This window comes from Mizuhopecten yessoensis, unplaced genomic scaffold, assembly GCF_002113885.1.
Source record: "Mizuhopecten yessoensis strain PY_sf001 unplaced genomic scaffold, ASM211388v2 scaffold11147, whole genome shotgun sequence".
Lineage (NCBI taxonomy): Eukaryota > Metazoa > Mollusca > Bivalvia > Pectinida > Pectinidae > Mizuhopecten > Mizuhopecten yessoensis.
This window is the reverse complement of record NW_018408903.1, coordinates 286,923-359,011: the sequence shown is the minus strand read 5'-3', so window position 1 is coordinate 359,011 and position 72,089 is coordinate 286,923. Positions and strand designations below refer to the sequence as shown.

The 72,089-nt window shown below is 35.3% G+C and overlaps 3 protein-coding genes across 5 annotated transcripts in view; all 3 read right to left on the bottom strand.

The window, feature by feature from the left end:
• Window positions 1-864: 864 nt before the first annotated feature.
• Window positions 865-6,344, bottom strand: LOC110466902 (angiopoietin-related protein 7-like). The gene is made up of 5 exons (XM_021523694.1): window positions 6,215-6,344; window positions 3,420-3,544; window positions 2,295-2,391; window positions 1,984-2,148; window positions 865-1,127 (listed from the first exon to the last, which is right to left on the bottom strand). The coding sequence occupies exons 1-5, from the start codon at window positions 6,342-6,344 to the stop codon at window positions 865-867; spliced, it is 780 nt and encodes a 259-aa protein (XP_021379369.1).
• Window positions 6,345-16,743: 10,399 nt separating this feature from the next.
• On the bottom strand, window positions 16,744-48,172 carry LOC110466909. 3 transcript variants are annotated; one of them, XR_002464783.1, is made up of 6 exons: window positions 48,108-48,172; window positions 32,704-32,800; window positions 31,273-31,369; window positions 23,477-24,108; window positions 21,470-21,932; window positions 16,744-20,276 (listed from the first exon to the last, which is right to left on the bottom strand). XR_002464783.1 is itself a non-coding variant. In XM_021523700.1 (5 exons), the coding sequence occupies exons 3-5, from the start codon at window positions 31,319-31,321 to the stop codon at window positions 19,957-19,959; spliced, it is 372 nt and encodes a 123-aa protein (XP_021379375.1). In that variant the 5' UTR covers window positions 31,322-31,369; window positions 32,704-32,800; window positions 48,108-48,172; the 3' UTR covers window positions 16,744-19,956. The 3 variants fall into 3 exon arrangements, 2 of the variants coding, with proteins under 2 accessions (XP_021379375.1, XP_021379376.1); XM_021523700.1 differs by lacking the exon at window positions 21,470-21,932 and having other exon boundaries at window positions 24,106-24,108; XM_021523701.1 differs by lacking the exons at window positions 21,470-21,932; window positions 31,273-31,369 and having other exon boundaries at window positions 24,106-24,108.
• Window positions 48,173-64,908: 16,736 nt separating this feature from the next.
• The window catches only part of LOC110466907, a 9,278-nt gene continuing 2,097 nt past the window's right edge, over window positions 64,909-72,089 (bottom strand). The window contains exons 3-8 of the mRNA XM_021523699.1: window positions 70,619-70,752; window positions 69,558-69,967; window positions 67,500-68,454; window positions 67,132-67,168; window positions 66,630-66,935; window positions 64,909-65,711 (exon numbers count right to left, since the gene is read on the bottom strand). Of these exons, the coding sequence (XP_021379374.1) occupies window positions 65,365-65,711; window positions 66,630-66,935; window positions 67,132-67,168; window positions 67,500-68,454; window positions 69,558-69,967; window positions 70,619-70,752 (2,189 nt within the window). The 3' untranslated portion in view covers window positions 64,909-65,364. The remainder of the gene's footprint in view (window positions 65,712-66,629; window positions 66,936-67,131; window positions 67,169-67,499; window positions 68,455-69,557; window positions 69,968-70,618; window positions 70,753-72,089) is intronic.

The following is a 72,089-nucleotide window of genomic DNA, read 5'->3' as shown; positions in this document are numbered from 1 at the left end:
CACGATACCATAACGATCGAACAATAAACACGATATCAATACGATCAAACAATGATCACGATATCATAACGATCAAACAATGAACACGATATAATTACGATGAAATAATGAACACGATATAAGGTACAGTATGAACTAAAGATCTACACTAGTGCGCATTAGTCACTGAAATAGCATGTGCTTCCATCTTTGGTTGCTAACGAAAAAAAATAAATGTTTATGACTTAAAAGTCTACGTCAGTTGTTTTTGTTAGACAACCCTAGGTATACCAGTTTGTACAGCGTATTAATCATGTTTTCTGACAGATGGCACTGAAGCAAACTTTTTGAGGTGGAGTAGTCAATTAGGTTGGTGTGATAAAGAAGCAAACCAAAAATAATTATTGATATAAAACTCCGAGCAGTGTGGTAGTATCTTGGTTAACTTAGCTAGGAAAAGCTGTTTCCTTTTAGAAAATCTTTATCGTCGGTCTATTCTAGACTACTATTTAAAAAGACCTTTCAAGTCTGTATAAGTATCATGAATCTAATCACTACAAACTAAATCTATCTAAGTGTAAATGTTTATTCACTGTGTCACGTGCTAATTAGGCGTTCGATTAAACTTTAATATACTTTAATATACAGTTCTGATTGAGGCAAAAAGCTCATATCACAATTAAACTTCGATTGAACAAGTTCAAAAAGTAGAGAACACCAGTATACTGAATGTGTTGCATTTCTTGCGGCATATCAACTTTATTTCAATAGGGAAAGATGAAGCTCACCTCCGATTATTAAGGTGTAGTCACCATTCAAGGTAGAGTTACGCATGGTTATATAAAATTAACAGCGAAATTTATAATAAACCTTGAATAACCACGTTCAGTTCAGTTCACGTAAGCGTTTTACAAGCATCCTTGTCGTCATCATATGAGTGTATCTGATACCCGGGTAAAATGAATGCCAGACAAGTGATTTTGTGTTACCATGACCTGGCATATATTCTCCGCCGTTCAGATTGGTACAGTAGCAGGATTTATACCACCATCCGCCTTTATAGACGAAAGCACAGTGACGTGTTGAAAAATCGTTATCCCTGTCGTATGTCGAAAACATCATCCCGTTATGAAATGCCATACAATCATCTGTAAAATGGAATGAAAACTGTCAAAACAAATAGCATATAATTACCAAATGTCATTTTATTAAGATTTTGTTTTGGTATATACGGTATATACCAAAACGAAATCTTGGGCATTCTTTATAATTTGATTTTTAAAAAGTAGACAAACACGTTGTAAATGCACAGTTAAAGATTTATTTAATTTTTACGTAAACTAAACAATTGCGCTAAAAAAAGCTGCGTTGTATTTTGCATTCTAAAGTGTAAAAGTAATTTCGTCATCGGTTGTTTTTCTTTTTAGGTATATACGATATATACCAAAAACATTATGGGGGATGTAGGCAAAATTAAATTATTAGTTTATAGATTCTGGTTTTGGTTTTATATTGTTGAACGTCATATTAACAGCAAAGGTCATTTAAGGGCGTGCCTCCATTAGAGAATGCATGTATACATGTGTACATATGTGTTTATGTGCCAGAGACAGGGTATGTTATAGTATTATCAATTATGTACATCTATTCCTAGTTTCACAAAGTGTCCTAGCCATAGGAAACAGATTATAACACCAGATAATGAAAAGAACACACATATGTCGCTACGTACGATCATGTGATGATATTAAGCAGATATATTCTGTATCTGTCTTTAATGGTAGTTGTGCATTGGGACTATTTACAGACACTAGTGAAGAAATATCTTATAACATGAAAGAAATCGATGTTGTGTTCAATTCCAAAACTAATCCCATGAAAACATGTCATTTTTACACCAATATTTCTTGTTATAAATAAGTACTTTGAGAATATACTTAGAACTGACTTTTGACACTTACGTGTTGGAAGTAGGAAGAGGAGTAATATACTATATATACATACACGTGAGGTTACCGGAGAATCCTGATACAGTAAGTCTGTAATTTGCGGTCTCGTTCCCAACTCTGAATGTTGAATACTGAGCATAACCAAAATCACCTAGCCATGTGACCAATTCGATGCGGAGGTTGGACTCTGGGACGGTGATATGGTGAATCGCGTCATTTCCTGTTTAAAACGAGTACAAAAAGAGAAGAATTTTAAATGTGTTTCCATTTTATATCCATTTCTTGAAAAATCCACAATGATAGAATGTACAAACAAAATGTTGTTGTTATAAAGTATTCGCCAAAAAAACTTATGATGATACCTACCAAGCCAAAAATTTCCTCGTAAATTACCAAAGCCATTTTTGTAGTCAGTCCAAGGCCTATAGAACTCCTCCTCACCATTCTGTCTGTTTTGTATCACCTTGAAACATAAAGATGTGTGTTAAACTGGTTATCGAAATGTATTTTTTCTTGTTACATTCACATTGTTTTCCAAAGGGGACTTACCCGTAAGAGAAGGAAAGAAATTGGTACCAGAAAATATATTAAATATCAAAAATCAATGGAGATAACATTGGCTACTTTATGTTAAATATTTAAGTTAAATCCTGAAAATCTTTCACGAGAAAAAACACTTATTAAGACAAAAACAATGCAATACTAACGCAATGCCATACTGTAATGACTAAAAGGTCCACCCTAAGGGCTAAGTTTAGGCAGTCTTCAATATACCCCTACAAGTACAAGATTTGTGCAATTACCTCAGAACGTATGCTAAGCAGGGCATAACAAGTACCATTTGAAGGACGTTCGTGTATCCAGGCCTGGGGACAGAGCACATTGCTTACCCCATATGGGCGATTGTTGAACGCCAAGGTGAAGCGAGTTCTTGTATATTGAGTCACCAAGAAACAAAGATTTTAAAGAAGGAGAAAAGTAATATAAATATCCGGATTGTTACAATGGGGGTCAGCAGATCCATTTTGTTGTCTTCAATATCCCTCCATGTTTAATTGAAATGTCAGCATATTGCAAATTTAGATTTGATATAGCGATATAAATATCATGGGACGTAGATGGGGTGATGAATTCATTTCAAATTAGTATAGGGGCGATGTAGGCGATACGTATTTAAATCGTATAATTCATTTATATTTTCAAATTATCAAATTTATCGTCAGGTGATTGAACGTTAATGCAACACCTTTTTAATTCCGTTCAACGGTTCAGACGAAGGTATCTTTAGAAAAAGACAGACGGAAGACAGATGTACGCTAGACGGACTGCAGGGTACATCGAACCTCGCCTTAACATAAGCTAAACTTGGTGCAAGAATTAAGAAAAAAATGAAGTCTATAGGGGGTAATATGTTTGCTGCCTCCAATCACCCGGCGAAATGATACACAGATTGTTATTGCAAATTAGTAAAGCTTTGTTAGCTTAGCCTACCGTCCAGGGTCCGTTTTCCGTGTCCATGTCACAGTACACGTCGAAGCTGACTCCCGGTTTCGGCGTAATACGGTAGATGCCTGAGCAGTGGACAGCCGGGTTCACGTCACTACAATCGATAGCATCTACAACCCAGCAGACGTAATTTCAAACAAAAATCCTCGGTATTTACTAAAATGATATAAGCGTATATAGAGGCTAGATCGTCAGTGTCCATATATTCTGCCATCTTTGTTTCATTTGTTATTTACTGATCTCATACGAAACGATTGTAAAGTTCTTACACGATTTCATAAATTTTCATATTTTCATAATTGCTCAAATCACAACAAAAAACAGCGGGATATGAATCCCCCCAAGACATTCGAGATATCGAATCGTCAATGACCATATACTGTGATTAGTCAACATGTTATACGTCTGCTTTTCTGGGCATTCTGTAATATTTGATATACACTGACTTCATAGGAAATGAGTGTTCAGGTTTTTATTTAGCCAGAATGAAATTTACAGGTAGTATCAACAAAATCTGCTCAAAATTTGAAGAAAACATATTCGGAAGATACATATCATCATATCACATTCAATCTATACACCGAAGCAATCTTTAATCAGTTGAACTAACCATTTCCCCTATGATCATTCTATGAAAATAAATTATGAATGTCTCTAGTTTTACTCATTGGTGCGAAATAAACGTGAGCTGATACAGCACTATCACATCCTAAGTGAATGCACATGTTAAAAAAGAAACTTAAGCCAATAAATCGAACCTGTCGTAAGGAAAGCATGAAACGAATCAATAAGTTATGTCTACCATATAATGAAAAGTGAAATTGACATTACTTATCTGTGATTGTAAATCACGTATCCTTTGGAAAACCAACTATAACGACATAGTTGACAGCTTGTTAATTTCACGTTCAAATGAATCTTAAACATCATCCCAGCGTGTCAAATAGTATTTGTACTTGCATATCTTTACTATGATTAAGACTCATCGTCCTCATCAGTTATGTATTCTGCGTCATATTAAATTCAAAGAAAAGCGTCAGCGGTCGTAGATTGGAAATAATTGATTTGAGTTTTCGCTCACTCATATGATAAGGGTATGTTTCGGTCTCATACAAATAATACTGTGATTGTTGTTTGATTTAAGTGAGAATTCTATCAGTGGATATTTTTATGAATTTTTTTTCTATGATTGGTCATCCCTGCAGGTTCCTGTTACCAACTACATGTATCGTGTGGGAACCCCTGCATAATTGGGGATTTGCTTTGGTGCCCTCTATTTAGGGACATGCAAACGATCAAAATTAATTTGCTACATCCATTGCAACATTTGGGAACTTTCTTTCTACTTTTATTTACCTTTTTTCCCCTAGCGCCTAGCTTGGCAATACCTCACATCTGGCTTAAATGTTGAGCGTTTGCCCAGGTTAGAAAGACTGTGGGTTTTGTCTATAGGCCGGGACATACCACATTCCATAAAAGTGGTAGTTGTTAATAATGCTTAACTTTCAGCTTTAAAGGACCATTTAGAAATAGAAGTAGAAGTAGAATGACAACACCTGGTTAACCCGTTGTCAGTATAATGTGACCAGGCGTGCTTTCGCCATGATATATTACCGAGATAGGACTTTGTTAGGTCTCAGCCTTAGGAAAATAAGTCATTTTCCTCCTCACATCGCTATACAGCAAAAACAAGAGAGATGGTGTCACGAGGCGTTAAGAAGTTGGGATAGGTTACAAAACAAATAGTACTTATCGTCGCAAATGTGTCACTTGTACACTTCTCTTGATTCGTCTTCGTTAACTTCCCATCCCCCACCCCTCCTTACTCCCTAATATCCGTTAAAGTTGCATTGTGGAATCCAAACCGAAAAATTGAGTTGGGAGTAGGTGGATGGCGATGACGAAGGTTAAGGAAAACGACCTGTTCAATTTAGTCTGTACATTCTAGTGACATATATTTATATAATGGAACATTATCTACATGAAAAATAAATGACTTCAAACACTATAAACATCCATATTGAAAGAAATCATCATGAAATGTTACTTAGGTGTAATGTATTACAGCTTGCGAGCATGGAACTCATGGATGGGTAATAACCGTTAGGCAATAATAATATTATGAGTGTATTTCAATTATCAAATGGTAGGAATCTTAATCGTTTCCGTATTATAAAGAATATGTGTATGGATCCCTTCATGACAGGCTGTTTTGTATGGGCTAGGAACAGATATACACAAAACCCAATCCAGTCAGAATGGATGCATTTCGCCCACAATTTGTATATGTTTATAGATGGTCACATGATGGAAATATGTAGTGTTTTCATGTTATGATCAAAATGTCCCAACTAGAGGTTGTCCATGTGGTGCAGACGGATCCAAGGGCAAATTGTGCATGAATGTATTTCCTGATGTCGAGCGTTGGCAGATACGTTTAAAGAGTAAACCTTTACTTTCTATTGGCACATGTAGCCGTCGTTATTTCCGACACGATACAGACATGCATACAAACATTTAGCATATTAAAGATACAAAGTACACATGGCTTAATGTAATTAGAATAAACAAACCAAATAAATACATCATATTTAAATTTAAGCGACGTCGATCAAATCCTAAATTTTCAGATAATATAATGAATAAATACATGTCTTTAATCATTTGATGAACTATAAAGTGTCCAATCCTATCGTTCCCTTTTTACTGTGAAATATACGTTACAATGTCATTGTCTACACACCTAAGATATTTACTCATTAAAAAGAGAGGTCACTCACTATTGTTTGTCTCCAGTCCCAACTTCGCAAACATCAAAACGTTTGGTGATTTTGGTGCGTTGTCATTTTGGCAGATCAACTTTGTAAACGTCTTGCATTCCTTGGTCTCGGGGTCATAGGTGAAAGACATACAGTCTGTTTTACAAACCTTGGCGCAGTCCACATGGTTTGTGTTGTTGCTGTAGGTGGTAAGCACGTCATTTGCGTACTCCGCAACGAAGACACGAAGTACACGTGCAAAGGAGTATGCCGAAAGTCCGTGTGTATAAAATACTAAAATTATCCACACAAACAATAAAGCCATGGTAAACTAGTTCAAGTCAGTCTGCGTTTTTCTAAAATTGCAAAATTGCAGTTTCATGTCTTTCTTTTAAAATATCCTGTGGTCGAAAAAAAACCGAGAAACTGTACAGATTCCTTATCAATCAAACGTCAAAACAAAACTCGAATCTCTGTAACTGATGAAAATCACTGAAATAGAAATATGCAACCTAATTATCTTCCTTTGCGGCTGGAACTTGATTAAGTACACAAGCGAAACCGTGTTGAAATGGATGAATATAATGCACTGTTCTTTTGTCTTGGATTGAATACGTCGTCATATTCTGCAGTTTGTAATTTTACGCCTGTCCATTATATGAAACTTTTATCAGTATTTGAATAAACATAGAAATCACCTTATCGATAACTATTCTTCGGCTGATTCTGAAAAGTTTGAAGCGTATAGTTATACCGTTGTAAGATGAATTCCGTTGGTGTTATAAAAATACTCCCCTCTCATCACTAACCAACACTGGCTTATAACAAAGGAGTTCCTTCGTTCTGATAACGTATGTGTCATGCTTGATTGATTTTGAGTAGAACCTTTTCGATCATGCGGCAATAATGTGATGTGTATGTGATATCGTCACGTTCATATAACATGTGTATCTGAACTGTTACGATCAATTGCGAAAAAAATGTTAGATACATAAAGCGCATAGTACATGTCCTTCTTGTGAGTTCAATGAAATTGAAATCATACAATATTCTAAGTTAATTTTATTAACGCCATTCAGAACATAACATGGTGAAAATCAAATATCTTTTTTTGAAATCAAAAGACGCAAGATTGGTTTTATTTTGCCGTTAACCTAATATACATTTGAAAAAAATGTTCACACATCTAGATCAAGAATCACTAGACTCGAACTGATTTACAGGGTGTAACGAACACATTTATAATTCCTATTGGTTTGTCATTGTTAATGCTGTTTATTGTCAAAACCCCACTAAATCGAGCTCGTTCGATTCAGGTCAATAGTTCGAGGAATACATGGTATCCGACAAATCCGAGGTTTGTCCGACATCGTCATGTTTTGATCATTTGGGATGGCAGACAGCATGAACAATGCAGGTATCACGGATAGTAGATGATCGAAGTAAAGATAAATTCAATAAAGATTCCTCAACAATGAGAAGATATAGCCAGCGGTATAAAGAAAGGAGTAGACATAGTCCGCCATACTGCTAACGGCTACGTTTATATCATAAAATATCAAAACAAGTGAAACGCTTTAATCGTTTTGAAATGAAGATTTTTAATCCTTATTATTATAATGCTGATTGATAACGAACGTAATTAACAAATGTATTCAAGATTGGATGTCTTACAGATGTTCGAGAATCCGCTATGCAATTTCTACTTAAAATTGCCATGCCAAAGTATGTTTATACACACCCAGTATATTGACACATCCGCTAAAGAATCGCTTTTAGGAAAAAAACCGGTTCAATGATTCAGTCAAACTTGGTAAAAGCTTTGTAACTATGTACTTTTGTGAGGTTTAACACACGTTCAAGTCTCGTTGTGATCTCGTGGATAGGGTTATATAATATTTAACAAACTATTATCAATTTTAAGAGCAAGCACGCATCTGAAAAAAAGTCAAAATACCTGTTATTTGTAGAATATTTTTTTCAAGAACTTGACCAAATCGGGGGCAACTTGGAAATGTGTATTTCTTGCGCTTCTCGTAAGGCGTCACCTAAAAAGTTCTTGTATAGCTATGTTCAATTGTTGCAAGTTCATTTTTATGTAAAACTTGATCATGTTCAATATGAAGAAAATAATATGCAACAAAGTGGAAAAGTAGATAGTGTAACTGAAGCACTTTCGATTTTTGACCCCAAAAAGAACACAAATAATAAATGGACACAAACAACCAACACGTATCCCCTATTTTGGGATACCAATTCTCTTTTGATCCATTTAATATTTAAAAAAAAAGTTTAATAGCAGATCACTTTAAATCGCTTCTATGAGCTTATATAATAAGTTTACAGGGTGTGTTGTGAAATTGCCTCCTCGTGATTTGGTTCCAACTTTTTAGTGCTATCTCACTGAAATACCATGGCGAAGGCACCGTGTACAGCATTTCGCCCGGTCACACATTATACAGCCCACGAGTGAACAAGTTGTGGCAACGTACCTAAATGCTAAACGTTAAGCAGGAAAGAACAAGTACCACTTTTAAGGACTATGGTATGTCCCGCCCTTGGAGTAGAAGCTATTATCTACCTCACCTTGGCGAACGCACGAGATCAAAAGCAAAAAGTGAAGTGTTGCCAAGCAAAGCGCTAGGAAATAAAAGCCAGATTCAAGTAGAAACAAATGTAGATATCCCAAATATTGAAATGGATACAGCAGATTTATGTTGGCTGCTTTTGTGTCCCAAGGTAAATCAACAAATGTACAGGGTGCTCCTGTATTAGCCGCTTCTTACGATCATGCGATGGGTAACAACAGTTGTATTCTTTTCTCGATCTCCGACTTGCTGGGGTGCATTTATTTCCTCGTGTGATATGGAGGTAGTTCGTGTTTGATTAATCTTATCTGTAAGCGTTGTTGTTTAGTTTTCGATATCCCGATTCTCCATTTGTGTACATGACAATTCTTGGATTTGAACTTATTTAGAATTTAACAGGGCGGATGTTGCCAATGAAACAGAGTACGCTTAACCTTCCAACATATAGTGTCTTATTTTCCTTGTTCTTTTAAGGGGCTCCCTAGAAACTTTTGTATTTGTTCATACTCGTGATATGATAAAAAGTATCGGACAGCTGCTCCACCCAATTTAATGCCCATTAGAAGCATCATTAAGTCCCAGAAGAGCCTCTGATGACCCTTTGGCAGGAAATTGTAACCTGACAGTGAAGTGAGCAATGGACAAATTATAAATATGATCAATTACATACTGTAAGGACGCCGTGTTAATATTTCTTATGTTTTGGGAATGTTCTACTCCACGGTGTCGCGTGGACAAATACAATTTCGAACGCAATTGGTGTATACTTCGATACTTGATTTGAAAGTAAAGTCGAATCCCTGCTGCCTTCAACATGGCAACTCGCTTTTGCCAATTTGCAATTTTATTTGTAAACTAACTTAATTTTCTTTCAGTGAAATAAAATATCTTTACTTTTGTAGTTCAACGCTCAATAAAACCGGTTTTAAATATAATATGAATTAGAGATGCATTCGTGACAGATGGTTGATATAACTGAGTGCAGTGTTTCTATCACTGTATCTGCAAACTAGTTGTGCACATTTCTATTAGCTTAATATTATATTTAAAAGAGGCTAATGTCGTTAGTAATTGCAAAAAATACTTGGATTTTACCATGTTAAAATTCGGATTGTATATCAGGAGAATCCAGCTAAAGGTTAGTTTATCATTTCAAATTTTATGATATTATAAAAAAAACCCCATTTACTTTGCATCATAAAACTAACAAATATTTCCAGTGATGATTATTTCAGAAACACGGGTTATCGGATCCTGGCAAAAGCACACATCGAAGATTCGATTTGAAATTCACCAACCATGACAAATAAGCAGAACATTTGCAATCTGTTGTTTTTAGCCAGTGTAGGTATGTGATGAGAAGAGAGTGTTGTTATTACACGATATAGTCTTTTTTTGAAACAGTTTATTTATAAACTTTAAAATTTTCAGTATTTGTTTCTCGACATGTTGAGGATTAAAACTGTTGCAATAAAATTACATACATGTACTGAGAACATCCCATATAACAAACAGATGAGATTTGAGACGAAGCTATCTACCAAGACTTGTGAGCAAGTTATTGTTTTTATTTTTGGTAGATGGGAACCGTGGACAGTTTTAATTATATCGACGACAGGATATTTTAAAAGAAACGTATTTTTAACAAAAATCTGCGTTTTTTTTTGCAATTTTGGAAAAAAACAACCTGACTTACATTAGTTTATCAGAGTTTTATCAATGATGTGTATAGTTATAATGCTCTGCACACGTGGACTTTCGGCATCCTCGTTTGCACGTGTACTTCGTGTCTGTATGGAAGAGTACGCAAATGACGTGCTTATCTGTTACAGTTGTAAAACAGACATGTGTACTGTGCCAAGGTTTGTAAAACAGACTGTTTTGTCCTTCACCTATGAACCCGAGACAAAGGAATGCAAGACGTTTTAAACAATGATCTGTCAAAATGACACCGCATCAAAATCACCAAACGTTATGATGTCACGAAGTTGGAAAAGGAGATAAACAACAGATATGCATTTATTGGAGAATATTTATAATATGCGTATCAACGTATACACCCGAGCTACACATCTATAGACAAATACATCCAATCATACCAAAATATCCTCTGGGATCCGTATGCACCCCATGAACAACGCCTAGTAAGGAAACTTGCCCAACATTTCAAATCACCAGCGATTTCCTTCCTCTGACCATTTATACCCACATTGAAAATTGGTACAGAAATGCATCCATGATGCCTTGAGTAGGCCTTCTGGAGATCTGTTACGATCTTAGCCCCATCATGATATAAGATCACTGTAGCTTGACATGTAGAGATGTAAGCAAATAATCCTTATTAATGGACACGGATAATATCCCCACCCAACGATCATTGAACTGTACTGGACGGTTATTGCCGATCACTAAGTCTTATGGTCGCAAACTCAAAATAGCAGAGGACCCTATCCAAAGGACACAATTATTTAAATCAACGGTAAAACGCACTCATGGCATATTTATTCAAATGGATCCCTCTTATCCTGTGGAGACGTTGTCCCCGGATCATAACATGGCAGATCATTCAGCCGGCAAAACTGTTTTTATGCTTTGATTTGTTTGACATCTTAAATAATTAACATCTGGGTTACATCTTCTGATTGAAATAAGCGATTTCAAGCATCCATGAAGATGTCACTAGATCTCTGTGCGGACTAAGTTTGATAAGTCGTTTCTCTTATCCTTTTTTAGCGCAATCAACCTATATGCCCTAACTCACCTCACATGTGACATTTCAACGTGAAGATATATCTGATAAAATTTTATATCTGAGAATGAGGGAGGGGAGGAAATGGAGAGCAAACCACAGGACAAGTGTATAATGACACATTAGCGAATATAATGTGTATAACGCAAATATTTGTGATAGCTAAGATCCGATCTTTGCTCATCGATTTATTTTTGCATTTTCTTCTCCATCTTTGTACTTCTGAACGCCTCTTGGACATTTTTTATGAATGTATAGTCGAAAGAATAAGTCTATATGACGAGGAAAATTACTGTCCAAAGACGGGGACATAACATCATCCTTCAAAATGCTAGTTGTGACTCCACGATTATCATTTCGTAAGTAGAGAAAGGGCACCGTCCGGTTTTCCCGTTGTCAATATAATGTGAAATGCAGTGCTGGGTACCTTCGACACGATATTTCAGTCATTCGGAATCAGATCCACGATATATCAAGACGGTCAATACACCGACCTATCGCAGTAAGCGCCTACGCATGAATTTCAACGACATTAGCTCTTATACCAACTATTTAAACGAGTCTTAAATCATGATACGAACCAGTAAGTCAGGTGTAACATTACGGATATAATATAGACAGACAGTGGGGTTTTATTAACACAATGTGGGGGCACAATGTGTACCACATACCGAATTGTAACATCCACATTACTTATCGGTGAATGAATATCAAGTAACGTATCAGGGGAAGGAACACTGTTAAGACATAATTGACAGGTTGTTTAACTTCAATGTTTCAGTGAATCTTAAGCAATCATTCACATGTGGCAAGTACTATCTGTACTATCTGGGAAAGTGTGACTCAGCATAGTTTTTCATTCTGCGTCACAGTTTATTCACGAACAATTTACAGCAAAACACTTATAAATATATGGCATTGACCTACAGCCAACAAGATTTGTTTACAATAATAAAACAGATCTGAACTCAATTTTCGAAACAATCAGTATCTCTACAATTCTAACCTACATATACAAAAGTTTTTGGTCTGTTAAAAAAAATATAATTAACCATAGCCACGTTTTTACAATTTTTCAAGTTGACGTTTGTCTTTTGACACTTTTTTTCGTTTGATATAATTTTCTTTAACAATTTTAACAATTGTATTGGCCCTAATGACCCTTTTTGTTTTGATCGACCGTGAGGAATCAAAGTGCAGTGAATAGTGCACTCGCCTTTCACCAAGGGGTTTGATTCCCTTATCGGACACAAAAAGGTATGGGGTCACCTGCCCGATCACGCGGGTTTTCTATGGGTACTTCGGTTTCCTCCCACAATAATACCCTCCACGAGCTAACATCCGGGCCAACATTCGATTGATGTTAATCACCATTTCGAAAGAACTGCATTATAAAAGAATCGCAGATGAAATAGTACTATTTCAATCTGAGGAATCACCACGTTACATTGATACTTTAATCATATCCTTTTTTTAATTATTGCCATTTTGACAACAATGTCATGACTGGTCTTCTATTAGTTTACTATGATAGGTTATTGTAAAAGAGCAAATGACTGGAGCCCTTCCGCCAAAATGGTAAAGGTTTTAGCGCAAATCACTCTTGCCCTATTGCCAAAATGGTCATTATGATAGAACAAATTACTTGGACCCGGCCGCTGAAATTGTAATTTCTTTAGAAAAAATGTCTCGAACTCAACTAACGAAATGATCATTATTTTACAACAAAAGATCCAGGCACTACTAATAAAATGGACATTATAAACATCGAATTTTTGACTCGACTGTTTGTCATTAACTTTGAACAAATGATGAATTCACCGATGAGTAAAAAAAGAAACTTGCATAATTTATTTTCGTAGAATTTATTAGAGGGGAAACGATAAGTACAAGTGTTGGAAATATGTGTTCGGTGTACATATTAAATATGGTATGATATTATTTCCGGATATATATTTTTTTCCGATTCTGTGCAATTAAAGGAATATGAAAATTAAGAAGTTATGAAAGATCTTAACATTATTTCCTTAGAAATCAATATATATCAAATATTACAAATTTGCCCAGAAACCCTAGCGTATCGAATGTGAACTGATGGCAGAATATATGAACACTGAAGATACAACATCTCGCTTATATTATTTGACCACTTTACCAAACACCTTGTTTCAAATTATGCCTGCTGGGTTACAGATCCTGCCGAATGCAGTGAGGTGAACCCAGCTGTCTACAGCTCAGGTATCTACCGAATTACACCGAGACCTGGAGTCAGCCTCGAAGTGTACTGCCACATAGACACGGAAAACGGACCCTGGACAGAAGGTTAAAAAATAAAACATTAATATCTAACTTGCAATTACAAACCTACTGAATCATTTAGCCTGATGGTTAGGTCTTGGTAACCCCTATAGACTTATGTTAGACCTTCTTGTGCCTTTGGGTCCGATGTATGTCTGTCTGTTCGTTCTTCCCTCTGTTTTATTTTTTTCCAATCAGCTCACAATAAATTTGATAAATCTTATTATAAATCTATCATTTAAATAAATTATACCAAAGAAACACTTTTATTTTCACTTGACTCAAATGTGACAACAAAACCCTTTCATTAATGTTTAATAACGTCATCACTCAATTTGCCTTTCATGAGATCTATGCTGCTATAATACAACTTCAATTTGAAACTACTTGCTTTGTATTTAGCATTTACATTTTACTATTTTATGTATTGTTTTCTGCAAAACATTATATTTCATATTTCATATTTTATGGTTAAATAACAGGTACAACAAAATATGACTAAAATGTCCTCCATTCTTTATTTGATTATTTTCAAAGTATTGAAAATCCTGATTCCCTTCTGATATCGATTTGTAATAGAAGATGTTCCATGGCTGCAACTAAACAAGTAATGACCAAACGTTGGTACACACGGTTTTCCTAAAAAATGAAAATTTTGCTGGCTGCATCCCCCATTCCACCAACTGAAGTTGGATCTACAGACATCACAGAAAGATTTTTATTTTATGAAAGATTTTTCTTTATTTAAAAGCGCTTTCACAAGAAGGCAAATACACGAACATGCCCTGTCTCCGGAACACATACACACATGCACGCATACACAGCACAGATGGAGGCACGTCCTAGGACGCTAAACCGTATACAATCAGATCAAAAATTACTAAACTCGGTCGATTTGAATAGTATTTTATCAATACAAGGTATGCATTCGACCATCCATTTACTATTATTTTGTTAAGCATTTTCTAATTTCGACCACTGCTACGATTGTGTTGCATAGTTTGTGGAATGGTGATTACTTTATGCAATTTGGCGTTGAAAGCGACTTATAATAGCGGCGTAGTGTCTTGCCAGCGATTTTTTCAGCGTTGTTTTCTAATGTTATTTCTCATAGTTTTATATGATTATACACCACATATGTCCTTCTACACAGCCGACACCCTCACATTAGCCCTCCATCATCACTTAGCACCTCCTACAGCCTCTGTCACTTATCCTAATGTCCTTCAGTTAATCCTTGTTTCTACAGCCATCACTAATTATTTTGTCGCATTATCAGGCCAATTTGATTCAGCCACTACTTATCCACTTTTTTCTACCACCAAGCCTCTTACATCAATTTGTTTCTTGGATGTCCCGCTACCCAGCCGTCACTTATCCAAAAGCTCCTCTTTTCGACCTCATTAATACATTCATTGTTAATCCAGTTGTTCAAATGAATTATATACTAGGAACAAAAGTGGCTGGATTGTGTGTTTAGGAAGAAAATAACAGGTTTGGTAGGGGGAAAAAAGGGACTGGCTTATTTACTTGGAACAAAGGTAACTGGACTTTGGACTTGTAACAAAAGGAGCTGGTCTATGTCCTGGGATCCTTGAACCAAAGAAGACTGGTTTATGTACTTGGGACAAAGGCGGCTGGATTATGTACTTGGAACAAATATGAAAGGATTACGTACTGGGAACAAATATTATAGGATTATGCACTTGGATAAAAGGTTTTATCGGGAGCAAAGATGACTGGATTTTATATAATGACCAATGATCTATTTATATACTGGGAACAAAGACGGGCGGATTATGTTCCTGGAACAAAGGTGGCTGGTATATGTACTGGGAATAAAGGTGGCTGGTATATGTACTGGAAACAAAGGTGGCTGGTATATGTACTAGAAACAAAGGTGGCTGGTATATGTACTGGGAATAAAGGTGGCTAAATTAATTACTTGAATCTAAGATGACTGGTTTATGTACTTGGGACAAAGGCGGCTGGATTATGTACTTGGAACAAAGGTGATTGGATTATATACTGGTAACAAATATGAAAGGATTACGTACTTGGATACAATGTTTTATCGGGAGCAAATATGACTGGATTATATATAATGACCAATGATCTGTATATAAATACTGGGAACAAAGACGGGCGGATTATGTTCTTGGAACAAAGGTGGCTGGTATATGTACTGGAAACAAAGGTGGCTGGTTTATGTACTGGAAACAAAGGTGACATATATATACTGAGAACAAAGGTGACTGATATATGAAAACAAAGGTGGTTGGTATATGTACCGGGAACAAAAGTGTCTAGTATATTTACTTGGAACAATGGTGACTGGTATATGAAAACAAAGGTGGCTGGTATATGTACTGGGAATAAAAGTGTCTTGTATATATGTACTGGGAGCAATGGTGGTTGCTATTTGTACTTCGAACAAAGGTGGTTGGTATATATACTGGGAATAATGGTTACTTGTTTATGTACTGGGAACAAAGGTTGATTGTATATGTAATGGGAACAAAGGTTGGTGGATTGATTATACCAATATAGACAGTTTATCTAAAAAACAGAAAGTGTGTTAAGTGATAGCTATCCAAAATGTTTATAATTATTTCAATTTATAAAAAAAATCCATTCGTCCTGGATTTAAATAAACAATCTGTGTTATCATTAATGACAATATTGCTACTGTTACAGGTTTTGTAAAGTTGCATTTTAATAATGTTTTACAGCTTGTATGAGTGGATTTGTTTTAAACTTTAATTGCAGGTGTTATATGATTTTGTCAACCAATATATATCATACAAAAACTATTGTAAGAAGCTAGTAGTATATGTACAAATGTACCAAACTAGTAGTATTTGACATAAATATTATTTGTCGTCCGTCTGATATTGACAATGAAAGAGTAGTATCAATATAAAATTATATTTATTAAAAAATCAACACACATATACAATATAACATACAGGTGGTTTACAAAGTTACACGTACAATTTGTAAATCATTTCAGTTGGTGGTAACATATTTACACCAAATCGAATTTGACAAATTACCACCATCCATTTGAACTTACAACATAATGCAACTTCGTCAATTTGTTATAGCACATGATAAAAGAAAATACAACATAAAAAGTGTTGGAAACAGGTTTACATAATCTTCTGATGTTGACAAAGGAATATATTTCTTCAGAGATGAAGATAAACTGCATATCCGCAAAACTATTATTTACTTTTTGTGTTAATTTTTCAAAAGTATCATCCTTTTAGGTCGAGTATTTTATTTTCACCAAAAGCAATTATTTTGTCATAGCAGCTGTAAAATGTAATTTCATCGTAAACGTCGAATTACTTTATTAAATTCATAAATGCGTTTTGTCAAGCGTGAGAAAAGAAAAACTAAGATACAAAAATGACGTTTCTAGCCATGATTAAATGTTCATTCAGATTTGTTAACCGAATTACCAGCATTGCTTGTTTAACTGTCATACACAATCATGATATTCATGTTATTTCAGCATATACATTAATGAATAGGTAAGTGAAATACTCGTCATAGTATTAATATGGTTAATCCATCAATAAGAAATATTAAGTGACTGTATCCCTCCAAAATCCTTTGATGGTACGACTACAACTCGGTTGTTGCTTTTCCTTTTCTCAGCAATACATGTGATATACATAAAACTGTACCAAAGCCCAAATTATCCGATTAGTTATGTAACAATACGCAACACCTCGATACACTATGAAATATGGTATTCCTTACGCGAACTAGTTCTGATATTATAGTGTTATAGCAAGCATTTTGATCAAGTAATACAAATACTCATAAAAATATACGACTTCTCACTTCAACATCTAACAGTTCTGACTATATCGCCATGCTCTGGCCTTCAGTCACTGTCTTATTACACACAAATAGTAGGCAGTGTAATAACACCATGGCATACATAAATATACACTAATAATATATCCTATTGTGGTGTTATGAGGTGTATTACATTTACATCATAAATTCGCTGAACAGGCAGAATTTATGATATCTTATTTCATATTATTCAAAAATCTAGCAAAATTCCAAAGACAAATTGTGACACCAAATTATACATATATACATACTGATTTATGAAATGATATTGACATGTTATATGAATCCATACAAGGTATATGTTTGGTCATATCCCCCTCTTGCACAAGCTTAATCAAAGGTGACACAACAAAATTCAAAAGAGAAAAAAATGCACTCATAGACTTCCAAACCAGGTTTCGCTATTTTAGATCTTCATAATACTGTTCGAAATATTCATATTTTGACCTGGGTGAACTTGAAAAAAATGACAACATGTCAAATATGAGAAACACCTGATAGTACTTCTTTTAGGACAGGATGACGTTGGGCGTTATGGAAGGATAAACGTAATTTGAAAGTACAGTGTATATAATATACGAGAACTGATTACACTACATCTTATAGCTGTTTCGTCCTTCTAGGACTCATAGGTGACAAAGAAGCAGCAAATCCACATGTTTCTTAACTACTGTTTACACAAAAGAGGAGGTGCATAAAACCACATGATTTATTGATTTATAACTCATTGAAACATTTGTATTTCATATTTTGCACATTTGACTTAAATAAATTACTAAAAAGGTAGTATAGAAAATATGCTTATATGGTCTACATAACATATCCAAGTACCATGGTTCTAAATCTTTCGGTTCTTTACAGGAGAGTTGGTTGAATTTCTAACACGTCTGCCCCATTTGATATTGAACGTACGTTAAGGTAATTTAATAAGGTGAATATTAACAATACATGATTCTACCAGTAGCTGCTAACAATACATCATTTCCCTTAGCATGTCAGTTCTTATGAAAACCAATTTAAAGAGACAGCTGAAAGACGAACGGCCGGCAGACAACGGGCTTTATAAAACATAATACACTTACAGACACTTAGTGTCATCTGAGCCAAAATGGTGTAAATAAACATGATTGCGTAAAGCATCAAGTATTTATGATCTTGGTCTCTGTTGTCTATTTATAGAACTGGTATAAATTATAAGCACAATAACATACGACTTAAACTGGTATTTAACACTAATGTAAAGCAATAAAGAATGTATTTGTAATTTATGATACAATTATAAACATCATCCGTAACTATAAAGTACTACATAAATAGACGGAAACAAAGATATAATAACGTACCTGCATATTCAATAAAATCAGTAACTCCGAACCAATATCCGCTAGTTACATTGATAGTTTACGTTATGTTTGGGACGTCACACTTATTTTAAAGATATCTCGTTGGTCCGATATAAGTATACAACTTCGAGGAACTTGATAGTTTTATATTAGCGAGAACATTCGGAAACTTCTGGTCGATTCTCTACGTTTCTAGCCCGCATAGTTACCACAAAATAACATCTGAGTAAGGTTTTAACAAAACCTACAGTCATATGTTCTGTATCTTTTCTAATAGAAATGTGAAAAAAGAAACTTGAAAGAGGAGAACAATTTAGAAAAAAAAACTTTTACCAAAACCACTGAAATATAATCAGGAAAAATTGTGTTCCATACGCAACAAAACTGTGCTTTATGTCAAATATTAAGGTCTTTTGTCAATTGAGGAGAAAGAATTAGATAGGGAAACGAGTACCGGATGATTTTTTAGCCTACGTTCGAACCTGAACGTGATGGGGAGGAGAAAATGTGTCCCACTCTAGATTTATTCGGAATTATTTTACATTTGAATCCTTGAATCCGATGACAAATGAAACGTTGTTCATTTTTGGAATTTAACAAGGAGATCTTCATCATATTACGTAGGACATCATAGCTTATAAAGCTATATTTGATACATATACATTTTGATAATTTCTTTGAGGTCCATACTTGAATCCAATCCGTGTAATTTTGTCACTGCAGAGAGTGCCACTATAGACAGTTTAAAATCACGTTCATACATACATATTAAAGTTTTTGTGTTGAGTTTCTTTCACAAGCGTCGGTATTTATATACTCGTTAATACACACACATAGGGGTAAACACGTCGAGCTTCTTTGGTCGGTAGCTGGTATCCGCGTACATTACAGAATAGCACAACTCCACCATGGTTATTCCGTAATCTCCTCCTCGTCTGCAACACAGTATGCCATTGCGGTTGAGTGCCAGTCCATTCTGCACAGTTTCATTGCCTTCACAATCCTGATAACGGTTGCCTGGTCTCGGAAAGTGTTGATCCAAAGCTTGGTCAGCTTCTCCACTCTACTTTTATCACTGATGTGATCCATTCCACACTTCTCTATGGTAGGGACTGAGAGCCCAAGCTCCAGAAACAGGTTGAAGTAATTCTTGCCTATGTTGTCTACAAGGTCCCCTATTTCACCGACGACTAGTTGTCTGTCGAGTCCCTTCTCGTCAGAGTCCATGTCATCTGCAATAAAAATATATCGGACTAATAAGTTTTCTTGTGATATACAACAAAAGCGTCTAAACAGTATTACAAGTAGTGCTATTATACTAAAGATAAGCCAAGTTGTCTTATTCTCATGGAGTTATTGAAAACTTGACAACAATGTTCACCAACTCCTGAAATCGTGCTTAGTTAATTCTATTTTTTCTGTATGTAGATTACAACAACGTTCATTTGTATTGTTTGCTTGACAAATTAAACAGATGTTTTGGGTGGTCGGATGGCACAGTCGAAAGCGCACTAGCCTTCATTTGTTAAGGAGGCCGATTCAAATCCCCGTTCGAAGTGGACAGTTGTGGGGTCACACGCCTGACAACGTAGGTTTTTGCCGGGTTCTCATGCTTTCCCCCACATTTAGACACCAAGCGCTAGCATCCGGGCCAACAAAAGTGATTAAGATAAGTTGTAAAAAAAGAGTTAACACACAATATGAGCTTCCAAACAGAAAATGTTCCCAGTAAGTATCTAGTCTGTCCTGTGGATATTACCTTACATAGCGGCTCTTCGTATTTACAAATAACGACATATGTGCTTTCAGTCTCATTACCAACATTTTATAATTATAATAATAAATATGATAATTCGAGGTTCTCATATACCGCTTTATCACAACCTAGTTCTTAGGTCGTCTCAAAGTGGTTCACAAATTAGTATCCGTGGTTATAGGGCCTTTGCAACCACTCAATATTGTTCTCAACTTACTAGGGAGCATACAGCCGGTGCAGCCATTTCGGCGCTCAAAACTAGCATTCTACAATTCTAGCACTACCCAACCACGTTCGACCCTGTGAGGAAGGCTTTTGGTTCTGTCCCCAAGCCGAGACATACCAGAGTCTGTAGCAATGGTAGTGTCTACTCCCGCTTAACGCTCAGCGATTTAGGAGTGGGACGACTGGTTCGCTCGATGTCAGTATAATGTGACCGAGTGGGGTGTCCTGCTTTATGTCTTCGGCTTTGTTTTAGTGAGGTAGCCTTTGAAAGTCGGCATCAGTTCCGCGCTATACAAGGAGGCAAGCAAAAACATATCGCACCCTCCAAAACAACACACTCATACACTACACGCATGCATCTTGCATACAGGAAAGGTCCGTCCATAAATTACCATAGCTGTTAATAGGACGTTAAACAATACTAAACTTAACCCAACCACGTACTTTACAGCTGAGTAGACTGGAACAAGCGGAGTGCCGTGACTCGAACCCGCAACCCTTCCGGGTTCTTACCACTGGCTGGACTTCCGTGTCTCCATTTACATTTCGATTTAAAGAATCCTAAACAGCCCCTGATTTTACTCTTTTGACTAATTATTGACTAGAGTAACACATTCCCAACCAGTCTCCACGGTCATGCCGAGATTGTCTGTTGTCATGTCGGCCTCCGACATGGCCATTTCGATGTGACGAAACGTTTGATTAGGATAGGCGTACGTCCACTTCAAAAACATCCTGGTTATCTGAGTGACAGCTGCCAGACTCCTTGCTTCGTGCTCTGTGTTTGAGATCTCTGGTAGAGACAGGCCAAGCGCGATGAAGAGTTGCTGACATTTGGACGCATCGACCATGTACGATAGACGACCGAGCTCCTGGGGTGTAGGCCTTCTATCAAGGCAGGTTTCCTCTGATGTAAAAATAAAACAAACACTGTTAGCAATGCTGTTTTTTTCTCTCTTTTGTATTGTGTTTTTTGGATTAAAATATGCAGCCACGTCTATCATTAGCCATACAAGTATTAAACTTGCTTTGTATGCATCATAAGTTATCTAGTAAATTCGATTTGTTATTTTAACATAAGATACGTGTGTATACGAAAACAATTTTTCTGATTTTTCGGGGGATCAGACCCACCGTTTATACACAATTTGTTCCCCTTCACCCAAGGGTGTTTCATACCAAATTTGGACAAAAGCCTATTATTCCTACAGAAAAAGACAGATTTTGAAGATTTGCTATGTTTCCCCTATTGGGCCCGCCCCTCTGCCCCTAGGGGGCGACACCCACTGTTTATACAAAATTTGGTCCCTTTGGCTAAAGGATGCTCCAGGCGAAATTGGGATGAAATTCCCTAATCCCTATGGAAGAAGAAGTTTTTAAAGGTTTACCTCTATTTCCCCTATTGGATCCCGCCCTTCTGGCCCCATGGGGCCACATCCACTGTTTATAAACATTGAGTCCATTTTGCCCAATGATGCTCCATACCAGATTGGGATGAAATTCCTTAATCACTAGAAGAAGGATTTTAAATGTTTACCTCTATTTCCCCTATTGGGTCCTGTTTCTCTGCCCCAACGAGGGCCACACCCACCGTTTATACAATATTGTGTCCTCTTGACCTAAGAATGTCCAGGACCAAATTAAGTCAAAATCTACTGGGCCGTTCAGGACTAGTAGCGTTTTAAAGGAAATGTTGACGGAAGGACAGACGACCGATGGACGGACGACCGACGTTGAGGTATGGCATAAGCTGACCTTGGTCCTTCATAAATGATGTATTGGTAGCACTGATTGCTGATTAAAGCAAAAATAATACCTACTAACTGTTGTTAGATCCAGACAGAACAAGGCAGGAATAACAAAAAAAGTAAAACAGAAATGAACATCATGAGGAAATCAGCGTAGGTATTATCTGTCACATGAATATATATTGGTTCAGGCACATTTGCTATTCAACAAAACATAGATATCATTACATCAACTGTGAACACTATGCTAAATTGTTGTCTTAATTTCGATCTTATAATCTTCCTCTTTATTCATTTTACCATGAACGACCAGGACGAAGTGGTATCGTCGATCTATCTTCAAATTTTCCAGCCATTGAGAAAATCATGTAAAACATGAATGACATAACGTCCAAATATATCTTGTTTTCAAAGAAAGAACCATCGAATACTAGTTAAGTAGGAAAACCAATTTTATATCTTAAAATGTGTGTACTTATTTACCTTAATGACATATTTCCAAATGGTATTCTATGTGAAATTGTAATGGCTATCGTACCATTAAAATTAAGTTTGTCTAGCATGCACTTTCCTGTGTATTTAGATGATATGACCCAACCTAAATGGGAATTGTACTTCAAATAATATTGTCATGTGTACTAAAACAAGTAGTGTATATGTTGCGATAGCACTGATTGATGATGAAAACAAAAATAATACTTACGATCTGTTGTGAGATCCAGACAGACCATAGCAAGGTTAAAAAGGTAAAACAGAAACAAACAACAGAAGGAATCTAACGTTAGAAGTATCTGTCGCATGTATACATATTATATTAAACACATTTGCTATGCAACCTTACATAGATATAATTACATCAAATGTTAAGAATATGCCAAACTTTTTGTCATAATTTCGGTCTTGTAATCTTTCTTTGTATTCATTTGACCGTTAACAACCAGAAATCTTTGTTTATGTAGATCTTTTTTGGATATTCAAGCCGTTGAGAAAATCATGTAACACAATAGCTACATGATGATGACATCTATCTTGTTTTTCAAAGACCGTATCGTTGAAAGTTATTGATACAAAAGTAAAAATAAATGAACTTAGATTGTTTCATCATGTTTTTCGTAATTTCAACTGTCCAAAAGTCTATTATATAAGGTTGTCATGAATATCGTGATGTGAAAACTGTGTTTGTCTAGCAAGCAATTTATTGTATAAAATTAGTTAATATGACCTCAATCAAATATATTTTGTACGTGATATGAGATTATCTTATGTATTTAAACAAGTAGTGTATTGGTGGCGAAAGCACTGATTGACGATGAAAATAAAACTAATACTTACGTTCTGTTGTTAGATCCATAGACGACGGCAGGAGCAAACAAAAAGTGAAAAGAAATGAACATCTTGAGGTAATATTTAGCATGAATACTTTTTTGATAAAGCACATTTAATTTTATTAAAAATAAGGAAAAATATCAAAGAAAGAGGAATTAAGGCATCACTGGTGATGTCAAATCTGTCAAACCACTGGGATCTGACGATCTCCTCAAAGAGGTATTTCGCAGACAACCCCTGGGAATTAACAGTTTTCACAAGGAAGAAGAATAGCATTATTCTTACAAACACATAAATACTTGTTTACTCAGAGCCAGAGTTTCTAGCAACTGTGACAATCGATTACCAACGCTACAATATCTCCTTATACATCCCAAATTCATTTACATGTCGTAACTGTCAGAAGTACTGCCATCATGAAAAAGGTGTAAGACGAAGACGGTCTGCCAGTATTGTGGTCGTGATAGACAACCTGTGCTGTGTGAACTGTGTAGGAAAACACGTGGAATCGTATCGGGACTGTCCTGTCCAGAACCAGGATAGAAAGATGCTGCAAGTGAAATGTCTCATTTCCTGAGGCTAGAGGTTCAGTAGAAAATAGAGACATTGGAAAGGCAGCCATTTGTTCGGACTCTCTATGGGTTCGTCAACATTTGCAGTTTCGGGATCCCAAAACACTATCATGCAAATCATCTCTCTTCGCATATCTTGTATCTCATGTCAGAATAAAACACAATGAAGATGCTAACACCTTCCAGCAAACCAATACCACACTGCCATCTACTTTTCGAAACACATTACTAGATCGGTCATTCAGGATAAATGGCAGCAATGATGGCATTTCGAGAAACGGTACAAAGGGTTTTAAAGTGCAATCAAAACTTAAACCTTGCATATGCATATAGTAACCTCGGCGATGAGATTGTCCTTGCTCGGTTCCCCACTTGTCATAATGATTTCACCTGAGCATGGAGATCCAGCTTACTTCTTACAGTTTAGCGTTTCAAAATCGAATGTTCAGATTTTAGAGACATTCCTATCCCGGTCATGAACACGATTTTTTTTACTTCTCTAGACTTCGAAGCATCATTTGACTTCGGTCTGTTTTATAAAGTTTGGATCCATCGACTTGTTTTCGGCATTTATCAATTATCTCTTGTCGTTTCAATTTTGATACGATTATAGTTTTTCATTTTAAGGCCTTCCACCTTTTCTATTTTCGTATTCTATCTTACTGATGATTTTAAGATATACGAGGTTTTATCTTATTCTTTTATCAAATGATCGCCCCTTCTTAAAAGAGTATCTTGGCAAAAAATGACCGCAGTTTTCAGCAGGCAATTAAGCACAACAACAAATAAGTATTTCAATTTTATAAATGTCATGTTCATGGCTACAAAATTGCCGAAACTTTGTTCATTTAAAGCGCAATTACACTAATAAGGTAAATGACATGACGCGAGTGAAATGTCTATGCTACTTATCATGACAAAATTATATTACTGTTTTAAGATCAAATCAGACCAAGACAGAACTTAAAAACAAGAAGAGGGAAAAAACCACATTATCATAGAAATCAATCTATACAATATTTATATGAATCTTTTGCATTAACGCAATTGAGCACGTTTATAACTGAACCAAACATTTGCATATACGCATTTTTTATCATAAATCAATACCAAAGTGTCAACAAAACCATTACTCGAAATCAAAATCTAGGGCAAATATGACGATTGAAATATTTATAGGAAAAAATAACGGAGACGTTTGAAAAGGTACAAGGAGATTCAGACCAGACGTTCCGGAATGGTAAGCACCTTCGTCGTTATCGAAGACACCCATCGTGTAAATCAATGTAAAATCCAAGTAATGTCCTCACTTTAAGAATTTGTGCATTGACAACAAGATCATAAGAAACACTAATGAGCGTAATAACAAGCACCGACCTTCAAATCAAACAAAGAAATAAATGTCCCAGCGAGACCATGATAGCAACCAAAAAAGTGTTCATAGTCGTTAAGAACCAGCATCATTTGGATAGCTATTCTATGAATAAAAGTTGTTTTACATATCAAATAAAGAACAGAAGTTAATCATGATGTACATGAATCATATGGATACTGTTTTAAAGATTTTGGTTTTTCGAGACAGATTAGAATTAACACAACATGTTACATTTAACATTTATTATGTTGAAGTATTTAACATGTGCACGTTGAGAAAGGTGAAACTAAGACATCGGAGGACAATCCGAAAATATAAAATGACAGTACATTTTGAGATATAGAAATATGATTTAAGACGTAGTATTATAGACCAAGACATTTTTTTTACACAGGATTTAGTTTCAAATTTATTGGTTTCCTCAGACACATTACAATGTACAACATGATGTATCAGAGTACAATAATAAGTCTATTGGAAGATGTTGATTATTTATATAAAAAAAAATATTGTATTTGTTTTACTTTCAGATTTTTTTATACAATGCAAATTACATTTGTAATAGCTGAAAATCTCACACACACTAATCTCGCTTCCACTTTCACAAACAATTATTGATTGACATTTTAATAATGTTTTCCAATGTTTACATTTACATTGCATTTGTATAAGGAAAGCAGAAAAGGAAAGGTTAATAAAAAGAAAAATAGACAGAGGATGAAAAAAAGGCAAGGACAAAACTTAGACAGACACAGAGAGAGAGAGACAGAGAGAGAGAGAGAGACAGAGAGAGATATCAGGCAATCAGTAGTAAATATATATATATATATGTATGACTAGCAGAGGAAAACATGAGGGAGTAAAGAGTATGTTGTCAGCTGCAAATGGCAATATATGTATAGTAATAGCTAAACAAAATATTTTGATGTCTTATGGATAGGAAAAATGGATACAAAACAACTCATATACTAGTGACCAATAATATAACATATTATAACTGTATACAGTATTGTTAAAATAAAGTTCAGCAAATTGAAGATTCATGAGATATTAATTAACTTTTGCCATTTTTTCCAATTATTTTTAAAAGAGTTATTATATTTGTCATCTTTACCTGTTGCAATATATTTTTGTGTAGTATAGTTGTCCTTGATTGCTTTTTTAAGACCATTTATAGATAAATTTGTTTGTAGGCATCTTGCTGAATAAATATATTGTTTCATAATCAAAATAATTGTAATGTCTATTGGTGTTCTTATTCCATCTTGATTATATAGTCCAAAGATAAAAGTTTCCTTATTGTAAGCAAAAGGAATCATTAAAGCATCTAATAAAAAGTCAAAATTAAAAAATTAAAAAATAAATAAAAAATTGATTATTCATATTATGTTACACAGAATAATTGGATTTTGGGCTTGCTCACAATGCTTCCATTTATGTTTCAAAAAGCTACCATTGTAATTAAATGTCTCACCCGGTACACTAAAATTGTCCACCTCGTCTAAAACTTCACCGTAACATGGTTATTATTAGAATTGCGTTTACAGAATACGAGTATCTTTGTTTTCTTCACACTAATTTCTTATTTCCATATATCACAGTATTCGGAAAAACGTTAGGAGCACTTTGCAAACCTACAGTAGAATCAGAAAGAAGAATTGTATCGTCGGCGTATAACAGGACGAACAGATCCACATTCATATTTAGCTAAGTCTGGAATTTGTCTTTCAATTGTTTTAAGGGGGAAAACAATTAACTCTTTAAAGTCTTCCATTTCATTAAGGTTGAAAGAGAATAAAAACGGGGAAAGATTTTTGCCTTACACCAACTAGACAGGGAAATAACTCAGACTTTATGGGGGTTTTTAATACTACACATGTTTTGATATTTTTATACATGTTTTGACAATAACAATGCATTTGCCTCTAATTTTACTTTTTAATAAAAAAAAACGCCCTACTCTCTAAACCAAATTAAACGCTTTTCTAAAATCGATAAAAGTCGTTGAGTTACTTTTCCGAAACCTGCTTGATTTTAAGAGAATATATTATTGTTATTTGAGTAGTCATTAAGCCTGATATTCAAAATATGAGTAAACAATTTACCGTTGCAGCTTATCAATGTGATGCCCCGGTAATTATCTGGATCTTAAGGGTCACCCTTTTACTTGTAAATTTATTTTATTATCCCGATTGTCCAGGTTTCAGGAGTCACTCCAGAGTCAAAAATCATCATCATCATCATTATCACATCTTCATCATGATCATAGGCGTTTAACTGTTTGAAAAAGTTACAAAGGACATCCAATATTCATGTCCATAATTTCCATAAATTCCTTGGATTGAGTTTCGCCGACGCAAATAATTCGTGCGCACATTTCGATATATATTATTAAATACTCTTGTTTTATTGTTTCCGTTATAATTTAGCACATTTGTTCATATCATTCTTACTTTTTTATATTTACTTAAGCTGTACCTTGATCGACTCTTGTTAAATGCAGATCTAGTAGCTATACATTTCTTGTCAAACCATGGTTAATTTGTAGCAGCTTATTTCGGTTTCGGCCTGTTATCAGCGCTAACATACCCCCCCCCCTAGTTTTCCGAGTCATGTCTAGCAAATTATTACAATATTGCGTCAAATTCATGTTTTCAACAAGATAGTTGCTACGTAACGTATCAATCCGGTCACTCATTTTATTTATTACATGTTTCACCTCATCAATCGACTCAGTGTATTAGTTGTTTTTACTATGTTCCCATCTCACATACTCAGTTATTTTAGACCAGAAACATTTTCTGTAATTTTAGGTTTATAACCAATACAAAATTTGAATTGACAGTGAACATCTGAGAACATTGGATTATGATCACAACTTTCTAAATCAACAATACTCTTAGCTACAGCATCATTAAATAGTAAGTAGTCAACGACACTCACTTCTTTACAGGTCACCTTACCAACACCTTTGCCTTTATTGTGACGGCCATTACCTATCAATAACGAACATCATTTGTACATATCAATTAATCTTAAGCAATACGTATTAGCGTGACCTTTATCTTCGTCAACTCTATCAATAGATACATTACAGGATACCAGCCTCTGACAAGCGTGGATATCCTCTACTTCACTCGTGTCAATATTTAGAGTATAAACGAAGTCCTAATTAGGTAAAACATTATCAATTAATGTGCTAATACGACCATTAAAATCACCATCCAACACATAAGAGGTGTTTAAAGAAACACTAGCTTGTTCCTTTTCTATTTCAGAACAAGACTCTTCTAATGAGTTTACATCCGGATATACAAACAACCCAATAGTGCACTATAAAATTAGGTAAAATTATCACAATTCCGCCAGACATGTGCTTTAATTTAGATCTACTGTTTCAGGTGATAGCTATAAATGAATGCCCCGTTGTGTTGAAATATCAAGTATTGTGTTGAGATAACGGAAAGAGATGGGATATGAGACATGCATGCCTAATGCAATCCTAAATCACTGGTTCATTAACAATTGGCTAGGTTGTCGTCAGTTCAAATAATAAAACCTTTAATAGTTCAAGGATCGTTTATGATATAACGGGGATTTGTCTCCCTTTGGGTATAATCTGGAGTAAGTTTTTTTTAGGTTTTTAACTCTTAGGCATTCGATTTTCCGCTGTGTTTATTATACTTTTATATCTTGCTTCAATATGTGAAAAATTCAATAAATATTTGAACGAAGGAGGATTGGCTAAAAGATTGGTACAGTTTAAAAAGAATGCGTATGTCAATAGTTTGTTAAAAGATATTCACCCGAATTACAAGTATATTGTCACTCAAAAACGAAATAATTTAGCGATTTTATCCTCAACGTATATTATTTTGGAATGTGTCAAGCTTTTCACAAACTGTTCGCAAAACTATTAAAAATGTATTTTGATATTGATGTTTACTTTTCTTGTTGATAAGCCTCTCATAAGATGAAAACCAAGGTTTTTCGTTGATTATTAGGTACAGTAGTGTACAAAGTCGAAAATCAAATGTTCTTATAGAGAAAGAAACATTTCTGGGAAGGTGTTTTTGATTGAACAAAATATTTGTTGTGTTCATGACATTTCATTTTACAAAAAGAAAACAGTTTCATAATACCATTTCAATCTGAATTAAGGGTAAGACGAATGGTGTTAAGAGGTTCAGATAGTGCCTTGGTTCAACAACTTGCTAGAATTCAGAGGAAAATACAAGACAGTCGTATATTGAACTTAAAGTTCACAGTCGAAAAGATGAAAAGTTCAACACCGGATATACCAAAATAAATAATAATCACAAAAAAATAGATATGTATTTCCATTTGTTCTGCATTGCCACTTTATAATCTTACCAAACAATATAGAAATATCATAATTCTCACATAATTCCCATTGGTGTAGTGATATGAAGAACATGTTTGTGACGTCGTGAGTTAATGACGTTGATTTGACCGACGTCACTACATTAAGTGTATTATTGACGTCACGAAAATCACCACATCAATCATCACTCACATTCCTCATTGCAACCCATCCGTTCTACCGGTTTAGAAAACAATTTGAGCAATGTAACTCGCAACAATTTATGCTCTCACGGTTGAAATTAAATTGATGAATTTGTGTCTGTTTCAACGAACTTCTTTGTTTTGCTGGGAACGTTCGCGTGTACTCGTGACGTCACAAGAACAGGTCTCATTGACAGACAGCTCGAAATTCGACTTTGAAATGCGATAAGAGATTGGCATAAAAGAAAAAGGAAATATAAGCATTAAACTGCGCGTTATTTAATTTGTGTGCAATCCTGTGAAACTATAGGACAATAACTTTCCAAAGAAGGCAGAGACTCAAAAAATAACAACATATTATTTATTTTGCACCAAACTTATATCATTGGGCTACTAATCGTCAAACGTTAAATTGGTAAAGATCAACTTTATTTTTGTGATTCCATTAATGAAATCTAATACAGCTAAATGTTTAACTGGAAATACTCGAAATTTCCTTAACTCTTGTAAACAATCCAAATATATTTTTGAAAGTACTTACGACTGTAAATAAAGTTAAAAGCCGAACTTACTTTTAAACCATGTAAAACAGGAAATTCCTTTCCCATAACCCATGTATAAGAAGAAAATTCTTGTCCCAAAAAACATTTATAACATGAAAACGTACACAGAAAACCAAGAATAGCAAGAAATACGTACCCCATTTGGTCAGCTTTTGGTCCCCACTATCGTCTGAACCCGACGCCATTTTCCTGGTTAGTTATATTGGCCTTACAGGTAGTTTCGTTGGTGACATCTAGAAAAATAAAGTTTACATTGACACATATTTCGCTGTGTTTATTATACTTTTATATCTTGCTTCAATATGTGAAAAATTCAATAAATATTTGAACGAAGGAGGATTGGCTAAAAGATTGGTACAGTTTAAAAAGAATGCGTATGTCAATAGTTTGTTAAAAGATATTCACCCGAATTACAAGTATATTGTCACTCAAAAACGAAATAATTTAGCGATTTTATCCTCAACGTTTTTTTTTTTGGAATGTGTCAAGCTTTTCACAAACTGTTCGCAAAACTATTAAAAATGTATTTTGATATTGATGTTTACTTTTCTTGTTGATAAGCCTCTCATAAGATGAAAACCAAGGTTTTTCGTTGATTATTAGGTACAGTAGTGTACAAAGTCGAAAATCAAATGTTCTTATAGAGAAAGAAACATTTCTGGGAAGGTGTTTTTGATTGAACAAAATATTTGTTGTGTTCATGACATTTCATTTTACAAAAAGAAAACAGTTTCATAATACCATTTCAATCTGAATTAAGGGTAAGACGAATGGTGTTAAGAGGTTCAGATAGTGCCTTGGTTCAACAACTTGCTAGAATTCAGAGGAAAATACAAGACAGTCGTATATTGAACTTAAAGTTCACAGTCGAAAAGATGAAAAGTTCAACACCGGATATACCAAAATAAATAATAATCACAAAAAAATAGATATGTATTTCCATTTGTTCTGCATTGCCACTTTATAATCTTACCAAACAATATAGAAATATCATAATTCTCACATAATTCCCATTGGTGTAGTGATATGAAGAACATGTTTGTGACGTCGTGAGTTAATGACGTTGATTTGACCGACTCGACTTTGAAATGCGATAAGAGATTGGCATAAAAGAAAAAGGAAATATAAGCATTAAACTGCGCGTTATTTAATTTGTGTGCAATCCTGTGAAACTATAGGACAATAACTTTCCAAAGAAGGCAGAGACTCAAAAAATAACAACATATTATTTATTTTGCACCAAACTTATATCATTGGGCTACTAATCGTCAAACGTTAAATTGGTAAAGATCAACTTTATTTTTGTGATTCCATTAATGAAATCTAATACAGCTAAATGTTTAACTGGAAATACTCGAAATTTCCTTAACTCTTGTAAACAATCCAAATATATTTTTGAAAGTACTTACGACTGTAAATAAAGTTAAAAGCCGAACTTACTTTTAAACCATGTAAAACAGGAAATTCCTTTCCCATAACCCATGTATAAGAAGAAAATTCTTGTCCCAAAAAACATTTATAACATGAAAACGTACACAGAAAACCAAGAATAGCAAGAAATACGTACCCCATTTGGTCAGCTTTTGGTCCCCACTATCGTCTGAACCCGACGCCATTTTCCTGGTTAGTTATATTGGCCTTACAGGTAGTTTCGTTGGTGACATCTAGAAAAATAAAGTTTACATTGACACATATTTCTGAGTTTTGGCACGTCAACATGCAAATCGCCTTATCATATTTCTGATAACCAAACATACACTTTGTTTGCAACATAGTGGATTAGGTTGTTCATATAGGATTGAATCCGGATAGTTCCACCATTACTGAAAGACTGGACGGGGAAAGGACTAGGGCCGTCAAGGGTCATTCCCGGTCTCATCGGATATTTTGAATTAATTGTTGTATTCGTAACCTGGAGTAAATGAAGTATGAAAATATGAAATATCAATTTCATTCGACAACTGGTTTAGGAGAAATGCATTACAAATGTCGTCTTTTATGCGTTATTTGGTTGAAAATTGGTCATTTTGAAGAAAATTAACTAAACACTTTTTAAGGTTTGAAAGCCTTCGAATGCAACAAACAAATTAATATTTGACATGCTTAAACATTTCCATAGCAGTTTTCATTCGTAGATAGGACTTTTTGTTTGTCACATGCAGAGGCTTTGCTTTATGCATGCTAACTGTCCCAAAACATATTAGTTTGGCTATACCTGTACAGCAACGCAATTTCGTTGCTACGGTAGGGCATATACGCATGCGCATTGGAAAACAGAAAGACAGATAGCCCTAATTAACCAATATGATGTTTTAAATAAAAATTGGTAAATATGTTCAAGTTGAATTTCTTACTTTTTATGAGGCCAAAAATGACCCATAACGCCCTAAGTCCTTTTACACTCGATAGTAGAAGCTTTTGCAATGTAATGACCCTCCAGAGCATTCTCGATACTCTAGTGGATTCGCTCAATATCCTTCTCTTCAACCCTCGAATATGTCATGAAGTCGTCGAGGGCTCTGTGCACGAGCAACTTGTGGATGACACAAGAACATGTAGACTAGTTTGATCCTTTGATGAGCTTCAGAAGAATCGCAAAATAGTGTAAAGGTAAAAATGACTTTAAAGGCTTTAAAATTCAAGTATCGCTCGCATAGCTATCATGTATGCCTTTATCTGTTCCAGGGGTGTAAAGAGCATAGGTGATCGTAACTTCTCTAGTTTTGAGGATTTGACACTCTAAGTGTTAGAACGAGGGTTGAAGAAAACATCTCAGAATAATCATGGTTAATACAGAGGTGTAGTGGTTAAGCTTAGGTCAACGAGGTGGGTTACTGGAAATTGAAAACGGTACTTCGAAATATGGAGATGACGATTTAAACGATGTTGTTGATGATTTATTTTTTGTCAACCGACTGTGATAACGATACATGGTTGGAGCATTCGACATGTGTTATAACTCTTGTCGCTGTGGAACTACTCGCCGGGCCTAAGTGATTGTATGTGCTTCGCCCTATGTAAGTGACGCCAGGGTAGAGGACAGCAACATCCTCTGTTTGATTAAAAATAATATATCATGTGATCAGAAATCAGACTCACCTCACCGGCTCGATCTAAAAAAAAGAGGTATTTTGATTCAACACACAGTCAAAGAGACTGATTTGTTATTTCCATTACTTTTCTAATCAAAATGATTGATATTTTATTACATTCAAAAAGTTTAATTTATGTATACAAGTTAAAATCTGTTATTACAAATTTTAGATAAACACGTAAATAAACAATTGATAAATATTTGAAAACATTGGAGTAGTATTGGGCAGGGGTAACTTTTCTTTATACAATGCAGTAAAAGGTAAAACAGAGCAAGTGATATTACTACACACTGCTTTTGTTAAAATGTAACAACATTTTGAGTTGTGGGACACAAATACTTCATGCTACATATTTGATGCACTAGTGTATCGGCGACAGTTTGGGGTTATGTGCATTTTACGCTATGTTGCGTGAATCGTAAATATTGTTAGTTGATATTGCCTAATAAACCCCTAAATACTATCATTGTAATGGGATTCTTGCTTTTGTGAATACGGATTACTATTTTTTTTTTACAAAAGATGTCGCACTTCTGAACAAATATAAAATTGTGATTTAAAAAGATCAACAGATAACTAATCAAAGTAACTGCGACATTTGTCGGAAAATTGCATTGTTTCATGATTTATAGAGTAACATGATTTATTTGCTCTCAAATATTAACATAATACAAGATTTCAAATGAAAAATACTTTCAATGTTCAAATTCGCTACGAAGGTTTATTTTTAGAAAACAGGCGTCGATAGTGACGTTGTTGACTAAATGCACAGAGGCATACAAAACAAACCATTGTATATGGTAAGCACAATGACTAGGTTTGATTCGAGAGACACACTTTATGCGTAATTTAAGTTCCTAAGTAGACGAAGGTGGTATACCGGTGATATGTCAATGCTAGTTCGAGGACCGTACAAGGTACGGGTAATACAATTGTCTTCCTTCGCTACTTGTGTTTCTATGTACAGGGCTGCGCTAAACAATTAAACAACGCAAATAGCTTCATGTATTACATCATTATATACGATAAACCACACATAGCGTGCCATGTAAATATTACATATAGCCAGAAGCTCTGTTGAAAATGAAACCTCATACATAATGTAGCAAAATATTCATTTTATAATCAGATTCGGTTAACATTGTAATGATACACATAGTATTGTCATGGATGTTGGTAACGATGACAAATTAAAATACACTTCTATAAGTTCATACAGAGGTTAAAGGCTTTTACCTATGGACGAAGATTCGAACTGAGATCTGAGTGCGCACTAAAAGCATATCCCTACAGTGTAGTCAGGTGAAAAGTACAATTCAGGTTACATATTTTGGTTTAAACGTTTAAAAAACGTTTTGTACTTTAACGACAAATGTGTATGTGACCCTGCCTCATGTAAGGGTACCTGCGATCCGTAGAATGTGGCCTTACAAAGATCGTCGTCAGCTTATCTGATATATAATACACAAGCGTAGTTCTACTTGTTATATTCGTATTAACAGATAGGCTTTGTTAGTTGACAATGATTTGAGCAAACTTGTGTGTGTGTGTGTCATTCACGTTTTTGAAATAGTGTATTTATATATTTGTTGAAATAATACGTGTCTCGTTTTTTGATATTTAGTCACAGAAGTAATAAAAGTAGAGAGAACGACACAAGATATTATAGTTATCGTAAAATACGCGAAAAACATAATAAGCACATAATGATCACAAACAATCGGAGTTTAACCGGATATTTAATTTAAAAGAAGACACACTACACCTAATATATAGTTTAGTAACAAAACACACGTAGTTGAGTCAGTGTAGTAGACAACGTCAAAACATACAACGTGTAACCAGAGGTGTGATGAAAAATGAACCAACACCCTTGATTTAGCCGGAGTGTTCTGGTTTCCCCAACGATAACAAAGACAAGTGTAGATATAGAAAAACAATGGCACACCAGTTATAGTCTGTTTTACACTAACCCCACAGGTCACACAGGTAGTTGACTTACCTGTGTGATTTGTAGCTTTTCTGTTCATGTGATACATCACAATTTAAGTAGATATATAAAATTCTTATTGATTTTTGGATATAATTTGGAATTAATAGACAATCTTTTGTCTATGTTTATCATACTTGTGGTAATTGGGCTTTATGTTAAATATACTTCATTAAACAAAAGAGCATTTACATATGATATTGTCATTACTACATATTTTACATATAGTATTACAATACACAGATATAACCATCACTGCATATTACCATAACTGCATGTTAAAAAGTAAAATGCCTGAATATAATAATTTAATAACATTGACTAATTACACAATTCAAATATTTGATACTATAAGGCGTAACATTAAGAATGGCCTTATATTTGTACATCTACATCGCATCATCAAATTTTAACTTTTCACCACACAGCAGTTGAAATCCTGTATCAGATGGCGAACTAGTCCTATCTTCTCGTGTTCATATGAATATTAAAGCATCATTGTCAATGTTTGTTGTCTTTGTGCCGTGTGCCTTAATACTAAATAGACCTGCTTATCTTGCATCATATATATATATCTTAGGCATTATATCTTATTTTTCATATCAACAAACCTTGATGTCTCGGTATTTTAAATCTATTGGTTCGATATATTCAAAAGTAAACCAATCATTTTTTTTTATTTATATTCCTATACGATTTTGATATGAATTTGTTTGACTACATATATTTGATGTTTATGGTCAAAATGGGGACAGTCGAGACATAGTATTCCATGGTAATCTTGTTATTTATATTTTATAATCATTTACTTATAAACACTATAATTTCTGTCACACATAGACAATGTCTTAGTATATTTTTTACTTGTACTTTACGCATAGCATTAAATGATACCAAAAGAAGATACATTTTGTGTTATTGCTAAAAAAACATTTTATATTTATATGTTAATGTGCTGAAAAAGTCATTATAAAATGAAATAAATTATTTTATCAAACGTCTTGTAAGCCTCATAATCACTACAATATTAATACAAATCTTTCTATTTTTTTATTAAAATATTAATACCTGGTGTGATTTCTTATTACTTAAAACTGTTAACCACAAGTAAAAACAGAGCAAAATATTGCAAATACTTTCAAGAAATAAACTAGTATTCTTCTAACAGAATTCTTCTCCATATGTTTTGTTTAAAAAGTGAGGGAATCAAGCACAAGCCAGTTAAACAGATGTTTAGAAATAAAAGCCAAATATCGAAAGGACTCATTTAACATGAGTGTAAAATAAATACTACGTTCCTTTGATAGAGATGTGTAGCAGATTGAATAGCTTTGTACACTGACCGAGTAGGCGTCATTGTGCGTCACTCTTGCAGAACATGTATTTGTAACAATGATGTGCTTGCGAGCTATAACTTGATACGTGCCGTCACTGTCCTATATCGTTTCAGCAGAGAAGCTTTTGTTAAACTCAATAATTAAAATACCAGTAAAAATATAAGACACACACGATCGGTATGTGTGATTTGTGAAGATCACTGACATGCAAGAGGGGTGCTATTAAGGCTTAACCACATGTGTTCGTATGTTTGGACCAGTTGTTTTTAATATTATGATATTGGACATATTGTGTTTATCTAGGGTTTGCATCTTACAATGACTATCGGTAAAAATAAGCCCTGACCCGTTGGATATTAATAGTTGAAATGACCTACAATCCAATTTATTGTATTATTAATTTATCTTGTCCAAAGGCCTAAACATTTGTATCGTTAGTCCGATTATATGATATCAACTTCCTCAAATGGAATGCTGAATAGAATTTCACTAAATTTGTCTTGTTACGTCATTTAATGATTTCGATTAAAAACTTAACAATTAGAGTAATTGACTCATAAAGAAGGCGGAGCATGGCAACAAAAAAAGATAATTTGACCGAATTGCTTGAAGCGACTTCACGTCTGGAACTTTGTGATTGATATAAACTATAAAGGAGGGGATGGGGATAGGTAAGGTTTCTGACCATATTTGACTACTAGGCCTACATTACTGGGTTGCGGACTGAAGGACAACGTGGGACAGTCGCCAGACACTGGCCGCAGGACAGTTGGTTTTCTTCGGTACTCCGGGTCTCCTCCACCAAAAATACAAACCAAATCAAGAATTATTGTTGCTGTCATATTGATCCCGTCCTGACGTATACATTTTAACAGTGAAAGTGGTTCAAAACCCGTCAATAATTTTTAGTTTGAAACATTATCACGAGATCACGAAAAGAGGGACCTTATTTCAAGGGTCCTCGGGGAGGTGACAACAATAAGCTTATTCTGTTTAACTCCCATGGGATCTCAAGGAAACGGCTAACATCTGGTCAACAAATGAAATATTTATGATGTTCACCTTAAGCCATATATACAATAGCCGAACATGGAAATACAAATACAGACAATTCTAGAGGATACAAACAAAGACACAACTATATTTTGCTAATAGACAAGCCTCGGATATTGGTGCGTTTGTCGTAAGTTAAATGGAAACAGCTGAGATCCTCGCCCAATAATAATATATAGAATTACTTGGAATGAACATTCAAAGATAATTTGCATCGGGGGCCGTTAAATCACTTGCGATCTCCATTCTGAAACATATACAATTGCGGGGCACGAATAGACGAACTCGTGCTAATTGTCCAGCTAGCTAGGTGGGACGAATTTGAGCCATAACATAAACACAGTCAAGTGATATTGCTATGTATATGTTTAGAGGGCACGGATAGACGAACAGGATCATGTCACAAGGACTAGCACCGCAGCATGACTGCTTCTAGAGACTTCTTTTCAATTCTAATTTCAGAGATATTTGTTTGTTATAACTGCAGTTAATAATGACAAAACGCACATACTTAAGTTAGTGTTGTAAACAACACCAAATAATACAACTGTGATACGAATGAACCAACATCCATGATTTAGGCAGAGGTGTAGAAAACACGTAGTGAACCCGTAGCTGTAGCAAACAATAAACACTGACGATGTAGGGGAATAACGAGCGACAATGCACCGATAGCGTATACAGAAATGATACCCAGGTTTGTAATTAATAGTTTAACTACACACATATTTTGGATACGCTTAAGTGAACAAGCATTTTAATGTACCTAAGGGTGTAATGAAAAATAAGATATCACGAATATTGTAAACGTTATGTGCCAAGTCATACTACCTATTTTGGCCAAGGGTTATTTTGAGTTATGAAACAAGACTCATGCTATACATAGTTATGTAGTTAACAATAAAACAACACGGAAAATGTACATAGAGGTATTATATGAAAGTGTACTCGGCGATGTATTTAACAAAGTCAAATATTTAATGTACATATGACACCAAACAGAAGGGGTTAAGTTAACAATGTCACATCTTGAGTGCATCAATGGCATCTACACAGAGTTGTGGTAAACACAGTCACGTCTTTAGTGTACCGATGTCAGTATACAGAGACATAGTAAACAAACTCGCATCTTTAGTATTTCAATAGTTATTTACACAAAGATGTATTAAAAAAACACTCATCTTTAGCGTACCAATGGAATGTGCGGAGAGGTGTAGTAAACAAACTCACATATTAAGTGTACCGATTGAAGTGTACATAGAGGCAAAGTTAACACAGTCATATATTAATGCAACGAACGAAGTGTACAGAAAGTAGTAGTACACAAAGTCACGTCTTAAGTGTTACGAGTCAAGTGTACACAGAGGAGTTGTTAACAAAGTAACATCTCCAGTGTACCGATGACAGTGTACACAGAGGGAAAGTAAACAAACTCACCTGGATTGTGTACCAATGGAATGTACGGAGAAATGTTGATAACAAAGTCACGTGTACACCTAAGTGTAATAAACAAGTTACATCTTTAGTGTAACTAAGGAATGCACAAAGAGGTGTAGTAAGTCACGTCTGTAGTGTACCGAGGGAAGTGTGCAGAGAAGTGCCTTAAGGAAACGCACGTCTTTAGTGTACCGAGGGAAGTGTACCGACATGTGTAGTTACCAAAGTGACATATTCAGTGTACCGGTGGATGAAATGAATGATGAAACATTACGCAGAATATAAAGCAAGTTGTAGTGAACAACGAAAGGACACAGTTATGTAGTTAACAGCCAAATTTGTATCATCTGGGTATAGTTCATACAACTTCATACACGTAACACCTGTATTTACAAGTTACAATATGCGATGAAACACCACACATACCTTGGTCAGATATGTAGTACCGGTGTCACAACACCTTCAGTGTAGGGAAGTCTACAAAGGAGTGAAGTGGACAATTAACATCACCGACAGCGTAATCAAGTGTATAATGTATACATGTTAACATTTCATGTTTGACTCTTTCTAATGAAGCCATTCAAAAGGTTTTGTATTCACTTGTTCTTAACATAGAAAATAATACATTCATTTTGCCATCTCACACCTTGTATCAACCCGAGACTCCAACATCATCTCGTTGGCTGATATTGGTCGAGCAAAGGTTCTGAATGACGTTGTTGGTGGTAGAAGGGAACAATTAGACGTGCTCCAAGAGGGGTTTGATACGGGTTTCGCGAGCTGATACGGATTAAAGGGTGTGATATGACGAGGGCTGATACTGCTAAGAGCAATTGTGTCGAATCGCATATACAAAAAACATGTAGTTATTAGTTTGTATGTAATAAACGGCGTTATCATGATATCTGTAAGAGTATGCATTATCAGTCAATTGGAAAAGCTCAACATAAACATATAATGGCTTGCCTTTAAGTGTATGATGGTATGAGTCTATATGCGTTCAATTTAGATAGAAGAAAATATAGGAACGTTTCTACTTTTGGATAATGATGTATTGCCTAATCATCTTTCGGTTTCTTTATGAAATATACAAGAAGTCAACACCAATTATCGGCTCCGGTTATCGTTTTACTACGCAACTACTCAGTGCTATGAAGCGGCCATTTTTATATTTAAAATATTTCGTTTAAGCAATGCTTGTGAATCCCCAGTGTTATTATTAATAAACCATAATGACCACACCATGATTAAATAAGATTTACTTTATGATTTGTTTGTTTGTTTGTTTGATTTTGTTTAACGTCCTATTAACAGCTAAGGTCATTTAAGGACGGCCTCCCCTGTGTGCAAGATGCATGCGTGTAGTGTATGNTTGCTGAGCGTTAAGCAGGAGTAGAAACTGCCATTTTTAAAGACTTTGGTATGTCTCGGCCAGGGGACAGAACCCAAAGCCTTCCTCACAGGGGCGAACGCTCAACAAATGGCCAAAAGTGAGGCATTGTCAAGGGAGACATTAGGAAAAAGAAAGTTATTTAGAAAGGAGAGAAGAGATAAGGTCCCAAATTTAGTCGCCTCTTACGATCATGCAATTGGGGGCAGCAGGTACAATTCTGACGCCCTACCTGCAGGGCAGTTTACTTTTACTTTATGAGTGTTTATAAGTGATACATAATAATGATATTTGAGATTCTTAGCCGTTGGTATGAATTTTATGCGAACAAAAGGCACAAAACCCCGGAGTATATGAAATTCAAGCAAATCATCTCAGTATTATCAGTGAACTGTTCATATAATTACGTCAAATGATTAAAACTGTAACAGAATATATCAAGACTGAATGCATATAAAATATATGATTTACGTACGTTTGACCTAGCCTTTAACAACCGTAGTATACACGGCACCAGTAGGCGACATTGTGTGTCACTCCTGCAGAACATATACTAGTTACAGTGCTGTGCTTATGCACTATTTACAATATAGCTGTCGTTACAGTCTTCATTCAGTAAAGTGGAGAAGCCTTTGTTTTACCTTTATTATGACGATTTAGGTGTATGCTTTCGTCACAACACAAACAGTGTAGGGGTTTTATGATTGTCACAATAACCACATCGTAGGGGGTGTCCCAACACCCACAGTGTAGGGGTTGTACGACTGACGTAACACTGACACTGATAGAGACTTGTAGTGGATTTACAAGCTCTGTACACCGACCGATAATGCGCCATTCTGCGTCACTCTTACAGAACATGCACTTGTCACAATGCTGTGTTTGCGAGCTATAACTTGATACGTGCCGTCACCGTCCTATATTGTTTCAGTTGTGAAGCTTTTATTTAGCTTTATACTGAAAATACCAGGTAAAATAAGACACACGCTTGGTCTGTGTTATTTTTGAAGATCACTGACAGGCAAGTGTGGGTGCTATTCAGGTTTTAACACATGTGTTCGGATGTATGGAACAGTTGTTTTTAACATTATGATACTGGTTTTCAACTTACAATGACTATCATATGATTTGTAAACATCACTGAGAGGCAAGGGTGGGTGCTATTTAGGTTTTACAACATATGTATGAGACAGTTGTTTTTAATATTATTAATTGGAAATATTATGTATGGGTTTACAATTTAACATGACTATCGGTGTTATGTTGAAAAGTAACCCTCGTGAAAATGGAATGGGTTTCAGATTTTGACGTTGAAAATGGAACCGGGGAGCCGTGAAAAGCAATTCCGTTAAAATGAACATACAAGCGGTTACTTGTCCACGTGTTTTCCGTTTAAAAAAAATGATTGAAATGAACTATTTTTCCAATTACTTATATTATTCGTGTATCTGGTCCGAAGGGCTCATTAATTAACTACTTACATATTGACAATAATATGTGAAAACTGCCCAATCAATTGATATAAAAAAATGGGCCAATATTGGACAAACTGGGCCAATATCGATTAACTGGGCCAATACGGAATAAACTTTGCCAATATCGATTACGCGCCAACGCACGCCATATTATTCGAAACATTTCTATACTTATTGGTGATTACTTCCTTCAGTAACGCTTCATTGACAACGGCAGAAGACAACAAACCATGGAGCGAGTATCCGACAGCTCCAAAAAAGGCGAAGACAAACTAGCGGTTTAATGCATGACACTACTAGATATAGAGTGTTAAGCGAGTAAAGCCAAATATTGTTAAATGATATGTCAGTAGTACTAAATGGCGAATTCTACAAGGTAGTCTGTCCTTTCACCTATTCAGTGGTGTACATATCTCAGGAGGTACCATACATATCAATGTAGTACCTAACAAACGCGTAAAAGCGAAGTACAATAAGTCCATGTCTAGTTCACATGAAGTAATCAACTGAACAATATTTTGAAATAATTGTTATTAAATGTGTTAATTTAATCAGTTTACTTTTGTTCATTTACGATTATTGCCAATAATATACAATAAGCTAATTAAAAAAATGTCATTAATCAGCTAATTCTACATTGGCCAAGTTATTAGGCCTTGGTCTGTCACATTGACCCTCGGCCTGCGGCCTTGGGCCAATATGACATAATTTGCCTAATAACTTGGCCAATATGGAATTAGCTGATTAATGACCCTATAATATTTGTTATCGTCAGTCCGATTCTGTGTTAAGAACTTCCTCAAATGAAATGCTGAAAAGAGTTTCACCAAATTTGTCTGAAAATGTCATTGAGTGATTAGAATTCAAAACTAAACAATTACAGTGATTGACCCATGAAGAAGGCGGATCATGACCAACAAGATATAAGTTGACGTGCCAACGTGGAGCTGTCGCATGTCTGGGGGGTTTCTCCGGAGTTCATCCACAACCAAATCCCGGCACAACGTTAAATTATCATAGTATTGATAGGACGTAGCTTTACACAAACAAAAACTTCAAACCAAACCAAGAATTATTTTTGCTGTCATATTGATCCCGTCCTGACTTGTATATATTGTAACAGTAAGAGTCGGTTCAAAGCCGTCAATTATATTTAATTGGAAACATTTTACGTGATTGTTAAACAAACATACAAACGGAAGGATCGAATTTCAGGGGTCTTGGGGAGGATATAGGATTCATCTGTTTGAGCCACTTGTTTTCTGACACTATGCAATGAATATAGGCAAAATTTGGTTGGAAGTATGTTAACATTAAATATCCTTTAATATTGGATATTCCTTAATCAAATTTAGATAGTACAAACTTAGAAGCTAATTACCAAAAGCTGGTCAACAAATGACAAGTTTAATCATATGTACAATTGCCGAACATAAAAACACAAAAACACCTGATCCACGAGGATACAAAGGTATCAGGGTCCTACCTTGTCCTCATCGCCCACAAAATAAAATTAGTCCCTACATAACGTAGAAACAGATTAGATTAACACCCTATAACATGCTGGGTATGGAGAGACGAATTAGATAATGCTACCCGAAACAATCAGGGCATACGGTCGCCAGCCAATCTGTTACTATATATATAGTTTACTAATACCAGTATGCTTTTGGCAAACCACTTTTTACCCTTGGCAATAACGGGGAAAGTGTTGAGATCCCCATCTCAAAAAGTATAAACAATTGTAGAGCGAATTACATAACTCTATTTTGCTATTAGACAAGCCCTAGCAATTAATTCTTTGGTCGTAAGTAAAATGTAAACATCTGAGATTCCCGCCCTTCAATAACACAAACAATTACAGAGAATGGTAATTCGAGCACAACTGGCATTGGATATAACTGGCATAGGTGGCCGGGCTGGCTAGGTTCCCATCCCACACACACATATATATATATATACATGTACATATAAGATGATTGGCATACACCCGATCATGTTTTTGCCCTATAATCACACTTATCATGAATACATGCTCTCTATAGGCGTTGACCAGTTTGCACGTTTTTCTCGTCCAGCAATCCAACTCGACAATGAAAGTTTATTTTTCAACTGTTGAGACCAGTGAACAGTAAAAACAGCATGATAACGTTTTCATTTGTGATTAATGCTATGCCGAGGCTCAATGAAAGTGACCGCCTCCGGATTATTGGTATGCTTCAAGCTGGTATGGGCCAAGCCGTTGTCTCTACACTTGTTCATGTCCATCGAAACGCAATCCGGGATTTGTGGAGACGACATCAACAGTTTGGCCACGTCGGCGATCGACCTCGTGCGGGACGTCCACGTGTGACGTCACGTCAACAGGAAAACCATATTCGGCTTGTCCATTTGAGAAATCGCTTCCAAACGGCAAGTTTGACTGCACGAACAATCCCTGGGTTGCTACCAATAAGCCCGAGAACTGTACGGAACCGATTGCGTGAACGAGCTATCCGTCCGGAACGTCCTGCAATCCACCCAGTTCTTCTGCCACGTCATCGTGTAGCACGTCTGGACTGGTGCAGAAGGCATCTGCGATTTACTCGACGGGATTGGGCAGGCATTTTGTTTACGGACGAGTCGCGAGTCCACCTGGATAGTAGTGACGTTCCAGAGTGTATCGTCGCGTGTGTGGTACAACGACGTTATTTCGGCGGAGGCAGTGTTATGATTTGGGGCGGCATCACAGCCAACGGGAGAACGCCTCTGGTGGTTGTTAACAGTGAATTTGAACGCGCTACGTTACCGTGACGAGATCCTCCGGACCCACGTCGTTCCATACGTGCAGGGGCAGCAACGTCACATTACGCTACAGCAGGACAACACCAGGTCACAAACAGCTCGTGTCGCTATGGACTTTCTGGCCCAGCAGAACGTTGACGTGTTGCCCTGGCCTGCTGATCCCCCGATCTGTCGCCCATTGAACACGTCTGGGATGAAATAAAGGGCAGATTACGGGCATTACCTTATCAACCGGTGACGTTGGCTGATTTCGCTACAGCGTTGTTACAGATCTGGAATGCCATCCCAAAATAATTCTTGAACCGTCTGATAGGCTCTATGTGTGTGTGCCAGGCTTGCTTGCATTCAGGCAAACGGTGGACAAGCGAGGTATTAGCTTTGTGAAATCAAACCGGTTGACACCGGATTTAGTCAATATGACGAAGTAATCTTAATATAGATAAAACGCAGAAATCCCTCAGCAGCAGCACGCCAATCATATGTTATGACAGGGGATGGGGAGGGAGCGGTGGAATGATCCCTACTTCTTTGCATAAAAGTAAGACAAATAAATCGTTCCCCATCCGGATGTGAAGTGTATCTGTCAACTTGGGGAGAAACTAATGCTTATTTTTAATTGTGCTGTAAGAATGTGTATTTCGCCTTTTTTATTGCGACACAAGGGTGAAATAAACGCTTAGAAAGGCGGTTGTTAACGACATTACGAACGCTATGTACTCAGAGTAAAAATAATTATAACTAAACATATGTAATTTTGACAGATGTATAACAAACAAAGTACGGGACGAAATAAAAACGAAACACCCATAGTTAAACCAGGTACACGAAACAATGCCATATTTCCCCGATGGCGTAGTTATTGAAGATACAACACCCATACAGTGGTCAAGGGTGCAGTGAATGATGAAACTAATCATATTCTCAACAGTATACAGAGGGTTCTAATGAAAAATGAACAGCAGGCCCATTGTAATCAGGAGTGCAGTAAATAAAGGCCTATGATTTAAAGATGGATGTAATAGAGAATGAAACAAGACGCATAGCTTACACGATGATGTATTTAGAATATTTCCTCATTAGATTACAACGGTGGCTATGTAAACTGCTCCTGGTCTTTACCAATGTTTATCTGCCAAACTGATCGTAAGTTTATTAGCATTCCAAATCTATCACCGAAATTATGTAGAGCTGGTCGACGGTGGACCTTGAGTATTGTATTCCTGTGTTCACTTTTCACTTATTTTTTGTAAATATTACACAGTGGCTTGCATGCCATCTGTAGTATTTACATAAACAATTAATCAGGTATGATGAAATAAGCAATGAGAACGGTAGTTGTTAACGACATCACGTACATAATGTATTGAAATTGATTATGACAAAACAGATGTATTTAGGGTTGTAATAAAAACTGAAACTACACCGGTCCCATAGTTCACAAAGTCAAATCACACCAAGGGAGCAGTTAGCAAAGACACAACACTCATACTGTAGGCAGGTCTATACAATGATAAAACCTGCTTACATACCCATGGTGTAATATGAACCTACACAAATTCACAATAGTGTACCGAAGGATGTAAAAGGTTAAAAAATAGCATATTTTCTTATTTGTTCTCGATGTTGACTATGAAAAACGCGCACAGCCTAAAGCGGTCTGTTTCTATTAAAACTATGTTATGTTTGAGCGAAATATTGTTATATTTCGAGCAGTTCACTGAAAACCGAATCATCAACTACACGACGGGTGCAATGGATGAAGCAGAACATGCTTACTTTCTTGAATAACAGATCTACCAGGGCACTCCACCAAATATTTTCCTATAATTACATTTTTGTTAATATTACTTGGCGCTAAAATGGCGTCTTTAGTATATACATTGATATCCAATCAGGTAGGTTCATCATCGTGAATATACAGTTCGAGTCATTAAGTTTTATGATATAAGGGGTAACAATGTGTTTGTTTAATGTGTTTGTAAACTTTGCTTTGAAACCATATCATTGAATCTATTCACGTTTATTTTCCGTATAACGTGTCGAAAACACTACACCAGTTATCAACTATCGTTATCAGGCTACCTAGTAAGTAGTATGTAGCGGCCATTTTGTATGTTTTCATTCCAAGAAGAAAGTGGTCCCGTAAATTGTTTACCAACTATAATTACTTAGAGAAATTAATACAGAAGCGTAAAATTTTAATCTGTTTGTAACAAAACCATTGTTTTCATGATATTGTAGATTAAGATTATCCGTATGTATTTCATTCGTACAGGATTTCTCTATGCACAAGTTCTTTATCCAATTCGGTATTATAGATGATAACTGAATTGTATAAATTACAAGTGATGCCAAATGATCATTAGTTTGTTTACAGAATATTGGAATACAAAATATGAAATCAACATACCTTTGCTTGAGATTTAAATAGCCATTTCCTGACCCCTGTGCGCTGCTCGAGCAGACGAAAGTTTGTCCCAATTACAGATCATGTACCAGGAAGTAAACCATATACAATGAAACAAACACGTTAGCTATGCGTGATTTCTGAAGGTCGCTTAAAGTGTTTTCTTATTCTGAGTGAACCACCCATACCCGCATGTAGGACAAACATGATCTTGTAATAGTTTGTTTGTATACAGGATTATTCATCACTTCAATGCCAGACAAAAATATATCTGGAATTGTCCTTTGAGAAATTCAGTTTTCTCTTTTTCCATACATTAACTATTTATATTAGTATTAAATATTAAATATTAAAACACAAAGAGGATAATTTATGATTGTCTGCATACTTTTCTGGTTGTGTTTATCACTTGACTCTTATAAGAAAGTTTTAGAAAGTTTGATTACAAACTGGTTGAGACCGGTTGTAGCAGACATGACGAAGTGCTCTTTATATAAATCAAACTCGGAAATCCCGCAGCAACTGACACCAAGCAATTATGACAATGGAATTATCGCGTTTTCGCCCTAGAGTCAGACAGAATAATCTTCCCCAAACAGTTATGTAGAATATCTGTCAAATGAGGAGAAAAAAATGTTTATATTTAAATGTGCAGTAAGAATTGGTCTGTAGCCTTTCGAGTTTCGCTCCAAAGGTGATATAAACAATTAGAACAGCAGTAGTTAACGATATAACGTACATACTGTACTCATAGTGAAATTGATTATGACAAAACACAGGTTTGACAAATGTATAATTAACAAAAAGCCAGGGTTGTAGTAAAACTGAAACTTCACCCAGAGTTTACAACGGCAAAGGACATCGGAGAGTAGTTAACATGACAAAACACCCATACCGTATGCAGGAATATACAACGACTCAACCTGATTATTGTAATTCCAGATAAAATACAACAAACACGTTAGCTGTGTGTGATTTGTAAAGGTCGCTTACAGTGTGGGTCTTATTCTGAATTGTAGGAAAAATATGATCATATAATAGTTTGTCTGTATACAAGATTATTAATCACTTCGATGCCAGATATAAATCGATCTATCATTATCATTTGGGAAATGAGGTTTTCTCTATTGTCATATATAACCTATTCATATTAATATTAAATATTGAATATTTAAACACAAAGAGGATAATTCCTGATTGTCTTTCTGGTTGCTATAATCACTTTACTATATTAAGATAATATTAGAAGGTTAGAGACAGACAACGGATTGCACTGTATCCGGTATAGTTGCATGATGGATTCCAAACCAAATAATTGGGTAGGGGTGAACGGCTATGAAGAAGGATTAGAAAAAAGAACTGCTCAAATTAGTACCCACAGTCAAGTTACATATACATGGATGCATAACAATTGCCTATTTATATAACGGAACAATATCTATATGAAATATATATAAAAAAAACTTCAAATACAACCTAGTTGTAATGTATTTTAGATGTCAACCAAACCACATATTCCAATTTGCAGGGACAACAACCTGCCATGTCATGATCAAGTAACTTAAGTCCCCACGGGCTATGAGGGATCCCAAGGCAGTCATTATGCCATGAGTGTGTTTGACGACTGATTATACCTAACCATGAATATATGTTTATCGGATAGACTATTCAATATTCTATAGCTTGCGAGCTTGGATGTGCAATAACCGTTAGGCAATAACAATATTATGCGTGCATTTCAATTATCAAATGGTAGGGATGTTAATCGTTTACGTATCATAAAGAATAAGTGTATTAATCTCTACATGATTTGTTATTATGGGATGGGATGGGGACAAATCTACACAAAACCCAATCCAGGCAGAATCGATGCATTTCTCTCACCATTTGTATATGTTCATACATGGTCAAATGGTGGCGATATTTAGTATTTTCAAGTTATGACGAAAATTCCCCAACTAGGCGTTGTCCCTGGGGTGCAGACGGACCACATGGTACATTGTGCATGAATGTAGTTCCTAATGTCGAGCGTTGGCAGTTACGTTTAAGGAGTAAACCTTTACTTTCCATTGGCACATGTAGCCGTCGTTTTTTCCGACATGATAGAGACATGCATAAAAACAAAGTTCCTATTAACGATAAAAAGTGCACAGAACTAAATGTCATTAGAATAAACAAATCAATTAATTACATCAAATACCATTTGCGTACTCTGCCGCGAAGACGCGAAGTACACGTGCAAAGGAGTATGCCGAAAGTCCGTGTGTATAAAATACTAAAACTATCCACACAAACAATAAAGCCATGGTGAACTAGTGCAAGTCTGTTTGCGTTTTATTTTCAAAATTTTCAAAGATTGCAGTTTCATGTCTTTCTTTTAAAAAATCCTGTGGTCGAAAAAACCCCAGAAACTGTACAGATTCCTTATCAATTAAACGTCAAAACAAAAATCGAATCTCTGTAACTGATGCAAAATCACTGAAATATAAATGTGCAGCCTAATTATCTTCCTTTGCGGCTGGGACTTGATTAAGTGCACAAGCGAAACCGTGTTGAAATGGATGAATATAATTTACTGTTCTTTTGTCTTGGATTAAAAACGTCGTCATATTCTGCAGTTTGTAATTTTACGCCTGTCCATTAGATGGTACTTTTATCAGTATTTGAATAAACATAGAAATCAACTTATCGATAACTTACCTTCGGCTGATTCTGAAAAATTTGAAGCGTATAGTAATACCGTTGTAAGATGAATTCCGTTGGTGTTATAAAAACACTCTCCTCTCATAACTAACCAACACTGGCTTATAACAAATGAGTTCCTTCGTTCTGATAACGTATGTGTCATGCTTGATTAATTTTACGTAGAACGTTTGCGATCATGCGGCAATAATATGATGTGTATGTGCTATCGTCACGTTCATATAACATGTGTATCTGAACTGTTACGATCAATTGCGAAAAAAATGGTAGTTTCATGAAGCGCATAATACATGTCCTTCTTATGAGTTCAAAGAAATTGAAATCGTACAATATTTTGTGTTAATTTTATTAACGCCATTCAGAACATAACATGGTGAAAATCAAATATCTTTTGAAATCAAAAGACGCATTGGTTTTATTTTGCCGTTAACCTAATATACATTTGAAAAAAATGTTCACACATCTAGATCAAGAATCACTAGACTTGATCTGATTTACAGGGTGTAACGAACACATTTATAATTCCTATTGGTTTGTCATTGTTAATGCTGTTTATTGTTAAAACCCCACTAATATTTTGTGTTAATTTTATTAACGCCATTCAGAACATAACATGGTGAAAATCAAATATCTTTTGAAATCAAAAGACGCATTGGTTTTATTTTGCCGTTAACCTAATATACATTTGAAAAAAATGTTCACACATCTAGATCAAGAATCACTACACTCGATTGATTTACAGGGTGTAACGAACACATTTATAATTCCTATTGGTTTGTCATTGTTAATGCTGTTTATTGTTAAAACCCCACTAACTCGAGCTCGTTCGATTCAGGTCAATAGTTCGAGGAATACATGGTATCCGACAAATCCGAGGTTCGTCCGACATCGTCATGTTTTGATCATTTGGGATGGCAGACAGCTTGAACAATGCAGGTATCACGGATAGTAGATGATCGAAGTAAAGATAAATCCAATAAAGATTCCTCAACAATGAGAAGATATAGCCAGCGGTATAAAGAAAGGAGTAGACATAGTCTGCCATACTGCTAACGGCTACGTTTATTTCATAAAATATCAAAACAAGCTTTACTCGTTTTGAAATGAAGAAGATTTTTAATCCTTATTATTATAATAATGATTGATAACGAACGAAATTAACAAATGTATTCAAGATTGGATGTCTCACAGATGTTCGGGAATCCGCTATGCAATTTCTTCTTAAAATTGCCATGCCAAAGTATGTTTATACACACCCAGTATATTGACACATCCGCTAAAGCATCGCTTTTAGGAAAAGAAACGGTTCAATGATTCAGTGAAACTTGGTTAAAGCTTTGTAACTATGTACTTTTGTGAGGTTTAAAACACGTTCAAGTCTCGTTGTGATCTAGTGGATAGGGTTATATAATATTTAACAAATTATGATAAGCACGCATCTGAAAAAAATGTCAAAATACCTGTTGTTTGTAGAATATTTTTTGCAAGAACTTGACCAAATCGGGGGCAACTTGGAAATGTGTATTTCTTGCGCTTCTCGAAAGGCGTCACCTAAATAGTTCATGTATAGCCATGTTCAATTGTTGCAAGTTCATTTTTTATGTAAAACTTGATCATGTTCAATATGAAGAAAATAATATGCAACAAAGTGGAAAAGTAAATAGTTTAACTGAAGCACTTTCGATTTTTGACCCCAAAAAGAACACAGATAATAAATGGACACAAACAACCAACACGTATCTCCAATTTTGGAGATACAAATTCTCTTTTGATCCATTTAATATTTAAAAACAAGTTTAATAGCAGAGCATTTTATACCAGGCGTTAAATATGCTAAATATGGTAAACAAATAAGTATATATCATTAAAAAATAGGGGGAAGGAGTAACGTAAATCGCTTCTATGAGCTTAAAGAATAAGTTTACAGGGTATGTTGTGAAATTGCCTCCTCGTGATTTGGTTCCAACTCTATAGTGCTATCTCTATGGCGAAGGCACCGTGTACAGTATTCCACCCGGTCACACATTATACAGCCCACGAGTGAACAAGTTGTGGCAACTTACCAAAATGCTAAACGTTAAGCAGGAAAGAACTAGTACCACTTTTAAGGACTATGGTATGTCCCGGCCTTGGAGTAGAAGCTATTATCAACCTCACTTTGGCGAACGCTCGAGATCAAAAGCAAAAAGTGAAGTGTTGCCAAGCAAAGAGCTAGGAAATAAAAGCCAGATTGAAGTAGAAACAAATGTAAAGATCCCAAATATTGAAATGGATACAGCAGATTTATGTTGGCTGCTTTTGTGTCCCAAGGTAAAGGAATCAACAAATGTACAGGGTGCTCCTGTACGATCATGCGATGGGTAACAACAGTTGTATTTTTTTCTCTCCCACTTGCTGGGGTGCATTTATTTCCTCGTGTGATATGGAGGTAGTTCGTGTTTGATTAATCTTATCTGTAAGCGTTGTTGTTTAGTTTTCGATACCCCGATTCTCAATTTGAGTACATGACAATTCTTGGGTTTGAACTTATTTAGAATTTAACAGGGCGGATGTTGCCAATGAAACAGAGTACGCTTAACCTTCCAACATATAGTGTCTTATTTTCCTTGTTCTTTTAAGGGGCTCCCTTGAAACTTTTGTATTTGTTCATACTCGAGATATGATAAAAAGTATCGGACAGCTGCTACACCCAATTTAATGTCCATTAGAAGCATCATTAAGTCCCAGAAGAGCCTCTGGTAACCCGTTGGCAGGAAATTGTAACCTGACAGTGAAGTGAGCAATGGACAAATTATAAATATGATCAATTACATACTGCAAGGACGCCGTGTTAATATTTCTTATGTTTTGGGGAATGTTCTACTCCACGGTGTCGCGTGGACAAAGAAAATTTCGAACGCAATTGGTGTATACTTCGATACTTGATTTGAAAGTAAAGTCGAATCCCTGCTGCCTTAAACATGGCAACTCGCTTTTGCCAATTTGCAATTTTATTTGTAAACTAACTAAATTTTCTTTCAGTGAAATAAAATATCGTTACATTTGTAGTTCAACGCTCAATAAAACTGGTTTTAAATATATTATGAATTAGAGATGCATTCGTGACAGATGGTTGATATAACTGAGTGCAGTGTTTCTATCACTGGATCTGCAAACTAGTTGTGCACATTTCTATTAGCTTAATATTATGTTTAAAAGAGGTAAATGTCATTAGTAATTGCAAAAAATACTTGGATTTTACCATGTTAAAATTCGGATTGTATATCAGGAGAATCCAGCTAAAGGTTAGTTTATCATTTCAAATTTTATGATTTTATAAAAAAAAAAAACCACATTTACTTTGCATCATAAAACTAACAAATATTTCCAGTGAATATTATTTCAGAAACACGGGTTATCGGATCCTGGCAATAGCACACCAAATCGAAGATTCGATTTGAAATTCACCAACCATGACAAATAAGCAGAACATTTGCAATCTGTTGTTTTTAGCCAGTGTAGGTGTGTGATGAGAAGAGAGTGTTGTTATTACACGATATAATTTTTTTTGAAACAGTTTATTTATAAACTTTAAAATTTTCAGTATTTGTTTCTCGACATGTTGAGGATTAAAAATGTTGCAACAAAATTACATACATGGACTGAGAACATCCCATATAACAAACAGGTGAGATTTGAGACGAAGCTATCTACCAAGACTTGTGAGCAAGTTATTGTTTTTACTTTTGGTAGATGGGAACCGTGCACAGTTTTAGTTATATCGACGACAGGATATTTTAAAAGAAACGTATTTTTAACAAAAATCTGCGTTTTTTTTGCAATTTTGGAAAAAAAACAACCTGACTTACATTAGTTTATCAGGGTTTTATCAATGATGTGTATAGTTTTAATGTTCTGCACACGTGGACTTTCGGCATCCTCGTTTGCACGTGTACTTCGTGTCGCTATGGAAGAGTACGCAAATGACGTGCTTATCTGTTACAGTTATAAAACAGACTGTATGTCCTTCACCTATGAACCCGAGACAAAGGGTATTTCCGACTTTTGCTTGCAGTTTTCCGACTTTTGCTTGCAGTTTTTTCGACTTTTGCTTGCAATTTTTCCGACTTTTGCTTTCATTTTTTTCGGTATTGATACCTGTACAGATAAGTCAGTGGTATATGTATGTAAGTTTCATTCTATTATCTTTAATATGCAAAGCTGTGAACGTACACACAATTAGGTCAATCGTCGCCTTCCAGATAGAAACTTTATAAATTGTATGTAGGTTTCGTTTGATCTGTTCCGATTATTGTGATTTTAAAGCATACGAATCCGATGTCCGGTGTACACAATAAGAAAAAAAAAATATTCCTTCTGTTTTTTTTTGTATTTAAATGACCAGTCTTAATAGCGCCGCGTCTACCCGAAAAGAAGGTGAGACAACGCGCTAATTTGTTCGAATGTCCATTAAAGATTAGATGGTTTCGTTGTATAGTTGTTAAAAAATATCCGATAACGCCATATTAGAATGCATCGAGTTTTGTAATAAACTTAAAAAAAAACTATTATGAAACTCATACTTATAGTAATTGGATTTATATTTACGTGTGATTATCTGTTTACATCGCATACATGTTTTTGTTTGCTCATAATAATGCAAGCTGTTTTGAGTTCTTTTTTTGTTTGTATTTTTTCATCGTTTTCCTACATGGTACATGTTTAAAGTTTTAATGCTCAATGCTTGCATCGTTTGAACTTAATAAAATAGTGTACATACTTTTATCTTTGGTTTCATAGGTACCGATGTTCAGGTGTTTTTTTTTTACATATTTTGAATTATTTGAACTTTATCGCATAATGTACATAACATGATGTTTCTTGATTGTGTACTTTGATGTTTATCACATGGTGTACGTTGTGTTATTTCTGTATTTTCTTTGAATATATTAAGTAATATTATTATTACTTAGTCTGAGTCATTTGAAACTTTTCACGGAACGACTCGCGTTGAGTTGATCTTTATCACATAATGTACTTTATAGGAACTTTTTAATGCGGACAAGTACATAATTTGAATTTAACATTTTGTTTCCTTTGGCAAACAGTGTACTTTCATAGTATTTTTGATTTAAGATACGATATCATTACATGTTCAATATATCAAGTGAATTTTATCATATTTGCAGCATGATCGTAATGAGATATGTTCATTGATTTATCCCAACTTCAAGAGCTTTACTGAGTTTAATCTTGCGCAGTGTATTGAAATAAAGATTGTGCCACCCAAAGAGCCAAAGATAATGCTGCCCAAATGTTTAAAGGTCGGTCCGAAATCCAAAATGGCACCATGGTTGCCAACTTCGTAAAGACATTACATGTATAAACTTATCAAAAATTATAAAAGTTGAAAAGAAGCAATGTCAATCTATTATGAATGCTATATTAAAATGGTATTTCATTTACACAGAGTATTAGGTCAATTACTTTTGAAGAAATCTGCACCAGCTCAGAAAGTCGCAGTACATTAGCTATTCATTGACCTTTGCGCCCTCGTGATAAATGATTAGTATTTCCCTACAGTAAGGGCGATATATTTTTATTTATGTCCAAGTATGCAGACATGAATAAAGTCAATGATCAGGTTGACGCGCCATTGTTGTCGTCTGCTTCCGTCATGCGGAATTAGTTTATGGATGATCTTGCCTTTAGAGAGGCTCCGAATAAGGGAAATATGACCAGGTAAACTTGAGAGCGAGAGGGCGACATACTGTTTTATTGCCCCCAATGTTACCAGTATCATCTAATCAGACACGTTGTTATAAAGATGAGGTACAATAATATGATTAGTTCACGATGACCTTCACTCTTTACTAATGGTCAATAAATTGCAAAATGTTTATTAAATTTCGCCTTGGGTGCACATTTTATACATGATATTTTGAGTGCATTGCACTATACTTTAGGTCACTGTGGATTTTTCTTCTTGTTTATGTACTTCACCATAATTAATGACAGTTGAGAAAGCATGAAGTTGAAATTCCCAGACAAATAATCGGTGGAGATCGTTGCTCCGGGGTATGACAATATACGTTGATGTGATACAGCGAGGTCCGAAATAAGGACTTGGTAAAAAAACTAGGTGTCTGTGAGATTTCTGAAATATTGTCTGAACCTTTCCGGGGATCTAATGAAGAGGGTATGTGGCATTGGTCGGGGACATATTTGCACTAATACCTAGAAAGCAAAGGTAACGTGACTTAATATGAGCTTGCTGGTTTCCCCTCACTAATAATATCGGTGTATCGCAATCTGCATTCACCTTATAGTCAAAGATGACGGGTGTTGAAAAATATCTCAACACATTCTACACAGACCACTTATAGAGTGGAAGTTGAGGTGATAAACACGTTACAATATTTAGTGTCAATCATGTACATGTGCATCCATTCTATCAAAACTTTGACGATAGTTTTGTTACCGATGTCAATATCGGCGGGTCAGTTTACCCTAACCGACCCAATTTCTCCAAAGGTCACGGATAATTTATGGACTAAAGGAGAGGTTCAACTGCTGTCTAATTTCATAATGTCACTGCTTTTTTGATAATTGACATAAATCTAAACAACACGGAGGGAAACGATACAAGAATGCACAGTTTGTGAAATAAACTAGCACATCAATATAGAGTATCAGCCAATGAGGAGGCGCGATGAGTTACACCTGGAAACGAATTTATTTGAATGATAAATGGCAAACCAAAGGGCTCCAGTTTATAAAATTGCCAACTGTGTGCAATAAATAACACTAAAAAAATAACATTTTGGTGCTAATCAATAGCAAATAAATGATCAATCATTTCTTTGAGTAGATCTTCATAGCTGCCTTAGGCGTTAGTCATGTCAAGTTCGCGATACCTACGTTATGTAGGCTTCCCATTGATTGGTAAGAATTGGTTGTCATACATTGGAAATAACTAATAAGAACATATAGATAACTCCTGGTAACTGGTACACACGGCTTTTTTGTTACATGCAATTCATGCGCACGGATTAATAATTCGTGCGCACGTTTTGTTAATTTTTAAGAAAACCGATTCAACAAATTGTATTACAACGTTATGTTGTTTATCTATGGAGGCAGCTTCAATGTAACTGTAACAGTAGCGTGCTTCTTGCAGAGAAGACCATATGTTAAGTTCGTCACATTTATTCAATATGGACAATGTGGTTGACAATCTGTAACAAGTAATAAAACAAACATAAATACACTGTCAAGCTAACCATACATCTACAACTTGCACACACAAAGGGAAAACGGAACAATACGTTACGCTATTAAAATGTTATTTCAAGTACCAAATAACACCTCTACAGAGATCTACAGTTACAGATTGTAAATAATAGATACATATTCATTTCAAAAACACGATTCTAACATTGGTTCAGATAACAATAAACATACATGAGTATGGCTCAAAGCATTGAATCACGCGGAATGATGGAAAAAAAGATGTCTGACACTGGCAAAAACGCATATCCCGCCTAGTTGCCATGTGAAAACGACAATTGAAATAAGACTGACCACTCGGAAGCTACAGTTACCAAGTACGGTACAAAGGAACCTAACGCACACGAAACGTATACATTTAAGAGACAACCGGGCCAATATTAAAAAGTATCAAATAATACATACTTGAATGAAAATCTTAATAAACACATTAAAAACATGTTTTGATTCACAACAATGTATTTCTACAAAACTGTGAGAAGTAACATTAGAAAATAACGCTGAAAAAATCGTTTGCAAGACACTACGCCGCTATTATAAGTCGCTTTAAACGGTCAAAAGCGCTAGATTGCATACAATAGACAAACTTATTTTATATAGGGACAATTCTTGCCCGTTATAGCTTTATAAACATAAGTAAACGAAAAATTAAGATAGTGTTACTATGCCTAGGAGTTGCTCGAAAACAGCTCACGTTTGGCTTTGATGTCCAACGTTCGCCAAGGTTAGGAAGGCAATGGGTTTCGTCTTAGGACCGGGATATACCAAGGGAGTTTCAAATGGTAGTTGTTATTCCCTGTTTAACGTTCAGCATTGAGGGCAATGGGAACAACTGGCTCAAGCGTTGTCAGTATAATGTGTCTGGGCGGAACGCTGTGCTTGGTGCCTTCGGCATGGTATGTCTATGAGATAGCACCATAAAATCGGCATCATATCGCGCTATTACAAGGAGGCAAGTGAACCAACATACCCTGTCTCCGGCACACAAACATATATGCATGCTTCAAAAACACACATGGATACACGTTCTTTGATGTTGTAAGGACGTTACACAATATAACACCAAACCAAAACAATTGCTTTTGTAAATTTGGGTTGTGCATCTTCCTGTATACCTCGCTTGACCTTTACTCCTTCAGATTTTCCTATTACAATGGTTTCATGTTTCCTCCGCTAGTCCGGACTGAATGAATCGTTGATATTATATTATACTTTAAGAAACCTATTCACTGATTTGATTTTAAATGAAATTTTGAGAAATATACTGAACAATATGAAAGTCTATCACTAAAGTAAAAATCAAAATAATACATAAAATATAAATTGAAAATGTCTAAACATAAATATTTCTTATCCATTTCCAAGCATCCCCTAGCGCAGAGACGTATAAAGTATACATGTCTCTGCCTAGCGCTACTGTCAGTGGGCAAGAACAGATCATATTTCTTTTTAGTAGTATATTAATTCATAAAGAAACCTTAGGTGCTGTGTTAAGGTAATCTCAGCGTACCATAAACGTCTTTACTGCAAACGCCCTCACACACAACTGTGCCCTGTGGCTATTACGGGCCACTAACATTTCAAGTACGAAAACCTGTATCGTGGTTCACTGACCCATTTAATTGAAACTGATGTGTGCTATCAATTCTTGTCAACTATTAAACACCTGATCAAAGCTCAAGCTCATGTACACAGTTCATCAGTTGCGCAAGGCAACATAAGACAAATATATATAAAAAAAATACCTAGAAGTTTAGAGATATCTTGCATGTTAAGTAATAATATACTTAAAGGTTACTTAGAAGTATATAATAGTGGCAACTAAATATATTACTGACAAACACATTTTGTCGGCTTCTATTAGCAATTCTTAGAAATGGTGCTAAATTTGCTCTTTCCTTTTTATTTTCTGTTGACAACAACCTAATCAACTTATACATACTTGTGTGTAGGATATAGTAAGGTTTGCTAAATGACCTGCGTAAATCGACATTCATCTTCTGTATCATTTAAGACACACAGCATTCAAATTCTACTCCTGTTTCCAATACGCTGGTATCCGCCAATTTCTACACCTGTTAAGAAACTCGAACAACCAGTTAAAAAGAACACCAATTCAGCCAAGCAGATTATTTGAAAACAAGCAATACATTTTGTTAAACATTCATAAATAATACATGACCACTTACCTTTGTCCGATTGTTGGTATCGTTTAAGTTGTATAACCTACATTTTTATTTCGTTTAGAACCTATCGAAATATTTCAAAAAGATTGCTTTGTTTTATTCGCGGCTAATAATGAACACTGTACAGTGTGTGGTATCAAGGACTCTGATTTTTTAACATCTCTTGTGCTAACGTTCAGTGTGTAAATCTGAATGACTGTAATTTATTTTAATCCTTTAGAAAACGAGTCATCACTACCACAACAGATTAATTCCATTCTATTCGTAGATTGATGTTAACCAAATCAGTAAATTGCAGAAATTACAGTGTACCGGGGGCTTGGTAGTTTGTACATATTCCTACTACGCCGACACTTTCACATCACTAATACCCTCAAACACCAGGCATACCCTCCTACATAACTAAACCCTCCCATACAACTTTAACTTTCCTACACCATCTGCATCTGATACAATACATATATCCTTCAAAAACATACTTCCGGTACTACCTATGTCCGCCTACAACACATATACCACAACATATAAAGTCTACTCTTCGATAACCACCTCATATCTCATACACATATAACTTCCTAAACAACCTATACTCTCTTATAATACATACATCTCCTAAATCCCAGGCTTTCTACTCTTCTTTTAACTCTTTCCTACCTTAAACCCCATACACTACATATACTCTCATGCGCAACCTATATACGTCGATACCACGTATACCCTCCTACTTGACCTATACCCTTCTTTAGCATATATACCATCCTATATCACATATGCCCTCATACACCAACTATACTTTCAATCCTACTTCAAAAACGACTGTTTACTATTCTACCACCTATTTCATCCATAATTACCACCAATGTCAATCAACAGCACCTCTACCCTCATATACCACCTGTATACCATATAATACCAACTATATCTTTCCCAAACAAAATAACCATCTTACACTTACTACATGTTATATACTGCCTCTACACGTGTACCACCTTTACCGTCTTACGTCACCTTCATCCATCTGAAATTAATTTACCATTATACACCAGCGAACTGTAACGATTATACACCACCTATTTCCTTCTACACAGCCAGCACCCTCATTTCCCACATGAGCCCTCCATCATCACTAATCACCTCCTACAGCCTCTGTCATCATCAATAATTTCAATAATCATATTGTCTCATGAATTGAGCTGCGACTTTTCCGATTGTCCTTCAGTCAATTCTTGGTATTGCAGCCATCACTAATCATGTTGTCGCACTATCAAGTCAACTGGATGTCCCGCTAACCAGCCGTCACTTATCCAAAAGTTCCTCTTTACGACCTCATTAATGTATTCATTGTTAATCCAGTTGTTCAACTGGAATATTTACTAGGAACACAGGTGACTGGACTGTGTGTTTAGGAAGGAAATGACGAGAGTTAGTAGCGAGAACAAAGGGTCTGGTTTATTTACTTGGAACAAAGGTAACTGGACCATGGACTTGGAACTAAAGGGGTGGCTGGATTAATAACTTGAACCAAATATGACTGGTTTATGTTCTTAGAACAAAGGCGGCTGGAGTATGTCCTTGGAACAAAGGTTGGTGGATTGATTATACCAATATAGACAGTGTATCCAGAAAACAGAAAAAAGCTGTAAGTGATAGCGATCCGAAATGTTTATAAGTATTTCAATTTACAAACAAAATTGCATTTGTCCTGGATTTAAATTAGCAATCTATGTTATCACTTATGAAAAAATGCTACTGTTACAGGTTTTGTAAATGTTCTACAGCTTGTAAGAGTGGATTTGTTTTATCCAGTTTTGTCAACCAATATATATTATACAAAAATTATTGTAAGAAGCTAGTAGTATCTGAAAAAATTACCAAAATAGTGGTATTTGACATGATTATTATCTGTTTTCCGACTGATAATGACAATGAAAGAATATTATCAATATAATATTTTATTTGCTAAAAAATCAACACAAATTTACAATATAACATACAGATGATCTACAAAGTTACATGTACATCTCGTTAATCATTTCAGTTGGTGGTAACATATTTACACCAAAACGAAACTAACAAAATTACCATCAGCCATTTTAACTTACAACATGATGCAAATTCGTCATTTTGTTGTATCATACGATAAAAGAATTGTTGACAAAACAGGTTAACATAATCTTCTGATGTTGACAAAGGAATATCTTTTTTCAGAGATGAAGATAAACTGCAAATCTGCAAATTCCTCAATAATATGTACAGTAACTATTATTGCCTTTTTATGATAATTTATCAAAATCATCATCCTTTTAGGTCGAGCACTTTATTTTCACCAAAAGCAATTACTTTAGCATAGCAGCTGTAAAATATGATTTCTTTGGAAACGTCGAATTTCTTTATTCATCAATGCGTTTTGTCAAGCGTGAGAAAAGAAAAACTAAGATATAAAAATGATCTAGCTATGATTAAATATTCAATCAGATATGCTAACCCAATTACCAGCATTGTTTGTTTATCTGTCATACAAATTCATATTATTCATGTTATTTCAGCATATATATACTTTATATATATATTATTGAATAGGAAAGTGAATCACTCGTCATAGTATTAATAAGGTTATTCCATCAATGATAAATATTCCATATAAGTCACGATATCCCTCAAAAATCTTTTATATGGTACGACTACAACTCAGTTGTTGCTTTTCCTTTTCTCAGCAATGCGTGGCATATACATATAACTATGCAAAAGCCCAGATTATCCGATTTATTTACACAAAGAATCACGGTATTCCCTACGCGAACTAGTTCTAATATTATAAAGTTATATCAAGCATTTTGACAAAATAAATTTATACAAATAATCATAAAAATATACCACTTCTCACTTCAACATCTAACAGTTTGGACTATATCGCAATGCTCTTGCCTTCAGTCACTGTCTTATTACACACAAATACAGGCCAGTATGCAGTGTAATAACAACACGACATACATAAAAACACAATAATAATATTTCCCATTGTGGTGTTATAAGGTGTATTACACTTCGTAAATCATAAATGTGTTGAACAGGCAGAATGTATGATATCTTAATTCATATTTAAGTTATTTAAGAGTCCTGGAGGGCCGGCATCGCTCAACTGGACCGTTATCAGTAACATACCATAGGTGAATTAAAACCAAATTATGGATACATACTGATTTAGTCAAATTATATTGACATTTTATAGGATCTGATACTAGGTATCTATTCGGTTATATCCCCCTCTTGTATTCGCTTAAAGATGGCACAACACAATTCAAAAAGGATAAAAAATATTCTAGACTTCCATACCAGGTTTTGCTATTTTGGATCTTTATGATACTGTTCGAAATTTTCATATTTTGATTCGGGTGAACTTGAAAAAATGCCCACAAATCAAATATGAGAAACACCTGGTAGTACTTCATCAAAGACAGGATGACGTTTGACGTTATCGAAGGACAAATGTAACACACACACAAACGATTGCACCTTTGTCATTTGATAGTATGAAATATACGAGAATTGATTACACTACATCTCCTTCTAGGACTCATCAGAAAATCCAAATTTGTCTCAACTACTGTTCACAAAAAAGTAGGTACATGAAACCCCTATAATTATTTATTATTATTTGTAAATATTTTCACCTATTTTGCACATTTGACTTAGTAAAAATAATAAAATAGAAAAAATGCTTAGATGTTCTATATAACATATCCAAGTACCATAGTACTAAACCTTCCATTTATTTACAGGAGTGTTGGTTGAATTTCTTGATATTGAAGGTATGTATAAGGTGAATATTTACAACACATGATCCTACCAGTAGCTGCTAACAATACATCATTTCCCTAAGCATGTCAGTTCTTATGCAAAACAAGTTTATATAGACAGCTGAAAGACGAGCGGCCGGCAGACAACGGGAATTATAAACACAGTACACTCACAGACACTTAGGGTCATCTGAGCCAAGATAGTGTAAATAAACATGATTGCGTAAAGCATCAAGTACGTATGGTAGTGTTTTCTGTTGTCTATTTATATTATTGGTATAGATTATACGCACAATACAATATCACTTTGGTTAAAAGTTATGGTTACAGTGCTTTTACCTGCACGCATGTAAACAGTCGCCCGTCGGGAACAGGTATTTAAAACTAGTGTAAATCAATAAAGAATATATCTGTCATTCATTATACAATAATAAACAGCATCCATAATTATAAAGACCTTCATACATAAACAGAAACAAAGGTATACTAGCGTACCTTCATATTCAGTAAGCCCGAACTAATATCCGCTAGTCACAGTTAACGTTAAGTTTGTGACGTGAAACTTACTTAAATGATAGCACGTTTGTTCGATATAAGTATGCAACTGTGAGGCATTTGATAGTTGTATATTAGGTGAGAACATTCGGCAACTTCTTGACGTCAACCTACGCTTCTAGCCAGCATAGTTACCATAGAAAACACAACAAACATCTGAGTAAGGTTTTGTTTTATCTTATGCTATATTTTGCTAGAAACAAAACCTACAGTCACATTTTCTTGTTGTTTTTTTTCTAATAAAAATGTGAAAAAACATTTAAGAAAAAATTAGGAAACAATCTTTACAAAACCACTAAAATGTAATCAGGATTAATTGTGTTCGATAAGCAACACAAATGAGTAAAGGATTGTATCATAAAAATATTTAAGAGACTTTACGTCGAATATGAGGGTATTTTGTCAATTGAGGGAAGAAATTAGAAAGTAAAATGAGGGCCGTTTGAACGTAGATATTTTTTTTAAAACTATACAAAGGGATCTTCATCGTTTACAAGTCTCAAACGGTACACCATTGATATCAAGTCCTAAAATACAGCAATATTGGGTACATGTACATTTGAACTATTTCTTTTTAGTCCATTCTTGAATCCGTTCCGTGTAATTTTTTACACTGCAGAAAATGTCATCATAGACAGTTTATAAATACGTTCATACACACATGTGTTAAGTTTCTCTCACAAGCGTCAGTATTTATATACACTTTAATACCCACACATATGGGTTAACATGTCGAGCTTCTCTGCGACATTACAGAATAGCACAACGCCAGCATGGCCTTTCCTCTGTCTCCTCTTCGTCTGCAACACAGTATGCCATTGCGGTTGAGTGCCAATCCATTCTGCAGAGTTTCATTGCCTTCACAATCCCGATAACGGTTGCCTGGTCTCGGAAAGTGTTGATCCAAAGCTTGATCAGCGCCTCAACTCTACGTTCAGCACCGAGGTGATCCATTTCACACTTCTCTATGGAAGGCACTGAGAGCCCAAGCTCCAGAAACAGGTTGAAATAATTCTTGCCTATGTTGTCTATAAGGCCCCTTATTTCGCTGACGACTAGTTGTCTGTCGAGTCCCTCCTCGATAGAGTCTATGCCATCTGCAATAAAAAAAATCAAACTATAAAGTTTCCTTGGGATATACTACAAATGCGTCTAGCAATTTAAACAAGGCGACCATCCTTAAATAAACTGACGTTTTACCTAGTTGCCTTATTATTATGGAGTTATGGAAAAATTGACAGCAGGGTTGATCAACTTGACAACAAATGTTTAGTGAATTATCTTTCTATATGTAGATCACAACAACGTTCATTTGTATTGTTTGCTTGACAAAGGAAGCAGATGTTTTGGATGGTCTGTTGGCGAAGTGGATAGCTCACTAGCCTTCACAAAGGCGGGGTTCGATTCCTCGATCGACGTGAACATATATCGGGTCACCTGCCTGACAATGTAGGTTTTCTCCGCTTTCTTACTACAATTAGACCCCAGCGATAACATCCCGGCTAACAGAAGTGATTAAAATAAGTTGAAAGGAAACTGATTGATATAAGTTTAATAACTTGTTTCTGGATTCTATCTCATGTATGTAGTAAGTAAATCGTCTGTATATTGTAACTGCAAGTTTACGAAATAAAATACGGTTTATACTAAGTTTAAAAAATATGTTTCATAATTGTTGTTAAAATAGATAAAGTTTACAAACCATAGATGTTTACGAAAAGTCTGCAAAATAAGCTTTCAAACGGATACTGTTTGCGCACAAACAAGCCTATTGTACAGAATACTAGTAAGTGTCAAGTCTGTCTTACCTCAATTGACATATCACCCATTTTTGTGTATCATTCTTTGTATATTACCTGGTGTCATACACTGTACCTTTTCGAGTACATAGTGGCTCTTCGTATTTACATATAACGACGTATTTCCTTTCAGTCTAATAATCTACTTATTACATATAGTATCGAGTTAAAGAATCCTCAACTGTCCCCGTTTCTACTTTTTTGACACATTATTACCTAGAGTGACACATTTCCAACCAGTCTCGAAGGTCATGCTGAGATTGTCTGTAGCCATGTCGACCTCCGACATGGCCTTTTCGATGTGACGACACGTTTGATTAGGATATGCGTATGTCCAATTCAGAAACAACCTGGTAATCTGAGTGACAGCTGTCAGACCCCTAGCCTCGTGCTCAATGTTTGAGATATCTGGTAGGGACAGGCCAAGCGCGATGAAGAGTTGCTGACATTTTGACACCTCGACCATGTTCGATAGACGACCGAGTTCCTGGGGTGTCGGCCTTCTGTCACGACAGGATGCCGCTGATGCAAAAATAAAACAAAAACACTGTTTTTTCTCAATTTTTATGTGTTTCTCGGATTAAAAGATACAGTTACGTCTATTATAAGTTGCCTATTAAATTCGATTTGTTATTTTAACATAAGATACGTGTGTATACGAAAACTAATTCAGAAGCTATGTATAACTATACATTTAAATACCTGATAATGTACTTACCGTCACTGGATACAAATCCATGTACATTTATGGCTACCTGCAAGACGAAAATTATCAGTCAATATCATGAAATCCTTTTCATGTAATATTCATTCAGTCTTCAGGCACCGATACATGTGTTATGCTTTAGTGAAGGCGTCCACAATCATACCATATGTCTGCATAACATAATGGCTTAAAGTTTAATTTCTCTATTAATATACAAGTACGTATGTGATGCTTATGTGATGCCTTACATATGCAATATTCTGGTTTAGGAGACATTATTCATACCCAACTATTGTTAGGGTTGCTGATATGATGATCTGATATTGGATGGTTGCTATCTTTTCATGTGTTACTAATTTTCTACATAAAACATATTTTACCTCTGTTATGCCCCAAAGTGATAGATCCGATTTATTCAGCCGGTGTTTTTGTCGACATTCCTCTCCTTTACAAAACATGCCTCCCTTTGCGTGAATGATGCTGTGGAGCTCTACAGGAGTGTCGTAAGGACTGAGATGGAAGTTACAGTGCAGTTTTTGTGTGAACTGAAAGTGTTGCTGGTTACTCATTTGAAGAGTTTCCTGTAAAATCCGTTCCAGAGTTTTTCTTACAAGTGGCCCAGAGTACGGAGGAAGTCTAGATTCTGAGGGACTGAACAATGTTACAGCAATTGTAGACCGCTCCCAGTGCATTGATAAGATCATCCTGCAAAGATCATTCACCTCGAAACAGCCAAATCCTCTGTAAAGACAAGTCGTATCTTTCGTCGTCAGCGGGTCTGTCCCGGGTTCGTCTTGTATGCGTCTTGCTGATAGTGATGCTGTTCTGTAAGTCCTCATGATTGAAGCAAAGATTCTGTGAAACAGCTCCTCTGGTACAAAGACATCATGGAATATAAAGCATAATGTTTGTGAGACAGCAAGATTCCTTTGTTTAAGGTCATTGATGTCATCGGTGATACCATTGATGTTTTCTAGCTCTAGAAGTTTGCTGGGAATGGTATACACCTCACTGAAATAAACATCTGCTGTATTGGGTTCCGAAATCAACATCCGTACCAGCAGGCCAAACTTTTCCATCAAAGCCAGGATAATTGACTTATAGGGCAATAAAGCTTTATTTTGATCCAGGCAAAGAAAGCTATCGATCAATTTCTGAGTCAACTCGCCCTTTGTCTTGTACAACTCTAATTCTCGAGCCAGTACGATATCGTCTTTTGGGAGAAACTGATCGTCGGTAATCAGGAGGCTGAAGCAATCGGCAAGCCACTGTGGATCGTTGATGACGTGATCAAATTCCCGAAAATATATCACAGACCTTGTGCAATGCAGATACCTAGACAGAAGTAATATCAAGACTTAGCAAGTTTTATTACATCAAATATGCTTTTTTATTTCTATGGTTTAGCATCCTATCAACGGATCTGAAATACCATGTCAAATAATTCTTCTATGTCACATATTGCCTTATGCCTTTTTTGTTAAGTATGTCACAATGTAAAAAATTGTAATAATAAAAACGTACAATGAAATGATAGGATAGTGATCTTAACCACTTTGTTGTTATTTTTCTAGAATGAGTCCATCAGTTTACAGAGTATTTACATTCATACCCAGCAATTGTATAAATTGTAGGAATATCAAACATTTTCCTGTTACATCCCACGGACTAAATCCCTTTTTATAACTATAGTTATTTGCAATACCGGCTATCGTTGATTATACAAATGTATATGATCAATAATAGTCATGTAATCGAAAATTGATTCCCATAATAGTAATTTCAACCAAGTTTGAACAATTTTGGTTCTTCAATTTAAAGACTCAAAAGGTTCATTGTCCTGTATGGCAATTTAAATCGTAACCAATTTTTCAGATTTAAATCGTTCCGCTCCGGTGCAAGGAAATGATCAGATTTGTATTTGTCATGTAATCTAAAAGTGTATCCAATTATAGTAATTTCAACCAAGTTTGAACAATTTTGGTTTTGAATTTTAAAGACTCAAGAGGTTCATTTCCCTTAATGGCAATTTGAGTTGTAATAAAATTGTTAGTTTTTGAAGACACGTGAAGTACGTGGAGAAATGTATATTCAACATAAATCAAGACAGCATAATATTTGCTGAATACATAAATCTTGACTGACTAATTAAAACAGGAATATTGCAAAAACACCAACAACTGAGCATTCTTAGTAATGAGCAATATCCAATTCTCATAAGATTCCCTTTTCTCTATATATTTTTAGAAAAGGAAGCTCTCACGTAGTAAACATACTACCAACTTGATAAGGACACGAACTAATTATGTGTTAAACAGTGAATACTGAACATGCTTCGATGAAAACACCCTGTAGTCATTGAAAGTTATATTTTTTTTTACATTATTGAACAAATGTTAAGTATTTAACTAAGTAACACACGTGTATATAATACTCACTCAAGGGCCAGTACGATCTCATCATCATCCGCCAGTGGTGCTATAGACTTTTTGTTCATTTCAATCACCTCCGCCAATGTCAGTATCTTGGTTCCGCTCTCTCTTGCTTTTAGTAAATCCAACTCAAGCTTTAACCATCTGGTTGGAAGTTTTCTGCCCCATTGATCCTGGTGTTCAGCTAATTCTATGATTGTTCCTCGCAATTGTTCCAAGTTTGCATCAGCATTGTCGGTAGCTAATGGTGGTGGTGGATTCTGCAACCCTGACCTGGTATCATCAAGCAATCGCAGCTCGGCTGGTTCCGTTCCTTGGCTGTTATCGAGTGTACAGAACCTGACAAACTTGTGAGATGAAAGTTCGGGAAATTTTGAAATGCTTGACTGTATTTTCTGTACCTGTCCCTCGAAGTCCTGGGATGAAAATTGAAAGATAATACTTTAACGCGACATGCTATTACAACTGTTTCATTATAAATGAGTAATCAATGATGTATACTATGCTTAAAACAAATATTGTAAAACAATTTAAATTCCGAAATATTACAGTTTGTTTGCAATAATAGTAAAGAATTAAAACTCTTCCTCTAAAGACCTGTATTTTCCGTCATCGTACAATATGTATATACAGAGTTAAATAAAATCAAGTCAATATTGTTTATTTGAATGGCAAATTTAACAATCACTTTAATGCATTTAAATAATATTTAAGATGCATGACAAAAAGCATATAGTTGCATAGCAGGACTGACACATCTTATTAAATAGTGTTATAACATTTATGATATGTCTAATATTAATAAACTAACCCAAATTAATAATTGATAACAGTCAATAGAGAAAGTGATTGGAACAACTTTACGTAACAACCTCTCGTGATGACATTTTACATATATACCGCGTACCCTCATGGTAATTAATAGCAATATATACGCAGATGAACTATATTTACAATCTGAGTTAGTAATAATAACACATAAAATGACACTAATATGTTCTGTAATTAGATAGACGCTCAAATGAAGGGAAATGTGTAATATGACCAATAAAAACTATATCACTCACCGTAGATGCTTTCTTTAACTCATCAAGGAATGTGCCGACAAATATCAGTGGCGGTTCATGTTCCTTCAGCTTCGGCGCATTCAATTCAAACGATGCAAATGTGCCAATCATTCGAATCCATTTCTTTAGTCTGTCTGGACTCAGAAAATTTTAATGTTGATTTAAAGTACGACGATAAAAGAAATTTCATCGAAAGAAATACTATTTAGGAACTATTAATTGGCAATCATAGACGCGCCACTACCAACATATAAAAGTTCATAATTGTCTGTCTGTAAGTATTGAAGCAATTTTAAAATGTCGGTCTTAAAACTTAAGCCTCGTATTCTTCTGTGTAGAACATGTGGTCGCAATTAGTGTACAAAGTACCGCAAACAATTCGAGATTAACTCAAAGACACATTAACTTCATCTCTTTATTATACGATGAAATCCATTGCATGGTTATAGTAATAGAAGTTCTACCTATTTCGACGTATGTTTCAGCATTTTTCACTCTGATACGTTTGGTTGTACGGTTGTTTGCTTGTGGCTACGACGGCATTTTTTCTTTTTCGTTGAATATTTCACTTCGATATTCGACCAAAAAATACAGCAAAGCTACTGGACACCACTTTATTTGATGAAAGTCTCTACCTTACAGATGCTTACTGAAGTAACGGATCCTGAATACTTTAGTTTATTCTCCAAATATTTCTGTTAATATCATTAAGTTTGTCGTTCAGAGTATTTTATTTGCACTCAATATCCTCACATTATATATTATAGTCACTCAATAATTATCCAAAGGCAGCACGGAAATGTACATTTTAAGCTGCACGTTTAATTGTCAACATCAGTCTCCTATTTTGTAGTATTGCATACTGATACACATTTGTTATTTTTTGTTCTTTTAGCCTATTCCCTTGCACTATATTTGTGTCTGTAGATCTAAAGAGGAATACTTCAATTTATATCTAAACGACTGGAATATATATAATAATTACCGGGAGAACTAATAATTTTTTCTATCCTTTGTATTGAAATAAAGAAACTATTGCTACATGTGTGAGAATTAACAGCGTTATAGTTGACGCCAGGTTGTATATACATCACGCTTACGCTTGACATCAAAGCAGACCGTTGTTTTGAATGAATCACTCAACGCAATTCTGCTGTTTGCTGCTATTATCTGGGAAGGCTTTAACACAGACATTTTATAGTCATATAAATAGCATAATGTATGTTGGAACATCAAAGCAACCACGTATTCTACTGTCGCAACATCTGAACTTGCAATTGAAAATGTACGTTGTGAATAGAAGGTAACGTTCTGATTGGACAATACTGCAAGTGATATCGTCACATTTGAAGATACAAACTTTCGGCAGTGAAGGTAAAGTGGATAATTCCTGATATTTCACTGGCGATATGTAACAAACTACGGATAAGTAGGGGTAAGGTTTTTTATAGATCGTATTTGACCCCGATTT

Coding starts and splice junctions, on each gene's coding strand:
- LOC110466902 (XM_021523694.1), bottom strand. CDS start 6,344: ATGTCTTTCACCTATGACCCCGAGACCAAGGAATGCAAGACGTTTACA. Junction 2,149..2,294: donor ACGAGGAAATTTTTGGCTTG/GTAGGTATCATC, acceptor CGTTTTAAACAG/GAAATGACGCGATTCACCAT. Junction 1,128..1,983: donor ATTCTCCGGTAACCTCACGT/GTATGTATATAT, acceptor TCCATTTTACAG/ATGATTGTATGGCATTTCAT.
- LOC110466909 (XM_021523700.1), bottom strand. CDS start 31,321: ATGGCGTCGGGTTCAGACGATAGTGGGGACCAAAAGCTGACCAAATGG.